General features: G+C 45.5%; 1 protein-coding gene across 1 annotated transcript; it reads left to right on the plus strand.

Annotated features, from left to right (window-relative positions):
• The first annotated feature begins 18,820 nt into the window (after nucleotides 1–18,820).
• On the plus strand, nucleotides 18,821–55,658 carry ALDH2 (aldehyde dehydrogenase 2 family member). Its single transcript, XM_049865526.1, has 13 exons — nucleotides 18,821–19,039; nucleotides 35,995–36,099; nucleotides 38,782–38,922; nucleotides 40,395–40,474; nucleotides 44,163–44,274; nucleotides 44,831–44,959; nucleotides 45,810–45,923; nucleotides 46,437–46,539; nucleotides 46,999–47,183; nucleotides 49,814–49,978; nucleotides 51,828–51,985; nucleotides 53,757–53,871; nucleotides 55,229–55,658. The coding sequence occupies exons 1-13, from the start codon at nucleotides 18,914–18,916 to the stop codon at nucleotides 55,259–55,261; spliced, it is 1,566 nt and encodes a 521-aa protein (XP_049721483.1). The 5' UTR covers nucleotides 18,821–18,913; the 3' UTR covers nucleotides 55,262–55,658.
• Nucleotides 55,659–72,089: the final 16,431 nt, after the last annotated feature.

A 72,089-nucleotide genomic window follows, 5' to 3' on the forward strand; every position in this document is an offset into this window, starting at 1 on the left:
ACAGATACCACCTTGCCGCTGCTTAGCTCAGGACGCTCGTGCTCACGGCAAACATCCCTAAGGGCTTTCTGGTGTATCTGCGCCCGTGTACCTTCCCAAGGCCTCTGTCTGCTCTGGATTCAGAGAGTATTCCGAGGGGAGGGGAGATGGCAGACGATATGCCATTGACGGTTAGAGAGTGGTATTCTCCCCTCTGAGGAAAGCAGAAGTGCTCTCTTAGAAGGTCTGAGTTCTCTCCAGTCACTGGTTTCTGAGAAGTGGGTGCCCCGCAGGCCCAGCGGCGTGCAGAGATAAGTCATGGGCCTTTGGGACTCAGCCTGCTAAACTCATCATCTGTGGTGGTGTGGCCAACCCTCCCTATTTTAGTCAGGCCAATGGGCAGGGACGTCCCCCTTGTCTGCTCCACCATGGACTAGGCCCCTTCACGGGAACCGCTTCACCTGGGAGAAGGCCCATCTGCTACAGCCAGGGCCATGCACCTTCAGTCACTGGGAGACTGGTGAGAGGCACCCCAGATATTCTTGCCCCAAGCGGTCGTGGATGGCTGACCTTCCTCAGACAGTACTTGAGAAAATGTTTAAGAAAGATTAAATTAAGAAAGTTAAATTCAAGCCAAAAACTAATTGCAATCACAACATCAGCCACGATGGCTGCCTGAGTTCTTGCTTTGGGCCTCAGGAGGAAGGAGGGGTTTCATAAAAAGGAAGGGCCTTGGTAAGCAGCCTGGCATGTCACAAGGCCCTAAGAGTTTCTCTCCTGGCCTCTGAGGTTAACCTCACTTGTTAAGTAGCGCAGCTGCAAAGATAAAAATAGAAGCTGAGCGGGGGTGAACCCCCATCTCGCTCCAATACTCTGCTTTAAAGGACGAAGGCATCCGGGGAGGCCGAGAGTGCTGGCCTGAAGAACTGAAGCCACAGATGAGGCCTAAGCAACTCCTGGTTCAGGGACTCCAGTTCTGTTAAATAAACCTGCCACTGTTGGTTGAGCCCCGACTCTGGTCTAGGGAATGTGCTGGTCAACACAACAGGTAGTGGGGCTGATGGCACGGAGGGAGTGTATGTCTCACGTGGGGGACACTGGTAAATGTCACAAAGACCAGAATGGGTGATGTGGGAGATGCTCTGGTGGAGACTAGGTTTGGGGGCTTAGGGCAGGACTCTTTCCAGGCAAGGCTTTGGAGCCAAGGCCCTGGGGCACAGCGCAGTGCATCTGGGGTAAGGGAGCCAAGAAAGGCAGGACTGAGGTTGGGAAGGTGAGTCCAGCCATATCACCTGGGGCCTTGGAAAGGGGTTTGATGTTGATTCTAAATGTGACAAAGTGGTGAGTTTAGGTAGTGATGTGACATGACCTGGTATGTTGATGTTAGGTGCTATCAAGTCAGTTCCGACATGTATAACAGAATGAAACACTGCCTGGTCCTGTGCCATCCTCACAATTGTTGTTATGCTTGAGCCCATTGTTGCATCCATTGTGTCAATCCATCTCACTGAGGGTCTCCCTCTTTTTCACTGACCTGTTATTTTACCAAGCATGATGTCTTTTTCCAGAAATTGTTCTCTCCTGACGACATGTCCAAAATAAGTGAGACAAAGTCTTGCCATACTCGCTTCTAATGAGCATTCTGGCTGCACACCTTCCAAAACAGATTTTGTTTGTTCTTCTGGCAGTCCACGGTATGTTCAATATTCTTCGCCAACACCATAATTCGAATATGTCAATTCTTCAGTCTTCCTTATTCATTATCCAGCTTTTGCATACATAGGAGCCGATTGAAAATACCACGGCTTGGGTCAGGTGCACCTTAGTCCTCAAAGTTAGACCTTTACTTTTTAACACTTTAAAGAAGTCTTTTGCAGATTTATGCAAAATTTTTTTTTCCTGAACTTTACTAATTTTGTTGTTGTTTTTGAGAATATACACAGTCAAACATACACCAATTCAACAGGTACAATTTAGTGACATTGATTATATTCTTTGAGTTGTGCATCCATTCTCACCCCCCTTTTCTGAGTTCTTCTTCCCTCATTAACATAAATTCACTGCCCCTCAAGGTTCCTATCTTTCAAGTTGCTATTGTCAATTTGATCCCATATAGATAATTCTTAAAAGAGTATAATGCTCAGTGTAGCACTTCACTAGTTAAGCTAAACTATTGTTCAGTTTTAAGATGACTTCAGGGGATATTCTTGGTTTAAGGTTTAAAGATTATCTCAGGGGAATAGTTCCAGGGGTTCGCCCAACCTTCGTGGGTCCAGAAAGTCTGGAGTCCATGAGAATTTGAAATTCCGTTCTGCATTTTTTCCCTTTTGATCAGGATTGGCTTATTGCACTCAGCATAATGTCTTCAAGCTCCATCCATACTGTGGCATGTATCAAGACTTCATGTCTCCTGGCTGAGTAGTAGTCCATTGTATGTAGGTACCACATTTTGCTTATTCATTCATCTCTTGATGGGCATTTAGGTTGTTTCCACCTTTTGGTGTACAAGTCTCTTTTTGAGTCTCTCCTTTCAAGTCTTTTGGGTATATACCTAGGAGTGGAAGTGCTGAGTAAACAATTTCTTTTATAAAGATCAGCACAGAGCTGGTTCCTATAAGGTGGAGGTTCAAGATGTCCCAAATGTCCAGCTTTTCCAAACTGCTGTACCACTCCATCATCTCTAACGTCAACTACTCTCTCTCTACTTAGTACTCTCCCTCCTGTCTTTGGGTTCTGTAATTTGCTGCAACGTCTCACAGAATTCACATGGTTGCAGAGGCTGGCAACTCCTAAATCTGTGGGTCAAGTGTAGGCTTGTCCCTGCAGGGACTGACAAACCCAAACTGACAGTTCAGGCCACAAACTGCTCGCTCACAAAGCTGCAGAAGCTGGCGAATCAGGTCAGATGATAGGCTGCTGGTCTGTGGAGCTGTGGAGGCCGGTGAATCCCAGAATCGGCCAGTCAGACAGCAGGCCTCTGGCTCAAGTCCCAAGAACTGGAGGTCAATTGATCATGAACTGGATGCGGGATCCAGATGCAGAGAGAGAGAACCCCACCAGGTCATCCACACATACATCTTAGACACAGGCTGCACCCCAAGGAAGGGTGTAACTTGAGTAAGAGTGGGACTTGAGTCATGCCCTCCTGCACCAATCCTGCCTCATCAACATGTAGAGATCAGGATTCACAACACATAAAATGGAGGACAACCATACAATATTAGGAATCAGGGCCTAGCCAAGTCAACACATAACCCCAACCATCACAGGTTCCATATACCTTGTTTGCATAGTCTCACTCAATCAGCATGTGAGTCACAAAGATCATGGCTAGAAGGGCCATATTAAGTAATTCCTTATACCGCACTGGGTCGTATGGTAGTTCTATTTTCAGTTTTTTGAAGTACCGCTACATTGTATTCTACAATGGCTATAATATTTTGCATGCCCACCAGCAATGGATAAGGATTCCAATTTCCCCACACCCTCACCAACACTTGTTATTTCCTTTGTTTTTTTTTTAACCTTAGCCATCCTAATTACTGGTGATTGGAATGCAAAAGTCAGTTCAAGAAGGATTGTTGTTGTTAGGTCCCATTGAGTCAGGCTCCAACTCATAGCCACCCTATGCACAACAGAATGAAACACTGCACAGTCCTGCGCCATCCTTACAATCGTTGTTATGCTTGAGCCCATTTTTGCAGCCACTGTGTCAATCCACCTCGTTGAAGGTCTTCCTCTTTTCCACTAACCCTGTATTTTGCAAGCATAGTGTCCTCCAGAGACTGATCCCTCCTGACAACATGTCCAAAGTATGTAAGATGCAGTCTCGCCATCCTTGCTTCTAAGGAGCATTCTGGTTGTACTTCTTCCAGGACAGATTTATTCGTTCTTCTGGCAGTCCATAGTATATTCGGTATTCTTCGCCAACACCACAATTCAAAGGCATCAATTCTTCTTCAGTCTTCCTTATTCATTGTCTAGCTTTCACATGCATATAATGCAATTGAAAATACCATGGCTTGGGTCAGGTGCACCTTAGTCTTCAAGGTGACATCTTTGCTCTTCAACACTTTAAAGAGGTCCTTTGCAGCAGATTTACCCAATGCAAGAAGAAGGATTAGTAGTTTGAAAATATGGCCTTGGTGATTGTCATGGATTAAATTGTGGCCCCCCAAAATATGTCAACTTGGCTGGGCCATGATTCCCAGTATTGTGTGATTGTCCACCATTTTGTCATCTGGTGTGATTTTCTTATGTGTTGTAAATCCTATCTCTATGATGTTGATGAGACAGGGTTAGTGGTAGTTATGTTAATGAGGCAGGACTCAATCTACAAGATTGGATTGTGTCTTGAGCCAATCTCTTTTGAGATTTAAAAGAGAGAAGCAAACAGAGAGATGTGTGGACCTCACACCATCAAGAAAGAAGAGCAGGAGTAGATGTCCTTTGGACCTGGGGTCCCTGCACCTAAAATCTCCTAGACCAGGGGAAGATTGATGACAATGACCTTCCTCCAGAGCCGACAGAAAGCTTTTCCCTGGAGCTGACAAGCTGAATTTGGACTTCTAGCCTACTAGACTGTGATAGAATAAATCTCTGTTTGTTAAAGCCATCCAGTTGTGGTATTTCTGTTATAGCAGCACTAGATAACCAAGACAGTGACAGAAATGAGAAGCTGGACTGTATGAAGAAGAGCATTAAGATTGGAAGAAGACTCATTAACAACCTGCAATATGCAGATGACAAAACCTTGCTTGCTGAAAGTGAAGAGGACTTGAAGCACTTACTAATGAAGATCAAAGACCACAGCCTTCAGTATGAATTGCACCTCAACACAAAGAAAACAAAAATTCTCACAACTGGACCAGTAAGCAACATAATCATAAATGGAGAAAAGATTGAAATTGTCAAAGATTTTATTTTACCTGGATCTATAATCTATGCCCATGAAAAGCAGCAGTCAAGAAATTAAATGACATATTGCATTGGGCAAATCTGCTGCAAAAGACCTCTTTAAAGTGTTAAAAAGCAAAGATGTCACTTTGAGGACTAGGGTGCACCTGACTCAAACCATGGTATTTTCAATCGCCTCACATGCATGCAAAAGCTGGACAATGAATAAGGAAGACCAAAGAAGAACTGACACCTTTGAATTATGGTGTTAGCAAAGAATATTGAATATACCATGGACTGCCAGAAGAATGAGCAAATCTGTCTTGGAAGAAGTACGGCCAGAATGCTCCTTAGAAGCACGGATGGTGAGACTTCATCTGACGTACTTTCAACATTTTAACCATCCCTGGAGAAGGAGATAGTGCTTAGTAAAGAGTCAACAAAAAATAGGAAGACTCTCAACAAGGTGGGCTGACACAGTGGCTGCAAAATGGGGCTCAAGCATAACAACAATTGTGAGGATGGTGCAGGACCAGACAGTGTTACGTTTTGTATATAGGGTCACTATGAGTTAGAAATAACTTGACTGCACCTAACGACAACAATTGATGTGTATTACGTTGATTGATTTTCTAATGTCGAACCATCCCTGCATTCCTGGAGAAATCCCACGTGGTCTTGGAGTATGACTTTTTAAAAAAAATTTCATTGTGCTTTAAGTGAAAGTTTACAAATCAAGTCAGTCTCTCATACAAAAATCCATACACACCTTGCTGTATACTCCTAATTGCTCTCCCCCCAATGAGACAGCCCGCTCCTTCCCTCCACGCTCTCTTTTCATGTCCATTCCACCAGCTTCTACCCCCCTCCCCTCTCATCTCCCCTCCAGACAGGAGATGCCAACATAGTCTCAAGTGTCTACTTGATCCAAGAAGCTCATTCTTCACCAGCATCTTTTTCTATCCCATTGTCCAGTCCAATCCCTGTCTGAAGAGTTGGCTTTGGGAATGGTTCCTGTCCTGGGATAACAGAATGGAGTATGACTCTTAATATGCTGTAAGTATTTCATTCACTAGTATTTTGTTGAGGATTTTTGCATTATATTCATAAGACATATTGACCTGTAGTTTTCTTGTGGTGTCTTTGTCTGGTTTGGGTGTCAGGATTATGTTTGCTTCATAAAAGGTATTAGGGAGTATTCCTTCCTTCTCTGTCTTTTGGAAGAGTTTAAACAGTGTTGGTGTCGGTTCTCTAAATGTTTGGTAGAATTCCCCAGGGAAGCCATCTGCTGCAGGACTTTTTTTTTCTTGGGAGGTTTTTGATTGCTGATTTGATCTCTTCACTTGTTATGGGTCTATTGAGACTTTGTCTTTCCTCTTCAGTCAGATTGGGTAGGTTGTGTGCTTCTAAGAATTTGTCCATTTCATCTAGGTTGTTCAGTTTGTTGCCATACAGTTGTTCATAATACTCTGTTATAATTCTCTTTATTTCTATTGGGTCAGTTGTAACATCCCCTCTCTGTTTTTGGTTATTTGCATCTTTCCTGTTCTTTTGTTTTTCAGTCTAGCTAAAGGTTTGTCAATTTTATTGATTTTTCCAAAGAACTTCTGATTTATTGACTTTAATGTTTTTCTGTTTTCACTTTCATTTATTTCTGCTCTGATCTTTGTTTTTCCTTTCTTTTGGTAGATTTAGGCTTAGTTTTTTCTTCTAGTTCCTGGAGTTGTTGAGTTAGGCTGTTAATTTGACATCTCCCTTCTTTACTTATGTAGGCATTTATTAGTTTAAGTTTCCCTCTGATTACTGCCTTCCTGCATCCCATAAGTTTTGGTATGTTATGCTTTCATTGTCATTTGACTCTAAGAAATTCGTTATTTCTCTCTTGATTTCTTCCTTGACCCATTGGTAGTTTAATAGTGTGTTGTTTAATTTCCATGTGTTTGTGTATTTTCCAGTTTTTTTTCTTTTTTCTTTTCTGTTATTGATTTCTAGCTTCACTCTGCTGTGGTCAGAGAAAATACTTTGTGTGATTTCAGTATTTTTAAATTTACCAAGGCTTGCTTTGTGACCTAAATCTGGTTTATCCTGCAGAATGATCCATATGCTCTGGAGTAGAATGTACATTGTTCTGTTTTGGGATGGAGTGTACTCTATATATGTTAATTCTAGTTGGTTTATAGTGTCATTCAGGTCCTCTGTTTCCTTGTTGATCATCTTTCAATATGTTCTGTCCAATATTGAAAGTAGTGTATTGAAGTCTCCAACTATTACTGTAGTATTATTTCTCCCTTCAGTTCTATCAGTGTTTATACCTTTAGGTGCTTCGATGTTGGGTGCATATATATTTATGATTGTTAAATCTTCTTAATTGACCCTTTTATCACTATGTAATGTCCATTTTTCTCTCTTCTGACAGATTTTGTCTTATTAAAGTCTACTGTGTCTGATATTAAGATTGCCACCCCAGCTCTTTTTTGGTTATTATTTTCATGGAATATTTTTTTCCATTCTTTCACATTCAACCTATTTGTGTCTTTGGGTTTAAGGCGTGTCTCTTATAAACAGTATATAGTTGGGTCATGGTTTTTTTAATCCATTCTGCCACTCTCTGCCTTTTGATTGGAGCATTTAGCCCATTTACATTCACTGTAATTACTGGTAAGAAGTGACTTACTTCTGCCATTTTGTTATATGGTGTTTGTGTGTGTGTGTGTGTATCTTAAGCCTTGTCTTTGTCCTTTAGTACTGCTTGCTTTTGTGTTTTTTTTTTTTGTTTATTGTAGTGAGCCTTTTTGATTCCCTTCTTTCCTTTTGTGTATATTTTTTATATTTTTTCTCAGCAGTTGCTATGACCATTACATTTAAGAGCTTGTATTTATAACATTCTGAGGAGTCCTGGTGGCGCAGTGGTTTAAATGCTTGGCTCCTAACCAAAAGGTCGGCGGTTTGAACATACCAGTCGTTCCATGGTAGAAAGACGTAGCAATCTGCTCCTGTAAAGACTGCAGCCTTGTAAACCCTATGGGAGAGTTCTACTCTGTCCTATAGGTCACTATGACTTGGAATTGACTCAACAGCAGTGGATTTGGTTTTTGGTTTTACTTATGACACTCTACGGTAAGTTGGTACCAACTTAACTTCAGTAACATACAAGAAATTCTGTATCTATACCATTCCTCTCCCCCTCCTTTTGTTGTTTTTATTGCTAATTACATCTTCATATTTCATGTGGCCTGTAATATAATTTTATCCTTGCCTTTTATACATTTATTATTAAAAAACATGAAGGACAAAACATTTAGAATTATTAAGCAGGAATACCTTCTTACTAGCCTTTATACTTGTCCATGCATTTCCCTTTATTAGGGATCTTTCTTTTTATGTGTAGCATTGAATTAGTTTCTAGTGTCTTTTCCCTTCCATCTACAAACTCCCGTTAGTATTTTTTCTAAGGCCAGTCTGGTGGATATAAACTCTCCCAGCATCAATTTGTCTGGGAATATTTTAATTTCACCCTCATTCTTGAAGGATAGTTTTGCTAGGTATAGTATTCTTCGATGACAGTTTTTTTTTTTCTTTCAGCACTTTAAATATACCATTTCATTGCCTTGTAGCCTCCAATGTTTCTGAGAAAAAGTTGGCATTTAATCTTATTTTGGATCCTTTGTATGTGAGTGTTTGTTTCTCTCTCACTGGTTCCAGGATTCTTTATCTTTAATTTTTGAGAGCCTAAAAATGATGTGTCTTGGTGTAGATCTCTTTGGGTTTATCCTGCATGAGGGTCCCTGAGCTTCTTGGATTTGTAGACTCATGTCCTTCATTAGATTAGGGAAATTTTCTGTCATTGTTTCTTCAGATATTCTCTCTGTCCCTATCTCTCTCTCATCTCCTTCTGGAATTCTCGTGGTGTGTATATTAGGTTTCTTGACATTATCCCATAATTTCATTAAACTGTTCTTTGCCTTCTTGAGCCTGTATTCTTGTTGCCCTTCAGTGTCTGTAATTTTAACAATCTTATCCTCTAACCTGCTGATTCTTTCTTCCCCCTGATTGAATCTGTTGGTAAGTCCATCTATTGTGTTTCTCATACCAATGATTTCTTGCTTGCTGCTTCTATGGGTGTCGATTGTTGATCCAAGTAAAATGAAATCCTTGACAACCTGAACATTACCAGGGTGTTGCTTATTGGTCCAGTTGATAGTCTGTCCTGCAGTCGGCTCCTGGCCTTGTTCTGACTGATGATATTGTGTTTCTCCATCATCTCTTTTCACAGACATAGTTGATTTGATTCCTGTGTATTCTATCTGGCAATGTCCATGTGTATAGTTGTCCAGGGTGAGGGAGCAAGGAAAGAGAGGCAGGAGGTGAGTTTGGAAAGATCACCTGGGACCTCACTGGCCTTGTTAAGGGGTTTGATGTTGATTCTAAATGTGACAAAATGGTTAGTTAGGTAGAGATGTGACATAATCTGATTTGGGTTTTAAAAATTCCACGAGGATCCAAAGTCTGTGAGGATGAAGAAGGAAAAAAGGAGGATTAAAGCCAATTCAGAGTTCCCTCACATTGCAGAAGGTGGCAAAAAAAACACTTACAGGAGAGGTGGCCCAAGATAGCAGAGTAGTCAGATGCTTCATAATGTCCCTCTTACAACAATAATCCAAGAAAACAAGTGAGTTGGATATAAATGGCAACTTTGGAACCCTGGGCATTAAAGACAAGGCTGAAGAATCAGACTGAGTGCCAAGTGGCAGGAGAGACAGTATGAAAACAGTGGGCACAGAGAATTACAGATTGCTGGCACTCTGTTAGCTGAACCTGCACAGAGTGGCCATATTGAGACAAAGGAAGCAGCATTCCCAGCCCAACCCCCATCACCTGGTCCAGCCAAGCAGGAGCAACTCTGTCCTCACATCTAGAGCCAGGCAGGAGTGTTTCCTGCCCTGCAAAAGTTAAGAGCTCGCACCCCACTCACCACGCCCATCCTAGCCCCCTGTGCCAGAGGCCCACGGACCTGTGGGGCCCTCCTCATCCATCCCTCTTGCCCGCATGCAATCATAGTCCAGTGGCATCCACCACCACTCTGCTCCCTAAGCTGGGAGTCCATGGACTGGAGTCATCTGCCCCTTCACTCAGCCACTCACACCATGTGCCCATGGCTGTGCAGCACCTCCTACTCCCTCCAGCTACCTGCACTGGGGGCCTGAGGACCAATGGTGCCTCCTACCCACTCTGGCCACCCATGCTGGGGGTCTGAGGGCTGGCAGTGCCTCCAACTCCCTCCAGCCACCTATGCCAGGGCTCTGAGAGCTGGCAGTGCTTCCCACTCCCTCCAGGCACCTGCACCAGGGCCCTGAAGACCAGTGGTGCCCCCTACTCCCTCCAGCCAACCAAACCAGGGATCTGAGGGCCAGTGGTGCCCCCACTTCCTCCAGCCACCCATACCAGGGGCCTGAGGGCCAGTCGTGCCTCCCAACCCCTATAGCCACCTGTGCTAGGGCCTGAGGACTGGCAGTGCCTCCTACTCCCTCCAGTCACTCACGCCAGGGACCTGAGGACCAGCACTGCCTCCTAATTCCTACAGCAACTTATGCTAGGGACTCGAGGACCAGTTGCACAACCTCCCCCACGACATGCTCTAGCAGACAAGGGCATGCCCTCCAACCAGGCACCCATGGATGGGCAACATTCCATTTGCCTTTTCCTCCACATTGCCCACCCCTCTCATGCAACCAGAGGCTTGTCCCCATTCTGAACACCTCTGTGCAGCCCTGTCTGCCCAACACTGTCAGTGAGAGTTTCCATACCACCCACCTGGTGACCAACAACCCAGGCACCCTTGCCCTGACTACCCAGCAACTGGCAGAGCACACACATGACACCCAATCCAGCAACCAGGGAGAACACCCCCTGCACTCATGGCCAGGTAACCAGCTGGACAGATAGATCACCTCTCTAGGAATGCCAGCTACGTCCTCAGCAGCCCTGAAAGACCAGCGAACAGAGACCCGTGCTCACACACCCAGTTGATGCTCCACCTACCCAGAGACAGCAGATGAGAGCTTCAGTGTGGCCAGGTTAGTGACCAGAGTAGGACACATGCCCAGACTACTTAGATATATCAAAACAAAACAAAAATTCAGGACACAGCAAACAAACATAGAATAAATAAATAAGTATAATAACTTCTTTATGCCTCAGAGTCAACAGACAATATCAATCACATAAAGAAGCAGGACAAGATGGCTCCAGCAAGTGGCCAAAATAAAGAATGAGAAAACCTTCTGGAGGTAGAAATGGCAGTGGAACTACCTGATGAAGAATTCAAAAGACTAATATACAGGGCTCTTCAAGAGATCAAGGAAAACACAGACAAAACCAAGGAAAACATAGACAAAATCAAGGAAAACACAGACAAAGCAATAGAAGACCACAATCAACCAACTCAATCTCACAGACATATACAAGAGCAAAACAACAAAATAAATAGACAGAAATAATACAAAAAAAAAGCAACTAGAAATCCAAAAGATTAACAATAAAATTATAGAAATAGGCAACTCAGTAGAAGGGTATAGGAGTAGAATTGAAACAGTGGAAGACAGAATAAGCAAATTTGAAGACAAACCCCTTGACACCAATTTTTTTGAGGAAAAATCAGAAAAAAGAATGAAGAAAAATGAAGAAAGCCTAAGAATTATATGGAACACTATCAAGGGGAAAAATTTGCACGTGATCAGAGTTCCAGAACAGGGAGAACTGTGGAAGATTTCCTGTCAGAAAACATCACTAATATCATGAAAGATGAACCAAAAAAAAAAAACCAAACCCAGTGCTGTCAAGTCAATTCCGACTCATAGCGACCCTATAGGACAGGATAGAACTGCCCCATAGAGTTTCCAAGGAGCACATGGCGGATTCGAACTGCTGACACTTTGGTAAGCAGCCGTAGCACTTAACCACTAAGCCACCAGAGTTTCCTATGAAAGATGAGAAGATATAAATCCAAGAGCCTCAGTGGACTCTATAGAAGATAGACCCCCAAAAGAAAGTCACCAAGACATATCATAATCAAACTTGCCAAAACCAAAGACAACGAAAAATGAAAAGTCACCTATAAAGAGCAACCAACAAGATGAAGCTCTAATTACTTGGCAGAAACCATACAAGTAAGAAGGCAATGGGATGTCATATATAAAACTTACCAACCAAGAATTATGTATCCAGCAAAATTGTCTCTCTAATACAACAGCAATGAAAAGAGAAAATAGACAGTTCCACAATAATAGTAAGAGAATTCAACACACTGCTTTCAGTGAAGGACAGAACATCTAGAAAGAAACTCAATAAAGATAAAGAAGATCTAAAGACCACAATCCACCAACTCAATCTCATAGACATACACGGAACTCTCTACCCAACAGCAGCAAAGTATAAATTCTTTTCCTTATGTACATGGAACATTCTCCAGAATAGGCCACATTTTGTGCCATAAAACAATCCTTAACAAAATCCTAAACATCAAAATAATACAAAGCATTGTCTCTGATCACAATGCCATAAAAGTAGAAATCAATAACAGGAATAGCAAGGGAAAAAATAAAATAAAATACATGGAAATTGAATAATACCTTGCTTAAAAACCACTGATTAATAGAAGAAATCAGAGATGGAATAAAAAAATTCTAGAATCAAATGAGAATGAAAAGACATCTTACCAAAACCTTTGGGACACAGCAAAAGCAGTGCTCAGAGGTCAATTTATAGCAATAAACTATACACCAAAAAACCAAGAAACGGTCAAAATTAAAACATTAACCCTACAACTCAAACAAACAGAGAACATCAACAGAACCCCATAGTCACCACAAGAAAGGAAATAATAAAGATTAGAGCAGAAATAAATGAAATAGAGAAGAGAAAAACAATAGAATCAACAAGACCAGAAGTTGGTTCTTTGAAAAGATCAACAGAATTGACAAACCACTGGCCACAGTGACAAAAGAAAAGCTGGAGAGGAAGCAGATAACTCTAATAAAAAAATGAGATGAGTGAACCAACTGAAATAAAAAGTATGATAACAGAATACAATGAAAAATTGTACTCCAACAAATTTGAAAATCTAGAAGAAATAGACAATGTTCTAGAAACACACTGGCTGCCTAAACTATCACAAACTGAGGTAGAAAAACTGAACAGATCCATAACAAAAGAAGAGATTGAAGAAGTAATTAAAAAAACTCCTGGCTTAGTCATCCAGTGCTGCTGTAACAGAAATACCACAAGTGGATGGCTTCAACAAAGAAGTTTATTTCTCACAGTAAAGTAGGCTAAAAGTCCAAATTCAGGGTGTCAGCTCCAGGGGAAGGCTTTCTCTGTCGGCCTTCTCATCAGTCTTCCCCCAAAGTAAGAGCTTCTCCAAGCAAGGATCCTGGGTCCAAAGGAAGCACTCTGCTCCCAGCATTGCTTTCTTGGTGGTATGAGGGCCCCCTGTCTCTCTTTTATAACTCAGAAGAGATTGCCTCAAGACACAATCCATTCTTGTAGATTGAGTCCTGCCTCACTAACACAATTGCCACCCACCCCCCCTCATTAACATCACAGTAGGCAGGATTTACAACATATAGGAAACTCACATCAGATGACAAAATGGTGGACAATCACACAATACCAGGAATCATGACCCAGCCAAATTTATACATTTTGGGGGGGACATAATTCAGCCCATGAGAACTCCCAACAAAAAAAAAAGCCCTGGCCTGGATGGCTTCACTGGAGAATTCTATCAAATATTCAGAGAAGAGCTCACACAAATACTACTCAAGCTATTTCAGAGTATAGAAAAGAAAGGTATACTCCTGAAGTCATTCTATGAAGCCAACATAACCCTGATACCAAAGCCAGGCAATGACACAACAAAAAAAGAAAATTACAGACCAATCCCCCCCCCATATCCCTCATGAATACAGACACAAAAATTCTCAGCAAAATTGTAGCCAATAGAATTCAACGGCATATATATAAAAAAAAAAAAAATCATGATCAAGTGGGATATGTACCAGGTATGAAAGGATGATTCAACATTAGAAAATCAATCAACATAATCCACCCCATAAATAAATGTAGGTAGCATAATCGGAAAAAAAAAAAAAAAATCTACCTGCACAAGTAAAAAGGAGCTTAAAAAGTACGGGCACAAAATTCAGAGAATTGAAATAAAAGGTGATGTAGCTTGGTCCTGATCTCATTGCCTGCACCTTCAGCAAACAACTGGCATTTCTGGTTGACCAGGTGTGGTCACTAATTATGCCCTCTGTTGAATGGAAATAAATGTGTGGGTATGGGTGCCCGGTTGGGCGTGAACGTGTTTGGTTTGGTAATGATTGCGCCTGACCAGTTTTATTTGTGGAAGGCTTAACCTTTTGCCACCATTCCTACAAGGCTGGGCCTGTCTTCTCATTAGCGTGTCCTGGGAAAGGGAACAAAAGGGGATCCTAACACACGAAGGTTTTTTTTCCCCACAGCAGTATCACAAAATGATAGCACACGTGTGCTGATGCACCACTCTTGGTAAGATTCAGGGCTGGATTTCCATGGGATCAAGACCACTCCTGAGAGCCCATAGCTGCCAAAGCCCTACCATTAGGGTTCCCCATCTCTGCAGGGGGCTTTCACCCTTTCCGGTCCTCCCCCTCCTCCCCACCCCCGTTCTCCCTAGCAGTGACTTGTGGTCTTGTTATCCATAAGCTGCCTGCATGCCCCCAAGCCCTGATTGCAGATGCTGGTAGATCATTTCAGGATAATCCTTCAGGGGCTGAAAGAAGGCGATGGAATTCCAGGCAACTTGCCCTGCGGGGCCCCTTTAAGAGGCCCCTTCCAGACTGCAGCTGGGTGTGACCTGGAAGAGCGGACTCCAGAGTTCTCCACCAAACAGCCCTACCTGCAGTCCCCAGTGGGTGCCTCGGGATGGTTTCATCTGTCAACACTGGGCTTCTGAGTTCCCCAGGGGTGCCTCGGGAATGCCAGGGCCATGTCAGTGCTTGCCTGTCTGCAGTCACTGAGCAAGATTTGGGGTGAGCCCCTGCCACAGCATTGGCTGGGCATCGCCAAGGCACATCTCGGGGGGTTGTTGACATAGTGCCCTCCGTACTACCAGATATGAGAGTTCTCCCCTCGGTCAAACCCTCCAACATCTGTGAGCAGACAAATGTGGGAGTCCCAGGCGCCAACATCCTGGGCGAAGACCTAAGGGCTAATTCCTTCAGCAAGAATCCTGGGAGCAGAGTTTCATCAGGTTGACTGAGCAGAGGAGCGGCTTGAGGGAATTTTTTCTATCACATCAGAGATGGATACACGGAGGTTAAGAGCTTCAGACTGGATTCAAGCAGCCTGGGTTTGAATTCCGGCTCCATTACAGACTAGCTGGGTGAGGTTGGGCAAGCGATTTCACAACTCAGAGACTAGGTTTTCTTATTTGGGCAACGGAGACAATAGCACTCACCTTTCAGGATTGTTTGAGGATTGAACAAGATGACGCGTGTAGTAAGCCCTCAGTACAGGCAACTTATTCGTATGTGGCTGGAGTCGGAAGGGGGTCGGCTAAAGAGGAGGAGGCTGTGCTGAAGTCGGCATACAGGTCCATAGGGGCTTATGAGGGTCAAGCACCAGCTTGAGCCAGCTCAGACTACAACAGTTCTCAAACTTTACTGTGCCAAGGAAGCACCTGGAAATCTGGTTTAAAGTGCAGGGTCGACTGCAGCAGGTCTGCCTTTCCAGCACGCTCCCAGGTGAGGCCCATGCTACTTGTTTGGGGGCCACACTTTGAGGGGGAGGAGAATGGCTAGCCTCTGCTGGCCTGATCACCTGGGAGTGAGGAAACACCACCTGGATATAATGATAATAGCTACTAGATAGGTAGGTAGATGATAGATGGAGAGATAGGTAGCTGTTATCGAGCCAGCTCAAACTCACGGTGACCTTACGTACAACAGAACAAAATGCTGTGTCATTCTTACGATTGCTGGCACATTCGAGCCTATCATTGCATCTATTGTGCCATTCTAGCTCACTGAGCCTCTCCCTTGCCCTTGCTGGCTCTCTACTTCACCAAACATAATTTCCTTCTCCAGTGATTGATCCCTCCTGATTATGTGTCCTAAGGAAGTAAGTCGGACAACATTCTGTTGTGATCCATAGGTTTTCAATGGCTAATTTTCAGAAGAGGCTTGCTAGGCCTTTCTTTCTAGTCTTACTCTAGAAGCTCTGGGGAAACCTGTTCACCATGGGTGACCCTGCAGGTATTTGAAATACCAGTGGCATAGCTTCCAGTATCATAGCAACACACAAGCCACCACAGTAGGACAAACTGAGAGACATTTGGTGGAATAGCTACTAGGCATTTAGTAGCCAAGAACTACACATATATTATTTTGAATCCTTACAATTGGCAGATACTTTTTTTCTTCCCATTTTAGAGATGAGGAGACTGAGGTGCAAAGAGATTACATAACTTGCATAAGATCCCACATTAGCCAGTCACTTCAAACCTAAATTCTAAAGACTCTGGGGCTCTTTCCACTCTGAGGCATGGCACTTTTAGGCTCTCTAAGGGCCGGGGAGCCCTGGAGGCACAGTGGTTAAGCTCTTGGTTGCGAACTGAAAGGTCAATAGTTCAGAAGTTCGAACCCACCGTCTGTTCTGCAGGAGCGAGATGTGGCAGTCCACTTCTGTGAAGATTACAGCCTGGGAAACCCTATGGGGCAGTTCTACTGTCATAAAGGTCGCTGTGAGTCAGAATCAACCTGAAGGCAATGCTTTTTTTTTGTTTTGTTTAAAGGGGCTTCCAGAGAGGTAGGCTGCCTGCCTCAGCTGGAAAAGGTGGAGGAGGAAAAAGAAGCCCCACCTAGCCAAGGACAGCATGCCCTGCCCTGAAGAAAATTATGTGAATTTCTCCTGGTAATTCTATTTCAAAAGCTAGCTTATCTTGGCAGTGCCTCCTAACTGCCTCTGAAGGGTCAGGCCCGCGTGGGTGTTTGCTTGTGGGCTGGGCTGCATGTGTGGGGCCTGGTGAGCCAGCTGTGTGTTGAAGTTTCTGTGTGTGTGCAAACAAGGAGGGAAGCTGGGCACAGGGCTGTACCACATCATTCCTTCTGTTAGGGAGCACGTCTTCCTGTTGAAATGTTGCTTTGAGTTTCCCCACCTACCATCCACTGTTCGCAAAGGAAAAGGAAAAAAAAAAAAAAAAGCTGAAGTTAGATAGAGCTGGTGTTCCAGAACCTGACTAAACAACGAGACCTCATCTGGCTTCTCAGCACTCAGTGACCCTGAAGGAGACTTCAGTTACCATCTTTTTAGCAAGCAGGTGGAGCTGGATTTTTTCCAACCTGAAAACACACAACTGGACCCTAACGACGTGATGTTCTAGAGTATTTGAAAGAGAAGAACTTGTCTGCTAAAAGGAAGTGAAGTGACTATTTCTTGCTTAACACAGGGTGCTTCTCCCAAAGATCTCAGCACTTATTTATGTGAAAAGGCTCACATCCCTCCCTGATGCAGCACACTCAGAAGTGATTTTTTGGGTTATTTTCTCTGCTTGCCTCGCCCCCCTGGCCTCTAAGAATATGTTGCTTTTGCCAGCTCTGTAGCTGGCAAGGAGTCCAGAGATGGGACAACGGCCTTGGCTTCCAGGACACTCACTGCCTGGATGCACCCCTTTCCTCCCTTCTCTGCTGACAAAACAGGCGCATCTTGGCCACAGTGCGGCTCCTCCCCCGGGCTCCTTCACCTTCTCCTTGGGCTTTTGCTGAGATTCCTCTGGTTGACACATTTGACCCTATGGCCATCTCTCTCCCTAGCCAGTGCCCTCTACTCTTCCCTGCATCCCCAGCGCCCAGATCTGGGGTGTTTGTGGAACAAAACCATTTGCAAAATCCTTATTCTACTCCTGTCCTCCTGTAGTCTGCTTCTCCATTGACCGTGGAACAAATCAGAGTTTAAGAACACAAATCAAGCAAGTTATCCATCCCAAACTCCTCACCACTGCCTCTAACCCCCTGCCCAGCACTCTCCCTGGCCTCCTATGAGATTCCAATCTTGCCATCTCTGTAACACAGGCCAGGCTGGTCCCATCTCATGCCCTGTGCACTAGCTGGTCCCTCCCCCGGAATGCTCTTCCTTCCATTAAAAAAAATTTCTTTTAAATTATATTTTTGGGGGAAGTGTACACAGCAAAACAACTTTTACACATATTGTTCAGTGATATTGGTTATTCTTCACACTGTGTCAACATTGTCCTTACATCCTGACCAGCTCCTTCTCATCATCCAAGTCTCACACTTCACTTCCTGACTTAGTGTTGGCGAAGAATATTAAAAATACTATGGACTACCAAAAGAATGAACAAATCTGTCTTGGAAGGAGTACAGCCAGAATGCTTCTTACAGCGAGGATGACCAGAGTTCGTCTTACGTTCTTTGGACATGTTATCAGGAGGGACCAGTAGCTGAAGAAGGACATCCTGCTTGATAAAGTAGAGCGTCAGCGAAAAAGAGGAAGACCCTCAACGAGATGGATTGACACTGTGGCTCCAACAATGGGCTGAAGCATAGCAATGACTGTGAGGATGTCTCTTCCACTAGAGTGTAAGTCCCGGAAGTCAGGGCCAGGGTTGCTCTTGTTGAAGCCTGCACTCCTGGCACGCATTAGGTTTTCAACCTATGCCTGCTGAGTTCTTGAGGTCCGGTTAGTCCACTTACCCGGTTCTACACGTGGGGGTCAGCAGCGAGGCGCGATAGGGAAGGGAGGGACCCGGCGAGAACTGCGCCCCTCCAGCCCCCACCTCCGTGGGTACCCCAACCCCCTCCCTTACCCCACTCCCATTGGCCGGCCGGCCTCGGGGCGGGTGGGGGATGGCAGACCCGCCCCGCGTCCCGCCCCGCGCCTGCCCATTGGCGGCAGGCAGGGGGCGTGGAGAGGTCGCGGGCCGAATGGCCCCCAAGTAGTGGCCGCTGCAGACCCGCCGGCACTCAGCTACCGCCGCAGCATGTTGCGCTCAGCCGCGCTGGCCGCCGCCAGCCTCGGGCCCCGCCTGGGCCGCCGCCTCCTGTCCTCCGCCGCCACCCAGGCCGTGCCGGCGCCCAACCCGCAGCCCGAGGTCTTCTACAACAAGGTGAGCCGACCGCCGCCGGATCCAGCCCGACCACGCTTTGTTCTTCCCACCGAGGATCCGCAGGCTGCTGGGTGGACGGAAGCCCCGGTCCGTCGGGAGCCGGACCCCGGGACGTACCCGGCGATTTTGCCAGGCCCGTTACCCGCTTTGGGTCCGAGTTTATCCACTTGGGGCTCAAGGGGTTTACTGTGCTTGATCTTTACGCACACCTCCCCTTCCCGCGAGCATCTTGGCCCCTTTACAGTCCACGTTCCATTATCTAGCTGTGACTTGGGCCGCTTACTGGTTTTGTCCAGCCGTGGTCGTCGTCCAGCGCCAGGTCTCGTCGGGGTCCGTCCTCAGCCTTCGGGCCCCTTAGTCGCGCCGTGTCTGCAGCATCACCCACACAGACATGCATGTCTTTGTCCCTCTTTACAGAAACTTTAAGGTCTTCTTCTTAGTCATCTCTTTTAGCCTTTGGCTCATGACCTCGTTCAGCCAAGTTCAAAGGGAAAGGCAAGCTCGGGAGGGTAGGCGGGGTAATTTTCAGCTAAGGTCTGCAGTTTGCTAGGCGAGGCCAAGGCCACTCTGCGCTGGTGGCGGCTTTCCCCTCTGGGATCGGCAAGGGTGGGGTCTTAGCCTCGGGAGCGCCATCCCTAAACGGTGTCCAGTGTCTGTGTGGCTTCCAGGGAGCTAGCCTTTCTTTGAACAAACCAAGGAGGGCCTTTCCAGATAAAAATCCATCCACAGGGGCAGATTTCTTGCCAGTCCTGGACTCTGGAACATTTTCTCTTTCAAGCTTTGGATTTGAGTGAAGTGCTGGAAGTCGCAGAGAGGAAACTGGCTATGAAAAAGTTTTGTTTGTGGAAAAAGTGTGTTGCACTTTTGAGCTTCAGTTTTTTCATCTGTAAAACGGGAAGGGGGGGTGGGTAATATACACATCTACCTCAGAGGGAGAAAGACCTGGCCACCTGCTCCCAGCCTAGGAAACTTTATGGGGCAGTTCTGCATTGTCACATGGGGTGGCTATGAGTCGGAATCACCTCAACACACGACCACCACCACAACAGAGCTGGCCCCTAGCTGGCGGCCTTCTACAGTGGAGTTGCTTCTCTGGCCCAGAGCTTGACTGCAAGTCTGCATATAGATGATGGGGTTAAGGCACAGCCGTGTGATTTTCAAGACGGTCATTTATGGAGGGATAAAATCGAAAGATAAAATATCCTTTGCATAACACAGGCCAAAAATGCCATGGCTGTTTCTCTCTTGCTATATGCTGCTTAACCAAGGAGTTCATGCGTGGAAGCCTTGAACATCAAAAAGAACAAGCAGAAATATCCTCCAGGAAAAGGCAGCTGTACCTTGTCATTAAGATCTGGTTCTTAGTGCTCACATGGAGGTGAGGACGTGGAGTGCACACAAGCCCTGTAGATAACTGTTCTCCGGATTTAATTCAGGAATGTAAGTTGGGGGAGCAGGTGAATTCTCCCTGCAGCTGCTTTTTTTTTTTTTACCAGAGTTTTTAAAATCATGTAACACAAGCTTATCATGTAAAGCTGCAGAGAGTTCTTTTGTAAAGCTGCCCAGTACCCCACTGCACTCCCTCCAAGAGCCCTGTTCACTGTGGCTGTGGGTCTTGCAGGCATTTCTTTGCATTTACAAGTTTGTGCAAGTGTGTGTGCACGCATGCCTGAGTATGTATATGAGGGAGAACACGCTCCAGATTTTTCTCATTTTGTATATCTCCTAAAAGGAAGTGACATGACTATTTCTTACTATTCTTACTATTTCTTACTCAAGCAGGGTGCTTGTCTTTTACATAAATGAGATCCCACCAGTTACTACTCTAAAGCTCTGTCTCATAACCAATATATCTGGGTTATTTTTCTAAATCAGTACGTTCAGAGTTTATATATCGTTTTCAAGGGGTGCAAAGCATTCCACCCGATGGCAGCACCATGCTGGAACTGGCCCCACTTAAAGGCTCTTGGGTTGTTTCCAGTGTTCAGGTGTTGCAAACCAGCTTGAAAGTCGTATCAGAGGTGCTGGGTACAAACTAGATCATGTGCCTGGGCATCTCCCTGGGTCAGGAGCACCCTGCTCTTTTCAAGGATGGTGGTTATTGGTTCCTTGAAGTTTAATGGACTGTTCTGAGGGCAGCTTCCCAATAACAGCCTAAGCTTTGAAGCTGCTTCTGCTGGCACTGGGTTTTCTCACCCAAGGGCATTTGAGGAGGGAGGTTTATAGGCTCTTGAGGGGATTTCGTACCAGCTTGTTGACTTTTGCCTGGATAGGGGTGGGAGGCAATAGATCTGGTAAGTTGTCTTCTTCCCACCTTTATCTCCCAGCCTGAAAAGGTTGAATCGGACCTTTCTGGGGTCCAACTGCCTCTACTTGTCCTGGGTGGGGTCACGGGGTGGGGGAAACTTTTCGGCTTGGTTAGGAGGATCTTAGGACAAGTTCTCTTTCCCCTACTCACAAACAGGGACCTGAAGGGGGAGCTGAAGGCGGTCAGGCTTCTTGAAGAACAATGTTTCTCATCCTTGACAATTTCAGTGACACACCTCTGTGGCTGAAACTCATTTTCTTTTTTTCATTCCTTATTTCCTTTTGTTTTCTTCCCTAATTTGCAGAGTAATTAAAATCTGGAAAGACAACTCAAAGGAAAACCCAAGGGACGGTGGTCTCACCAAAGTAATTCCTCTGTATGGGGTGTGGCTAGTAATTCAGTCTTCAATATCACCAATCCATATTTGTCGATAATAATAATGAAGACGAGAATATTGCTAGACACCATTTCATGCTTTGGACTGAGACCGCCACTCACTAGCTGATGAAACTTGGGCAGGTTCATTCATTCAAAAGGCATGTACTGAGTACTCCCAGTAACAACGAACATAACAAAACAAGAATCCCTGCCCATGGGAAGCTGGCCTTCTAGAAGGTGGAGACAAAGAAATAGAAATGAAATGTACAGTGTGGCAATCTGCTTCATAAAGATTACAGCCTAGAAAACCCTACGGGGGCAGTTCTGTTCTGTCACATGGAGTCGTTGTAAGTTGAAAATCAATCCAGTGGCACCTTACAACAACATGATAAAGCAGGGAAGGGGGTTGTGTACAGGGGTGGAGGGTGGTGTGATTACACGCAGTACCTCAGCTGCCGCATCTGTAACATGGGCTTAAAATCCCATCTACTTCATAGGGTTGCTGTGAGGATGAAACAGGGTCCTCCTTGTACAGCATTTAGCAGGTGCTTGATTTATGGTTTCTGGTGCTTGCATATTTATTTCATGCGTAAATAAGAGCTAGGATGATAATAATGGTGTTGAGCTTACAGTATAGCAATGATATTAAAAACAGTTACCATCAAGTCAATTCTGACTCATGGTGACCCCATGTATGTCAGAGTAAAACTGTGCTCAGTAGGGTTTTGAATGACTAATATTTTGGAAATAGATCACCAGGCCTGTCTTCCAAGGCACCTCTAAAACCCATTACCGTGCTGTTGATTCCGACTAATAGAGACCCTATAGGGGAGACTAACGGTAAAGTGTTTTTTTTTTTTTTTTAATAGGAGAGAATAAACCTGTCCCCCAGGGTTTCCAAGAGGGTGGACTCAAACCTGAAACCTTTTGGTTAGCAGCTGAGCGTGTTAACCATTTGTAGTACCCAGGGACTCTAAACTGGTTCTTTTGAGTCAATTTCTACTCATAGCGACCCTATAGGAGTAGAACTACCCCATAGGGTTTCCAAGGCTGCAAATCTTTACGGAAGCAGATTGCCACATCTTTCTCCTGTGGAGTGGCTGGTGGGTTTGAACCACTGACCTTTCAGTTAACAGCCAAGTGCTTAACCACTGCGCCACCAGGGCTCCTATACCCAGGGACTCCAGTGGTAATGTAACTGTCTGATGTAGATGGTGTTGTATTTGTAATTTGTTTCCTGAAATGGTGAACTAGGTTGTGGTTAAGTTCAATGGGCGTTTGGGGTAAATTTAACTTGTATCTTTATTCCTAGCCTCTTGAGCACAACACTCAGGAACTAAAGAGTGAATTGAATAAAAGGGAATTTAAAAAGGATCTCCCTAAATAGAATTTTCTGATGATAATAGTAACATATCCTCAGTACAAAAGGGCAAGCATTGCAGAAGTCTGCAGGGTAGGAACTCCCTGGAAATTTGCAGAAACTCGAACAAATATTGCAATACAGTTTGCATCCACAGACACTAGGAAACAAGCCAGCTTGCCCTCAATAGGGAATAAAATGAACAAAATATTTCAGTTATCCAAACAAAAAACCCATTGCCATCAAGTCCATTCCGACTCATAGCAACCCTGTGAGACAGAGAAGGATTGCCCCATGTTTCCAAGGCTGTAATCTTTATGAGGAGCTCTGGTGGCCCAGTGCTTAAGAGCTACAGCTGCTAACCAAAAAGGTCGAAATTGAAATCCACCAGCTGCTTCTTGGACACCCTATGGGGCAGTTTTACTCTGTCCTATAGGGTTGCTATGAGATGGCAATGGGTTTTGTATCTTTATAAGTACTGATCGCCACATCTTTCTTCCGGTGAACAGGTGGTGGGTTCATACCGTGACCTTTCAGTTAACAGCGGAGCACATAACCACAGGGCCACCCAGGCTCCTTCATTTCAGTTACAGGAAGGAATAATTCTATGTATGTAGCAGTTACCAGAAATTACCTGGGTTGTTTGAATAATGGATCTCAAAAACAAAGTTTCCAGAGGGGAAAATGTCCAGCACTCTGCACAATGTGAAACTAATTATGTAACACTTAAAACTAACCAAAAAAAAAAAAACCAAACCCATTGCCATCGAGTCAATTCTGACCCATAGCGACCGTATAGGACAGAGTAGAACTGCCCCATAGAGTTTCCAAGGAGTGCCCGGTGGATTCGAACTGCTGACCCTTTGGTTCGCAGCTGTAGCACTTAACCACTACGCCACCAGGGTTTCCCACTTAAAACTACACAAGACAAAACAGCATTGCATGTGGATAGACATAATCTTCACATAAAATGTATAAAACTGTGCTGGAAGGAAAACCTCCCTGTGGACTGCCTGGGCTGGGCGGCGGAGGGATTGTGCTCCTGGGTAGTGACTAATGGGGACTTTGGCTTTATTTAAAAGTCTTATCTTTTTTTAAAAAATAATTAACTGGTAAGCAAATTTAAAAACAGTCTTCTGATATCCCATCCCTACTAACAGTTGGTATACACAGACAACAAGGATTTGATTTTTCTCATTTTCCTTGGGAGAGTCAGCTGCAGGGCTGAGCAGTGGTTTGGAGTGGCTTCTGAACTGCCCTCAATGGGATCACTCCAGTTTTATTGTTTGTTGAGAAGGAATTTAAAGATCCGCTGCAGAAATCGGTTCAGGCAGCTCAGAGAATAGGACCTGATTCTTGGAATCCCGAAGACAAGGATTTTCACTGGGTTCCTTCCTGCTTCCTTCTGCTTCTAGCAATGGCTTGTTACGAGAACGTTAGTGGCAGGCATGCCGTACCTCCTGCCTGCCCAGGCTCTGTGGGTTGTTTATAATAACGTTTGAAGTCAAGTTGATCCCAGGATGTTTGTGTTACAGACATGCATAGTCCCTGATTGGATGAACATGGTTATTGATCACTATTATCTATCAGGGCCCTATGCTAAGGAGTTTGCCTACATTGTTACCTTATATCCATATCCTACCAACAACCCTGAGCCAAGTGTCCCATCTTAAAAAACAAAACCAAACCCATTGCTGTCCAGCCAATTTCAGCTCTCACAGGACAGAGTAGAACTGCCCCACCGGGTTTCCAAGGAGTAGCTGGTGGATTCGAATTGCCAAGCTTTTGGTTAGCAGCCGAACACTTAACCACTGTACCACCTGGGCTCCGGTCCCAGCTTATAGATGAGGGAAACTAAGGCCCAGGGAGGTCAAGGTCACATAAGGAGTGAGTATGAAACCAAGGTTTCAAACTCAGCACTGTCCAACTGTACCCTTAGTCACGTGGCTTAGTGCTTTGTGGACAGATCCTATGGTCGGACAAGGAAGCGAATCATTAAAGCGCAATTGAATCGAATATTTGAAATCGGAGGGGAAGAGCTATGTTTGTTCACATTTGTATCTCAGCACCTAGCACCAAGCTTGGCAAATAATCACCGCTCAGTAAAATTTTTATTGAATATATGAATGGTTGCCATTTATGAAACTGTGTTTACAATTTTGCGCTCAGGTGTGAGAGAAAAGGTTGCTTACTGGAAACCCAATATTGCCACTCAAAAGGGCCCTCATTGCAAAGCGTTTGAGAGTTAACATGAGCAGGGATATAGGGACACCCAGGGAGTTGCCGAAATTGGCCAGGGGAAGGCGTGCATACGAGATGGAGGTTGCCAAACCCCAGGCACATTGGCAAGTTGAAATCATGCCTGCTTGGCAAACAGTCCGAGGCAGAATCAACCCTTGAGTCTTAAAAGTGGTGAAAATCCAGGAATGCATAATGATAGGCCCTGTGGGGGCTGGGGTCAGGTGCCAGAATGTCTCCAGCAAGGCTGGAAAAGATAACTGACTGCCCTTGGCCTTAAACCTGAACTAACTGCAAGGCTTTGAGAGAATTCTGTGAAGTGTGAGCATGTGCTACATTCTATATTGAAATTGTCTCCCTGGGAATCTTATGATGCAACAGACTGCATCTACTTTCTGTTGGGCAGAGTTACCAACAGTCAGCTAAAAAGCAAATGCCCAGACACACACAAATGCCAGCAGGAGTCACCCATGCGTTAGAAAGCCACAGCTTTGCTCATGTTTTTGGGAAAGTAAGGTGTTCTAGGGATGTGGATTTGAGGTAACAGATCCCTCATCCCTCCGTGCATCTAAGCTTGGTCTAAGATCTTTCCCGAACGTGCTCTGCCTTCTTAAATTGGGGCTACTAAACTGGGTTAAACATAATTTAACCTTTTAACAGGGTCCTTGAGCAGATTATGAATGTCCTTTGTCACCAGGGACTGAGTGTCATTCTGGCTGCCTCCCTGGGGTCCAGCCATCCTGCTCACAGCTCTGCTGTCCCTGCCCCAGCTTCTACACCACCCTACCCTGCCCCCAAGTTTCCGTTTGCAGTTACTAATCTGCTGGAGCCTGGAAAACAAGATAGCCAAGGCTTCATAGAACTGTATGTTTTTCTTTAATTCATCTAATCTAGTTTTTATACAGAAATCTGTCTGCAGTTTGCGAAGATGCTTGTATGTTTGCTGCAGCAGGACTGTTGGGAATGGTGAAAACTTGTGTGTTTGTAGAAAATGGTTAAATGAATCCTGGGCTGTCCATATTGAGAAGTGCTGTCTCTTTTACAATAACAAGGCTGTTTATAGCTGGAATGATGTCCAAGGCAAACTGTTAACTGAGAAAAGGAAGTTCTGAAATGGAAAGTCTGTCATCCCATCAAGGAACCCTGGTGGTGCAATTGGTTAAGCAACTGGCTGCTAACCAAAAGGTCAGTGATTCGAACCCATCAGCTGCTCCACGAGAGAAAAGACCTGGCGATCTGCTCCCTTAAAGATTAAAAAAAGAAAAAAACCCGTTGCCATCATTTCTGACTCACAGCAACCCTACAGGACGGAGTAGAGCAGCTCCATATGGTTTCCAAGGCTGCAAATCTTTACAGAAGCAGATTGCCCCATCTTTCTCCTGTGGAGCCACCGATGCGTTCTAACCACTGAACTTCCAGTTAACAGCTGAGCACTTAACCACTGCTCCACCAGGGTTCCTACACCCAGGGACTCCAGCGGTGATAGAACTCTGTCTTACGTAGGTGCTGTTGTGTTTGTAATTTGTTTCCTGAAATGGCGAACTAGGTTGTGGTCAAGTTCAGTGGTAGTTTGGGGTCAATTAAACTTGTACCTTTATTCTTAGCCTCTTGACCACAACACTCAGGAACTAAAGAGAGAATTGAATAAAAGAGGATTTAAAAAAGGATCTCCCTAAATAAAATATTCTGATGATAATAGTAACACATCCTCTGTACAAAAAGGCAAGCATTGCAGAAGTCTGCAGGGTGGAAACTCCCTGGAAATTTGCAGAGACTTTAACAAATATCCATTGCAACATTGCTTGCATCAACAAAGATTAGGAAACAAGCCAGTTTGCCCTCAGTTGGGAGCAAAATCAACAAAATATTCCAGTTGTCCAAACCAAACACACACACACACACACACACACACTGAAACTGTTGCTATCAAGTCGATTCTGATACATAGCCACCCCACAGGACAGAGTACAACTGCCCCACCGGGTTTCCAAGGACCGGCTGGTGGATTCGAACGACTGACCTTTTGGTTAGCGGCCACCGAGCTCTTAACCACTGTCCCACCAGGGCTCCTCCTGGCACACAGCAAGTGCCAAATGGAGACCCTGCCTCCTCCCTCTTGCCAGCCCCAGCCCCTCCCCTCTCCCCTCACCTGCACCACTGCAGCCTCCCTGGTTCTTACACCTCCTTCTGTCCCCAAGCTCTTCCTTGCTGTGACCTCTCAGGTCTCCCTTAAGTGGCGCCCCCCCCCCCCCCCCCCCAGGACCCCTCTGTCTGCTGGAGCCCATGAGTTTTGGCTTTTCACTTGGTAGGCTTGTTTGTTTCTCAGGTCTCCGCTCACTAGGTTGTTAGCTCCAGGGAACTGGGACTTTGCTGTTTTATCCACGATGCCCACAATGGCGAAGGCCCTCAGTTAAGCTTACTGAATGCATAGATGAATGCATCCAATTTTTACAAGACAGAGAATTATTTCTTAAAATGCACAGAAATAAGAGTAGTTTGATAGAAAAGCTCTAAACATTTGATAATTGTCCCGATTCAAAGCGTCACCTACCCGTCGCCAGCATCGGGAAACTGAAAAGGAAGTGAGCACGGAGGTGCCCACCCCCACCCAGGGTGACCTAGTTAGGCCTGTTACATAAGTCAAGCTTTGCATTTCAAGGCTGAGAGGTAAGAATTTGGCCTGGAGTCCCCCCTGGTGTTTATTCAAGAGAAGTTGCCATGAAACTCTCATCACTTCAAACAGAACTTGGCAGGGATCTAGGGCTCAGTTTAAGAATAGTTCCTAGTACCCCAGCTGCCCCTTGGCTAGGGCGGGGAGAGACCATGAAGGTCTGGCTCTAGGGGACGGGAAATGGGAAATCGAAATGGGAGGAAGGCTCCTAGTTCCTGGTGAGCAAACCCAGGCTTATTTTATCACGTGAGAGGATGGATTGTTCACCATTCAGCCTGCCTCTCCGTTTGAAAGCAAATCAGTTACCTGGAAGGGCACCAGAAAGCCAAACTCCTTGCTGTTGAGTCTATTCTGACTCATAGAGACCCTGCAGGACAGAGCAGAACTGCCCCATAGGGTTTCTAAGGCTGCCTCATCTTTCTCCGGAGGAGCAGCTAGTGAGTTCAAACCGCCAACCTTTCAGTTAGCAGCACTGTGCCACCAGGGCTCCTCCCCAGAAGAGCAGACCCCTGCAAATTCTGAGCTTTGAAAGGCAAATAGAGGCCTTTGAGTGATCTTTTCAGAGTCCTAGTCTAAGATCTTTGTGTCCAGGGAGAAAGGGGCAAGGCCAGGAGGGAGCTTAACCTGACAGGCCTGTGCCTCTGCTTCTTTTCCTGCTTTCTGATCTTTGTAAAATAATGAATGAAAACTGTGTCTCAGGACAAACTAATTTAGAATGCTGCTGTGCTGGGAACAAGACCGAAAGGTCATACAGATGCTGGCCCTTTCTATAGAGAGTCTGTAACCTGGGAAAGATGGGGGGTCTGGAGTGGATAGTACTGAGTGCGGTGCGAGACCCGCTGGGTGTGAGGGCCTGGCTTAGGAGCTTTACATGCCGTGGTGCGTTCCATCCTCACACCAGCTCCCAGAGGCCTCATCCGCAGGGATGGATGAAGCACCTGCGAGGTGAAGAGATTGGCCCAGGTCACAGCTTGTGTGGGGTGCAGCTGGAATTTGGACTCTGGACACCACCCAGAATAAAGATGGGAAATCAGCATAGAAATGGAGTTTCGAAACTAAGAGCTCTAGCCTCTGTAAGGGCTGACCCAGATGGTGACTGGAAGCTGGAATTGGAGGAACAACTGGGCAAAGAGCACAGGCCTGGGAGGCCCAAAGGCCTGGGTTCAAGTCCTGCCTCTGCCACTTACTGCTGTGTGACCTTGAGTAGGTGGCTTGACCTCTCAATCATCCTCGGTGGATTGAAGAGTAAGAAGCTCCCCTTCTAGGTTTGCTGTTAGGGTTCAGTGGGAGTAATCTGCGAAACTAAAGCTCCTGGTACAGGGGCTGCCACAGAGTGAGCAGCTAGTAAATAATGGTTAGCTGTTTCCATGACACACAGGAGGCTGCGTGGACATCCTCTTGGTCAGTAGAGTAGTGCCGGGGCCTGCCCAGAGTAAACTTTCATACCCCAGAGCAGCCAAGCTGTCCCACCTGCTCAGCCTGTCTCCTGTCCCTGCTTTTGCTGGCACTCTCCCTCCTCAGATGCCTCACCTGTGAAGCCAGACTGATGGGGTGGGCAATGAAGGATGAAGGGGGTGGGTGGGAATGAGGCTGTCAGACAGGAGCCTGCACAGCAGGTGACAATGGGGACAGATGCTCAGCACATGGCTGTAGCCTGCGTGTGCCAGGCCCGCCACAGATGTTAACCAGTAATCCTCCTGGGAGTCCCAGGAGCTTCTCCTCCACATTCGTCAGGGAGCCAGGGTGGCTGGGAAATGGCAGCCAAAATTTGAACTTCTGCAACTCCACAACGGAAAGACAAACAATTAAAATATGAGCAAAGGGCATGCATAGACATTTCTCCAGAGAATATACAATCGCCAATAAGCACATGAAAAGATGCCCAACATCATTAGTCAGGAAAATGTGAATCAAAGGCACAATGAGATACCACTAAGTGGCTATAATAAAACAACACAAGTAGCGTTGGTGAGGGTGTGGAGAAACTGGAACCCTTTTGCATTGCTGGTGGGAATGTAAAATGCTACCTCACCATGCAGTCTGGCGGTTCCTCAACAAGTTAAACATAAAATTACCATATGACCCAACAATGTCACTCCTAGGTACATTCCCAAAACAATTGAAAGCAGAGACTCAAACAAACAAAGACTTGTATGCGAATGGCCATAGCAGCACTATTCATAACGGCCAAAAGGTGGAAACAACCCAACTATCCATCCATCGGCAGCTGAAGGGATAAACAAAACGTGGTACATAAATACAATGGAATATTATTCAGCCATAAAAAGGAATGACGTTCTGATACATTTTACAAGTGGATGAGCCTCAAAAATATTATGCCAAGTGAAAGAAGCCGGTCAAAAAAGACTACGTATTGTAAGATTCCATTTATATGAAATGCCCAGAATAGGCGAATCCATAGAAAGCAGGTTAGTGGCTGCCAGGGGCTGGAGGGGAGGGGAGTGGGGACTGACTGCAGATGGGTCTGGGGTTTTTTGGGGGGTGATAAAAGTGTCTTGAAACTTGATAGAGGCGGTAGATGCACAGCATGGAGAACGCGCTGCATGCCGTCGCACTGTTCACTTTAGAATGGCTCATTTTATGGTATGTGAGTTGCACCTCATTAAAAAAAATTTAAACTCAGGTTCTTCCAGCTTCTGAGCCTGAACCCCTTTTGCCATGCCCATTACCCACCCCCCCTGACCCCCACTGTGAACACTATTGCTCCACCTCCCAGCCCTCCTGCAGGAAGAAATAAGGTGTCATTTCCCTAAAGATTAATGATCAACGAACTAATGTGAAATCACTCAAACATGGATTTCAAAACAATCTAGGTTAATGTTTACCCTCATTATTGTCTTATCAAATGCCCGGGGCCTCTTACTGGGGGAAATACTGAATTTGAGCCTGGTAATGGCAGCAGCCCTGTCACTGTCACATTGCATGCTTACCACGTGCTCAGTGTGATGCAAACATGGGTGCGTCTTCTCCCTGAACCCTTTCACCCTGCTCTCCGAGGAAGGTACTGTTGTTATCCCTGCCTTGGAGAGGTGAAGTGACACAAATGCATTGCTGCTGAGTCAATTCCAGCTCATAGCAACCCTACAGGACAGAACAGAACTGCCCTATAGGGTTTCCAAGGCTGTAATCTTTATGGGAGCAGGCCGCCACATCTTTCTCCTGCAGAGCGACTGTTGAGTTTGAACTGCTGACCTTTTGGTTAGCAGCCAAACGCCTTGGAGTGGCACAACCAGGTGCAAAAAGAGCCTGGAGTCACCCAGATTCATGGCCACTGAGCTGTACCCCACCTCCATGGGCTCTGCTGGCCCTGAACTCTTGGGTGTTGGCATGAACCGGGCTCCAGGCTTGGCTTGATGGCTTGGTCTTGTTTATGGTCACAGGCTCTGGCCAGAGTGACTGCAGATGACTCCCCAGGGTCTTAACCTAGGGCCAGGCCATATTGGGATGCTGAGGCTATGGAGCCTCCTTGAGAAAGGAAAGCAGAGTAAGCCTTGGACTGATGTCCTTGCCTGCACCTTGCCTGTTGGACTTTGCCAGGTGACATGGCAGGGAGCCCCTTCCTGAGATACCAGCTTTCCTAGCCTGAGGGAAACAGGTTCCTGGGAAATTTCTTCTCTGCGCTCCCCTGAGGCCATCACCAAGGTTCCTGAGGCAGAGAGAAAACTCAGCTCTTGGTAAGCAGCCTTTGGCAAGGACCATTTCTCAGAGAGTGAAGCCGCGCGCTCCCACCTCCCTGACATTGGCCTCTTTAAGTGAGCATAAAGGTTCACACACAGGGTGGCCTTGAGTCAGAACAGACTCGATGGCAACTAACAACAACAAAAAGTCTCTCCCAGATATGGCTGTTATTACTCAAAAGTAGCAATCACAGTGATTGCTAAGGAGACGGAGTCATGAGCCAGGAGCCGAACTGAGGGTTTCACAAGACCTGCCGTGTCTCTGATCCCATCTCCTATCACTTCCTTCCTGCTTCACCAGTAACTCTGGCTACCTTAGTTTTTCCTCAAATGCAACACACTTTTCCTGCCCCAGGGCCTTTGCACTTGCTATCCCTGCTGCCTAGACCACTTATCCTCTGTCACTTCTTTTTTTTTTTAATAATTTTTATTGTGCTTTAAGTGAAAGTTTACAAATCAAGTCAGTCTCGCACACAAAAACCCATATACACCTTGCTACACACTCACAGTTACTCTACCCCTAATGAGACAGCCCGCTCTCTCCCTCCACTCTCTCTTTTCGTGTCCTTTTCGCCAGCTTCTAACCCCCTCCACCCTCTCATCTCCCCTCCAGGCAGGAGGTGCCAACATAGTCTCAAGTGTCCACCTGATCTAAGAAGCTCACTCCTCACCAGTATCCCTCTCCAACCCATTGTCCAGTCCAATCCATGTCTGAAGAGTTGGCTTCGGGAATGGTTCCTGTCCTGGGGCAACATAAGGTCTGGGGGCCATGACCACCGGCGTCCTTCCAGTCTCAGTCAGACCATTAAGTCTGGTCTTATGAGAATTTGGGGTCTGCATCCCACTGCTCTCCTGCTCCCTCAGGGGTTGTCTGTTGTATTCCCTGTATTCCCTGTTGGTTGTAGCCAGGCACCATCTAGTTCTTCTGGTCTCAGGATGATGTAGTCGCTGGTTCACGTGGCCCTTTCTGTCTGTTGGGCTCGTAATCACCTTGTGTCCTTGGTGTTCTTCATTCTCCTTTGATCCAGGTGGGTTGAGACCAATTGATGCATCTTCGATGGCTGCTTGCTAGCATTTAAGACCCCAGGCGCCACTCTTCAAAGTAGGATGCAGAATGTTTTCTTAATAGATTTTATTGTGCCAATTGACTTAGATGTCCCCTGAAACCATGGTCCCCAGACCCCTGCCCCTGCTACGCTGGCCTTCGAAGCATTCAGTTTATTCAGGAAACTTCTTTGCTTTTGGTTTGGTCCAATTTTGCTGACCTCCCTGTATTGTGTACTGTCTTTCCCTTCACCTAAAGTAGTTCTTATCTACTGTCTAATTAGTGAATACCCCCTCCCACTTTCCCTCCCTCCCCCCTCTCGTAACCACAAAAGAATTTTTTCTTCTCAGTTTAAACTATTTCTCAAGTTCTTGTAATAGTGGTCTTATACAATATTTGTCCTTTTGCAACTGACTAATTTCACTCAGCATAATGCCTTCCAGGTTCCTCCATGTTATGAAATGTTTCAAAGATTCCTCACTGTTCTTTATGGATGCGTAGTATTCCATTGTGTGAATATACCATAATTTATTTATCCATTCATCTGTTGATGGGCATCTTGGTTGCTTCCATCTTTTTGCTATTGTAAACAGTGCTGCAATAAACATGGGTGTGCATATATCTGTTTGTGTAAAGGCTCTTATTTCTCTAGGATATATTCCAAGGAGTGGGATTGCTGGATCATATGACAGTTCTATTTCTAGCTTTTTAAGGAAGCACCAAATCGATTTCCAAAGTGGTTGTACCATTTTACATTCCCACCAGCAGTGTAGAAGTGTTCCAATCTCTCCATAGCTTCTCCAACATTTATTATTTTGTGTTTTTTGGATTAATGCCAGCCTTGTTGGAGTGAGATGAAATCTCATTGTAGTTTTGATCTGCATTTCTCTAATGGCTAATGATCGTGAACATTTCCTCATATATCTGTTAGCTACCTGAATGTCTTCTTTAGTGAAGTGTCTATTCATATCTTCTGCCCATTTTTTAATTGGGTTATTTGTCTTCTTGCAGTTGAGTTTTTGCAGAATTATGTAGATTTTAGAGATCAGGCACTGATCAGAAATGTCATAGCTAAAAACTTTTTCCCAGTCTGTAGGGAGTCTTTTTACTCTTTTGGTGAAATCTTTGGATGAGCATAAGTGTTTGATTTTTAGGAGCTCCCAGTTATCTAGTTTTTCTTCTACATTCTTTATAATGTTTTCTATACTGTTTATGCCATGTATTAGGGCTCCTAACATTGCGCCTATTTTTTCTTCCATGATCTTTATCGTTTTAGATTTTATATTTAGGTCTTTGATCCATTTTGAGTTAGTTTTTGTGCATGGAGTGAGGTATGGGTCTTGTTTCATTTTTTTGCAGATGGACATCCAGTTATGCTAGCACCATTTGTTAAAAAGACTGTCTTTTTGAAAGGGACTGGACAGTAGGTAGGAGAGAGATGCTGATGAAGAGTGAGCTATTTATATCAGGTGGACACTTGAGACTGTTGGCATCTCCTGTCTGGAGGGGGGATGGGAGGATAGAGAGAGTTGGAAGCTGGCAAAATTGTCACGAAAGGAGAGACTGGAAGGGCTGACTCATTAGGGGGAGAGCAAGTGGGAGTACAGAGTAAGGTGTATATAAACTTATATGTGACAGTCTGACTTGATTTGTAAACGTTCACTTGAAGCTCAATAAAAGTTTAAAAAAAAAAAAAAAAGACTGTCTTTCCCCACTTAACTGTCGTGGGGCCTTTGTCAAATATCCACTGCTCTTATGTGGATGGATTTATGTCTGGATTCTCAATTCTTTTCCATTGGTCCATGTATCTGTTGTACCAGTACCAGGCTGTTTTGACTACTGTGGCGTTAAAATAGGTTCTAAAATCAGGTAAAGTAAGGCCTCCCACTTTGTTCTTCTTTTTCAGTGATGCCTTATCTATCCGGGGCCTCTTTCCCTTCCACATGAAATTGGTGATTTGTTTCTCCATCTCATTAAAGAATGTCATTGGGATTTGGATCAGAATTGCATTAAATGTATAGATCGCTTTTGGTAGAAAAGACATTTTTATAATGTTAAGTCTTCGTATGCACAAGCAAGGTATGTTCTTCCACTTATGTAAGTCTCTTTTGGTTTCTTGCAGAAGTGTACTGTAGTTTTCTTTGTATAAGCCTTTTATTCCTCTGTCACTTCTGGAGGCTGGTTCCTTCTCATCATTCAGGGCTTAAGTCCAGGGCTCAAGTCAAGCTCCTCAGGGAGGCCCTCCCTGACCATCCAGGCTCCCCTCACCCCCCAGCCCCTATCAATATCAGTCACTCTCTCTGTATCCTGTTTTTTCTCTGTTGCACTTACCATTATAATCTGAACTTGTTGTCAGTTACTTGTTTGCTTCTTTATTTTCATGAGAGCAGGGTGCTCACTGGTTTTGCTGTTCACTCTGTCCTCAGCCTCTAGCACAGAGCCGGGCACATAGCAGGTGTTCACTTTTGCTGAATGGATGAAAGAATAATCTACTTCAGTCCCCACAACAACCCCATGTAGTAGTGTGGTAAAGATGGTTACAAATTCTCTGCAACTCCTCCCAAGGAGAAGAGAAGGCACTTTCCCTACTCTAAGACTCTGGTCACTTCTTTCGGCCATGTGACTTCTGAAGCTAGGTCTTAGGAAGCCTTTCAGGCTCCACTGGGGTCTCTTGGAACACCCATCTGTAGAAGCCAGCTGCCACGTAAGAAGATGTCTGATTACCCAGAGACTGCCATGCAGTAAGGAAGCCCAAGTTAGCCACTTGGAGAGAGAGCGAGCTGCCTGCTAGCCCCATCTGAGGTTCCAGATATATAAGTGAAGAAATCATCCTGCCCGCCCAGCCATATGGAGCCTTCAGATGACTCCAGCCCCAGCTTCCCATAGACAGTAACCATCCTAGAGAGCCCAAGCGAGCATAGCCCAGCTGAGCCCAATCAACAGACACACCGAGAAATTATAATAATAAAACTTTGCATTAAGCCATTGAGTTTTGGAGTGGTTTGTTACACAGCTCTAGAAAATTGGATCAAGGCACCAAAAGGTCAAGTGACTTAACCAAGGCCACTTGCCTGGAGTGGCAGAGTGGGCCCTCCAACTTGGCCTGTGCTTTTCAACCCTGGGCTACACTACTCTGAGGCTAATTCATATTTATTTTTTCTGGAGGTTTCTTTTTGGTTATTTTATTATTTTACATCTCTGGTGGTCAGTATTGTGTTGAGAGCTGATCCTGATAACTCTTTTCCTTCTCACTGTAGATCTTCATAGATAATGAATGGCACGATGCCGTCAGCAAGAAAACGTTCCCCACCATCAACCCATCCACTGGAGAGGTCATCTGTCAGGTAGCTGAAGGGGACAAGGTGAGAACCCCTTACTTACCTCGGGGTGGGGATGAGTGGGCTGAGGGATGGGCAAGGATGGCTTCTTTTTTTTTCAGTTGTGGTAAAAATTTTTTATGTGTATAATTCAGTAACATTAATTAGATTATGGTTGCATAGCCATCATCATTATGATAGTATCATTTTTTTTTTTTATTAAGAAGAGAAAGAACTTTCAGTATTGAATAAGTATTAAAACGGAATGTGATGCATCACAGGCAATATTATTTATTTTATGTTGTTTTATGGTTGAAACTTTACCGTGTACGTGTATTACCAATTTAAAAACTTGGATACATGAATAAACAGACACTTTTCCCTGTAGAGAAAGGTACTAGATTATACCTGGGTTTGATAATTCATATAGTTTGTGGGCTTGTAGACTTGGGAGTGAATTTGGGGAACATCTAATCCAATCTCTGTTCTCCAGACCTGGAAGGTGAAAGTCAGAGAAGGTAAGTACACAGCTAGACTTCTAAGTACACAGCTAGACAGAAGTCATGGAAGAAGTCTTGTTGAGTAGAATTTGGGTCTCCTGGTAGTAAATCTTATTTGAATTATGCACAATCATGCTAATTAAAAAATTAGTTGTGTCGCTGGACTAAATCAAAAGCTAAGAAGTTTCCTGAATACAGCCAAACACTTCGCGGGACAGAGTAGCAGGGGTAGGGGTCTGGAGACCGTGGTTTCAGGGGACATCTAGGTCAATTGACATAACAAAGTTTTGAAGAAAACGTTCTGCATTCCACTTTAGTGAGTGGCGTCTGGGGTCTTAAAACCTACCAAGCAGCCATTTAAGATGCATCAATTGGTCCCAACCCACCTGGAACAAAGGAGAATGAAGAACACCAAAGACACAAGGAAAATATGAGCCCAAGAGACAGAAAGGTCCACATAAACCAGAGACTCCATCAGCCTGAGACCAGAAGAACTAGATGGTGCCTGGCTACCACCAATGACTGCCCTGACAGGGAACACAACAGAGAACCCCTGAGGGAGCAGGAGAAAATTGGGATGTAGAACTCAAATTCTAGTAAAAAGACCAGATTTAATGGTCTGACTGAGACTGGAGGGACCCCAGAAGACATGGCCCCCAGACTCTCTGTTAGCCGGAAACTAAAACCATTCCTGAAGCCAACTCTTCAGACAAAGATTAGACTGGATTATAAGATATTAAATGATACTCATGAAGTGTGTGCTTCTTAGCTCAAGTAGCTATATGGAACTAAATGGACAGCCCCTGTCCGATGCGAGATGAGAAGGCAGAAAAGGACAGGAGTTGGTTGAATGGACATGGGAAATACAGGGTGGGAAGGAGAAGTGTGCTGTCACATTATAGGGAGAAACAATTAGGGTCACATAACAATGTGTGTATAAACTTTTGTATTAGAAACTAACATGAACTGTAAACTTTCACTTAAAGCACAATAAAAATAAAGGAAAAAAATTTAATAAGCTATTTAAAAAAATTAGTTGTATCTCATACTCTTAGTAAAAGTTTTTTTTTTTTTTAATAGAAAAGGCGTTAAAAATAATTCAAGAATGCCTCCTACCCTGTTAAAAGACAGTGCTCAGCATTCATGCAGAAGAATTTTCTTCCCTTGTTAAAAGCAGGAAACCCTGGTGGCACAGTGGTTAAGTGCTATGGCTACTAACCAAGAGGCTGGCAGTTTGAATTCACCAGCCACTCCTTGGAAACTCCATGGGGCAGTTCTACTCTGTCCTATAGGGTTGCTATGAGTTGGAATCGACTCAATGGCAACGTTTTTTTTGTTGTTGTTGTTAAAAGTAAATTTGACCATTTTTAGGTTTATGGGGTAGTCTGATGGTGTGTCTAACATTAATGAAAGCTGTGCTTCTTGCCTGCTAACGTGCATCTCCTGGTGGTGCAATGGTTAAGAACTCAGCAGTTCAAATCCACCAGCTGGCTCCTCGGGAACCCTATGCGGCAGTTCTACTCTGTCCTGTAGGGTTGCTATGAGTCAGAATCGACTCAACGGCAACAGGTTTGGTTTGGTTTTTATATGAAAAATGGAGCTCTGATGGTGGAGTGATTAAGAGCTTGGCTGTTAACCAAAAGGTCGGCAGTTTGAATCCACCAGCTGCTCCTTGGAAACCCTATAGGACAGTTCTAACCTGTGCTATGAGTTGGAATCTATTTGACAGCAATGCGTTTTGGTGTATGAAAAATGCTAGTTGTGTGTATTTTACTGATTCCACAAGGAGAGAAAGATTGTTAAACCTGCATTTGTTGGAAAATGCCAGCTGTCATAGAAAGAATGGCTAATCCTGCTGGACTTCTTTCTTGGGAAGAGGAAAAATGGTCAGATTCCAAGAAGTGACCCTGAGGGTCTCTGTCTCCAAGGCTCTTTGGGGGATTTGGAAATGAAAACACAGAAATAGAAATGATTAGGATTCTCGTTCCCACCATGACACTGGAAAGGAGAGGAAGGTTGTATTATTCAGTCTTGTTGCTGAAGCCTGAGCTTGCCAAGCAGGACCCTTCAGGACTCGGAGGGACGGGTTGGGGCGGGTCTTCTGAGAGAGCACAAGTGGTTACTGTGTGTCCTGAGGCCTCAGGGGGTGTGTTTGGTGTGGGCTGGTTGGCACTTGGAAGCAGTCATGGAAGAGAAGGCCTGAAATGCCTCCATGGGTATTTTCCAGGACGACGTGGACAGGGCAGTGAAGGCTGCCCAGGCCGCATTCCAGCTGGGCTCACCCTGGCGCCGTATGGATGCATCCGATAGGGGCCGCCTGCTGTACCGCCTGGCCGATCTGATTGAGCGAGACCGGACCTACCTGGCGGTGAGTCCTTGGTCTTCTCTCAAGTAACAATTAGCTCCAGGCATCCTGTGAGCCACCAGGAACTACACTGCTGACCAGTAACTGATCAGCAGGGCAGAGAGTGGATACCTTTGGATTATGCCCTGCATTCAATCAGAAAAGCCTCCCACTGTCTCCTTTGCTGCTGTGGGGTTTGGCTAAGAAAGGAGACTAGAGGGAGGGAGGGGAGCCATGTTGGAGGGCCTTCCCGAGAGAGACCCCAGGGATGGACACCTCTCCTTGTACCCCTCTGTGTGCTGCCCCCTTCTCCCTGGCTGCTAGAATGCAGAGGAATCCAAGAGGTAAACAATACCCTGCCCTTTTCCTGATCCATTCTGCACACAGCAGCCAGAGTGAACCTTCTAGAAGGCAACTTATACCATGGCAGTCCACTCCTAAGCCTTCCATGGCATCATGTATCTTCCGGATAAAGTCCTGCTCTCTCACTGTGGTGTGCAGGGCCTACCAGTGTGGCTCCATCACCTGGCTCCTGTTGGATCATGCCCTCACCAGCCTTCCCTCAGGTTCTTGAGGCCAGGCTTCCTCAGGTCTTTGTACATGCTGTTCCCTCTGCCTGGGGTCCTCTTCCCTTTGTCGCCATTTGTACCTTCCCCTCTGCCTAGCGACCTCCTACATATCTCTCACGTGTTTGCTGAAAGGGCGCTCCTCAGGAGGTGCTTCTCAGACTGGGTTAGGAGGATGGTGTGAAGCATCTGTGAGCTGCCTTCTCCTTCCTAGCACCCGTAACACTTGTGGGTGATTCGTGATATTATTTACTGTCTCTTTGCTCTGTAAGCTACACGTCTGTCTCAGTTACAAGTAGGTGGCTTTAAAGAACAGAAATGTATTTTCTCATTGCTCTGAAGGCCAAAAGTCCAAATCAGGGTCTCAGCTGTGTCGATTTCTCCTCTGGGCTTCTTTCCTGGTTTCTGGTGACTACTGGTAATCCTTGGCAATCCTTGGCAGTCCTCACCTGGCATCTGTCTTCCCCTTGTGTTTGAGTCTAAGTGTATATTCTGCTTTTTTTTATAACTCAGAAGCGATTAAGTTTAGGACCCACCCTACTCTGGCATAACCTCATTAACATAACAAAAGAAAATCCTTTTTCCAAACAGGGTTACATCCCTAAGTACAGACAACCAGGCCTTCAAAAATAATTTTGGGGGACACAATTCAGTCCATAACAAGGTTCCTCACTGTATTCCCAGCACCTAGGTCTGGCTTAGAGCAGAAGCTAAAAATGTGAAATGACTGAAGGAGGAGTTGATAGCTCATCCCTCCCCCACCTTTGTTTTGGAGAGTGAGGGGCAATGGCACAGATAATGCCCCCCTACCTACTACCCCCTGGCTCCCACCAGCTTCTCAGTCCATGCCTCAGTGCTGTTCGTCATCCCTTTTGCTTTGTTTCATGCTGGCTCTGCTGTGTCTGTGCTGACCTCATTTTCTTTTCTCAGGCTTTGGAGACTTTGGACAATGGCAAGCCCTACGTCATCGCCTACCAGGTGGATTTAGACATGGTCCTCAAATGTCTCAGGTTTCCTGTTCTTCCTTCTTTTATTGGTGTCAAGGGGGTGGGAGTGGTGCTAGGGTAGGTAGAAACAGAATTGCAAAAGTGTGAAAGGCTCACAGGCCTTGGAGAAGCTTATCCACTTAGACTCTATCTCTTGGGAAAATCCCTCAGTATTAAAAGTTGTAACTTAATCATAAATATTTTCTGCTTCTTCTTGTGTCAGTTTGGTAATTTGTGTGTTACTAGGAATTTGTCCATTTCATCTACCAAAAGAACCTAGACCCATTGCCATCATGGCAATTCAGACTCATAGCAATCCTACAGGACAGAGTAGAACCGCCCCACAGGGTTTCCATAACTGTGATCTTTACAGAAGCAGACTGCCACATCTTCCTCCCATGGAGCGGCTGTGGGTTCAAACCACTGATCTTTCAGTTAGCAGTCCAGCGTTTTAACCACGGTACCACCACGGGTCCTACAGGTTATCTAATTTGTTGAGGTTCAATTGTTCATAGTATTGTCTTACAGTCCTTTTTATTTCTGTAAGGTTAGTAGTAGTAATATCCCCACTCTCATTTCTGATTTTAGTAATTTGTGTCTTCTCTCCTTTTTTCTTAGTCTAGCTAAAAGTTTGCTAATTTTGTTGATCTTTTCACAAAACCAACTTTTGGTTTTATTGATTTCCTCTATTTTTTTTCTATTCTCTGTTTTGTTATCAGCTCCCTTATCTTTAGTTCCTTTAAAAAAAAATTCTTATTTTTTTTATAAGCAATAAGAGCTTTGTCAGAGCACTTTGGATTACAAATCACAGCAACTCACTCAGCTTAATTTAAGCAATATGGAGAGATAGGGGTTCTCAAGGAGTCCAGAGGCCTGTCACGTTGCACTGACCACTGCCCTTCCCTGCCCACCTGGTTCATTCCTCGCTCAAGCCCCACAGTGCCTCCTTCAGTGCCAGTCCACGTGTTGGAACCTGGCTGCCCACACCTCCTGGGCTTGCTTCTGTATTTGTGATGCCAGCAGACTAGCTGTACTCTCTTAGTCCCAATGCCAAATTCCTGGGACCCTGACTGGCTGGCCTTGAGTCTGAGCAGCTGTGGTCAGAGTGGACAGATCACTGTACACATAATGGCTGCTCCCCCATGGACTGTGTGGGTGGATGCAGTGGGAAAGTAGAGTCCAGAAAAGCAGGGGTTGGACCACAAAACAGTAGCTATCCTCTATAGCTGGGGTTCTCAGTCAGAGTGATTGTACCCTCAGGGAACACTTGGAAATGTCTGGAGACATTTTTGGTGTCATAACTGGCAGGGGTGCCGCCAGCACCTGGCGGCCAGAGGCCAATGGTGCTGCTAAACATCCTATGATACACAGAACGGCCTCCTACAACAAAGAATTATCTGGCCCTAAGTGCCAGCCACTCCGAGGGAGAAAGATGTGGCAGTCTCCTTCTGTAAAGATTACAGCCTTGACTGGAAAGAACCCATGAGACCATGGCCCCCAGGCACCCTTTTAACGCAGAACTGAAGCTACTCCCAAAGTTCACCCTTCAGCCAAAGATTAGACAGGTCTATAAAACAAACAATAACACATGTGAGTAACGTGCTTCTTAGTTCAATCATGTATACGAGTCCAAAAGGCAACACCTGCCCAAAAGCAATGATGAGAAGGCAGGAAGGGACAGGAAAAATGGACAGATGGAAACGGGGAATTGAGCCGTGGAAAGGGAGAGTGTTGACACATTGTGGGGATTGCAACCAATGTCACAAAATAATTTGTGTATAAATTCTTGAATGAGAAATTAATTTGTTCTATAAAGTTTCACCTAAAGCACAATTAGAAAAAAAAAAGATTACAGCCTTGGAAACTCTATGGGGCAGTTCTACTCTGTCTTATAGGGTCACTGTGAGTCAGAATAGGCTTGATGGCAACAGCTGTGCCCCAAATGTCAATAGAGCCACTGTTAAGTCACCCCGCTGTGTAAGGACAGCCCAGATACGGTGAGCCACCCCCTTCCTGAATTTTAGTAGCATGCCTTTGTCTGATTAAATGACTGAGGGGGCAAAACACATGTACTATAAACCATGCTTATCACAACGGCTCTGGGAGGAAGGGAGCATGATGCTTTAACTCGTGTAGGTTGGCAACTCCTTGCTATTTTTCTCTCCAGAGTCACAAACCCGTCGTTCCAACTCAGGTCAACTGGGGTCTCAGGCCCCGTCCCAGATGCCACTCATTTCAGAAATCTTCCTTTGGCTGCATATCCTTTATCCTTCCCCCATCTTTCATTTCTCCTGCCTCCCTGAAAACTTAAACCATTGCATGCTATAAACACCGCTGTTTTTTTCCCCAGCTCTAATTTGCGGTGCTTTTCTGTCACTTGTGTCCCTCTGTGTCTAGTTTCTGTCTGTGTCCTGTCTGTCAGTTTGTCGTACTGTGGTGGCTTGAGTGTTGCTATGATGCTGGAAGGTATGCCACTGGCATTTCAAGTTTCAGAAACCAGCAGGGTCACCCATGGTGGACAGGTTTCAGCAGAGCTTTCATACTACAACAGAATAAGAAGAAAGTCCTGGCAATCTAGTTCTGTAAACTAGCCAGTGAAAACCCTGTGGATCACATCGGAACATTTCCTGATCCAGTGCTGGAAGACGAGCCCCCTAGTTTGGAAGGCACTCAAAATACACAGTGGCCGCAGCCATGGATTTGGGCATGCCAGAGATGGTAAAGATGGTGCAGGACTGGGCAACATGTCATTCTGTTGTGCATGGGGTCACCATGAGTTGGAGCTGACCCTACAACAACAACGTATCTAGATAATGAGCTTTTCAGGGGTTGGGGCCCAGTTGATGGTTTCTTTCTTTTCTGTGACTGTTCAATACGTAGTACAGTGCTCTGAGCACAAGAAGTGCTGGCCGTTAGGTAGGGCCACACTTCTTTACCAGATTCAATCCATGGCTCTCAGATGCTGGTCTGTGGACTGGTGCTAGACTGATACCATGTTCACGTTTTAATCATCTGGGTGTTTATTAAAATACAGAGTCCTGGGCATTAGTCCCATAAAGCCGGACTGAGTAGGTCAGAAGGAGGCGCCAGGATTTTGGTGTTTTTAACAAGCAATGTAGTGGATTCTCATGCTTAGAGGTTACTTAAACCAAAAACCAAACCAAACCCACTGCCGTTGAGTCAATTCTGACTCATAGCAACCCTATAGGACAGAGTAGAACTGCCCCATAGAGTTTCCAAGGAGCGCCTGGCGGATTTGAACTGCCGACCTCTTGGTTAGCAGCTGTAGCACTTAACCACTACGCCACCAGGGTTTCCTAGAGGTTACTTAAAAAAAAAAAAATTTTTTTTTTTTTTAAATTACTGTGACCTTAAAAAAAAAGAAAAAACCATTGCCATTGAGTCAATTCCAACTCATAGTGATCCTATAGGACAGAGCAGAACTGCCCCATAGGATTCCCAAGGAGCAGCTGGGGTATTTGAACTGCCAACCTCATGGTTACCAGCCGAGCTCTTAACCACTATGGCATCAGGGCGCCACTGTTACCTTTGCGGTTATTTAAGTCTTTGTAGGAAATAAGCCAAAAGCAAGGGCAACCATGAGAAAATCTCAGTTAGGCCAGTTTGAATCCTTTTTTTTTTCCCTGCCAGAGTTTGCAGGGTTCCCTCATATTTGTTGATTAAAGCTATTTGCCTTTTTCTTTTTTTTAAGGTATTATGCAGGCTGGGCTGATAAGTACCATGGGAAAACCATTCCCATTGATGGGGATTTCTTCAGCTACACCCGCCATGAGCCCGTGGGGGTGTGTGGACAGATCATCCCGGTGAGTGCTATCCTCTCTGAAGGTTTACCAGGAGTGAGGTGGGCTCAGTCTGGAAAACAGAAGTGAGATTCTGCAATCTCAGACAGACTCATTACAAAGGTGTGAGGTTGTATGCGGTTGAAGTCAGAAGGCAGCATGGCTGCAGGTTGAGAATGTGGGTTTTGACAAAGCCAAATCCAGATTTGAGTCCCAGCCATGCCATTCGTTAACTCAGTGCCCTCAGGCAAGTCAGTGATCCCTCCAATCCTCAGTTTCCTCATCTGAAAACGGAAAGTAACATTGCGCAGATCTTAGGAAGGTAGAGAGGATTGAATGGATATGCCTAATAAGGGCTTAGCATGGTGCCTGGTACATAAAAAGCACTAGTAAGTGTCAGTTGCTATTATTATCATCAACCACCTGCCTCATGCATCTGTCTTAAATTGTGGGGGAGAACACAAGGGGTTCAGAGAACTCAGCGCCCACCTTTACCCTGTGGGGTGCTGATTTCTGCTGGCTGGGGTAGCTCTCTGAGGAGGGGTCGGTTCTGGGGTTGGGGGGCTGTCGTATACTGCAGTGGAACTTCCCGCTCCTGATGCAAGCATGGAAATTGGGCCCAGCCTTGGCAACCGGCAATGTGGTCGTGATGAAGGTAGCTGAGCAGACTCCACTCACCGCCCTCTATGTGGCTAACCTGATTAAGGAGGTATGTTGCTTGTTTCCCTCTTCACCTCCAAATGTCCTTGTGTAGGCATCTGAGGAGGGGCCTCAGGGTCAAAGGGAGGTGGGAGTAGAGCAGGGACTGACCCCCACTCTGACCATATTCTTCTCTTACCTATTTCCTACATTGGGTTCCCCTGAAAGGACCCCTCTGAAGAACGAAAACCATTGTTCTAAATGAATGTCATGGGGGGAAGGGCAACAGTCACTAGTGTTTAGAATTCCTGTGCACTACCCCACAACACCTGCTTCTGCTCACAGACTGTCTTAGCCGCCCGTCTTAGTCTCCTAGGGTTGCTGTAACGAAGTGTCACCAACTGGGTGGCTTAAAACAACAGCAATTTATTCTCTCACTGTTTTGGAGGCTAGAAGTTAGAAATCAAGTTGTCTGTAGGGCCGTGCTCTCTCTGAAGACTCTCGGAGAAGATCCTTTCTTGCCTCTTCCTAGCTTCTAGTGGCTCCCGGCAGTCCTTGGCATTCCTTAGTTTGTAGACACATCGCTCCAATCTCTGCCTCCATCTTCACGTGGCCATCTTCCCTCTTCATCTGACTGTTTCCCTTCATTTCTTATAACACCACCAGTCATATTGAGTTAGGGCCTACCCTACGTCAGTATGACCTCATGTTAACTAACTATATCTGCAAAGGTGTTATTTCCAAACATGGTCACATTCACAGGTACCAGGGGCTAGGTAGGACTTCATCATATCTTTTGGGGAGACACAACCAAACCTGTAACGTCTTGGAAGGGATGAATTTCCCCTGCCCTCATCCCAACATCTGGCCCTTTTGAGCAGGAGAAGGACTCACAGTATCCCCCGGCTGTTTGCCCACAGGCTGGCTTTCCCCCTGGTGTGGTCAACATTGTTCCTGGATATGGCCCAACGGCTGGTGCTGCCATCGCTTCCCACAAGGATGTGGACAAGGTGGCATTCACTGGCTCCACTGAGGTAAGGTGTCCCAAGGACCTCGAATTCCCAGGAGTGACACAGGGCTGAGCCATTCATGGTTGGGTTGACACTCCAGCAGCTCCTGGGGAGGGCCAGCATCCCCTGTGGAATAAAGAGTCTGTGACCCTTTGGACTTTGCAAAGCTCAGAGTTGGTCATGGTTCTTGAGTGTCAGGCTCCTCGACTGGCACTACCATTGTGCTCGGAGCTTGGGCTTCAGAAAGATTGAATTTAGTGCACACAAAGCATTGAGCACAGTGTCTGGTATGAGGCAGAAGCCACACAACAGTGACTACTGCTCAGACTGTTATCATCCTATCATAGAGGCTCAGCCGGGTGGGGCACCCATGGTGAGTGAATGGCTAGATTTGGGGAAATTCTGCAGGTCTTTTGACGCGGCAGCTTTCCCAAGTTGTGGGCTCCTCTGTTCTGTGTGTCTGTTGAAAGCATTTGCTCTCTTACTTGTACACAGACATGCACACACTGATAGCATGTCTGTTTCTGCTTCCTGAAGGTTGGCCACCTAATCCAGGTGGCTGCGGGGAACAGCAACCTCAAGAGGGTGACCCTGGAGCTGGGGGGAAAGAGCCCCAACATCATCATGTCAGATGCTGACAGTAAGCTCCCAGGGGGAGGCAGTTGCGAGCTATCGATACCCAGGTTCTGCACTCCCTTCTGCCGTGCTCAGCGTCCCATCCGAATTGACCCCACCCCTGGAACCTCCAGATAAAGGCCAGACCCCATAGCCTGAGCCTCCATCCACATGACCCGATCTCTCCCCCAGCCCCTCTCCTCTTTTCTCCCTGGAATCCAGCCAGGCTGGGCCACACCTCACACTTTCTCTCTGACTAGACTGTTCTCCCCATCACATCCTTCTTCTTGCTCTTGCCTCCTCAGCTCCCAGATCTGCTCTCTGCAGGCTGGGTGGTCCCCACAGGGAGTCATCACCCCCACACTCTGTGGAGGCCCCAAACCATGTGGCAGGAGTGGGTTAAGTGAGCAGGGGCCACTGGGTGGAGCCAGGGCAGTGTCCTCCCTTCCTCACCTCATGCAGCCTTTCTGCCCTGTCCCTGCAGTGGACTGGGCTGTGGAGCAGGCCCACTTCGCCCTATTCTTCAACCAGGGCCAGTGCTGCTGCGCCGGCTCCCGAACCTTTGTGCAGGAGGATGTGTACGCTGAGTTCCTGGAGCGCAGCGTCACCCGGGCCAAGGCACGCGTGGTTGGCAACCCCTTTGACAGCCAGACTGAGCAGGGGCCCCAGGTAAGCCGGCACCTGCAGCGGCAGGTAGATCTGGGCTCCCGTCTCGGCCTCTATTTCCTCATCCGTAAAGCCTACCTTTCCTAACTCACAAGTGGCTGTGAAGTGGAAATTAAATACTTGCAAGCACTTTGTAAATTGTACATATATAACGAGTACTAGGAGTGTCTGTCCAAAAAACAATCGTGCTTTTTCATGTTGGCCATTATAAAAATGCACGTCTTGGTTGCCTGGAAGGATACGCATGGATCTGTCAACCGTGGTTATATCTGTGGAGCAGGCTAGGGTAGGGATTTCTTGTCATTTTAAACTCGATAAAACTATAGTCAATAATAATTGTAATAAAGATAAATACACAGTTTGGTGGTTCCTCAATAAATTAAACATAGAATTACCGTATGACACAGAAATCCCACTCGTAGGTTTATACCCAAGAGAGTTGAAAGCTGGGATCCAAACAGATGTGTGTACATCAGTGTTCACGGCAGCATTATTCACAGTAGCCAAAAAGTGGAGCCAAACCAAATGTCATCAGCAGATGAATGGAGAGACAAAATGTAGTATATCCACCAGTGGAGTGTTACTCAGCCATAAAGAGAAATGAAGTCCTGATAACACTGAGTGAAGCACTCAAACGTTATGCTGAATGAAAGAAACCAGACATAAAAGGTCACATATCGTAGGATTTCATTCATATGAAATGCCCCATACGGTTTCCAAGGAACAGCTGCTGGATTCAAACTACTGACCTTTTGGTTAGCAGCCGTAGCCCTTAACAACTGCACCATCAGGACTTTATGAAATGTGCGGAATAGGTAAATCCATGGAGACAGAAAGTAGATTAGCGGGTGCCAGGGGCTGGGAATGAGGACTAGGCGTGAGTACTGACGGGTACAGGGTTTCTTTTTGGGGAATGAAAATGTTCAGGAATTACAGGGGATGGTTACCCAACATTGTAAATATATTAAAATCCACTGAATTGTACATTTTAAAATGGTGAATTTTATGTTATGTGAATTTCATTTTAATAAAAAATGTATGATGAACAAAATATCAACATTTTACATACAGTCAACAAATAATAGTAAATACAGTGCTTCTCCCCACCATTTGCTCACATCTGGCCCTTATTCCAGCACTGTCCTTAGGCCCAGTAGGCCCACCCTGGCTCCCGAGGGCCCTGCGCTGGCCGCCTCCAGCTTCCCCCTCTCGTGGGGTGAGGAGTCAAAGCATTGGGGCTGTTCTCAGCCTTACCCACACTGCCCCTTCTAGACCTCATTCTGGTTACTGCCTCCCAGAACTTCCTCTCCACATGTCCCCAAGCCCACTCTGGGCCCACCAGAGCCTCTCCCCTGGCTCCAGCCCCACGTGGTCTGTGCTGCTGTTATCTGCGCCCCAGGCCCCAGGGTTGGCCAAGGGCAGCCATTTTTTGTGGGCGGCAGAGATGAGACTTGGACGTGGGCTGGGATGTCTGCACACTGACGAGCTGTGTGGCCCTGGGAAGAAGACCCCTCAAGGTGTGGGATGGAGCCTAGGTGGGGGGCAAAGGGGGCCAGCTGAATCCCTACAGCGCCACTTTCTAGGGACATGTTTTGAGGAACTCAAGAATTCTTAATTCAAACTTGGCCTTCTGGGTGTTATGAAGGCGAGAGAATAGAATGTATTTTTCTTCACAGTTTGTTAGTTTGATTTAGGACTTTCAAATATCTGGTCTGGTGGCCAACAGCCCCCATTTCTACTCTTGCCCTTGGCCCTGTGCATGTTGCAGAGGCCGCCTTTTTCTGCGAGATGGCGAACATGGAGATCATTTTCCTGTTTTTCCCCATTATGGCAAGCACCAGGCCCCATGAGCGCTTGGAAGCCTGTCACAGAATGGGGTGTAACTATGGACGTTGTGGGGGACCCACAGTTGCTTCTGAGGATGGACTGGAACTCCATGATGGGGACAAGTTATGTGCCCAACATCTGTCTCTGTCTGTCTCAATAGCTTTATTAAGGTGTAACGCACATACCATAAAATTTACTGTTACAAAGTGTACAATTCAGTGGCATTTAGTACATTCACAATGTCACCCAGCCATCATCATTATCTAATTCCAGAATATTTTGATCACACAGAAGAAACCCTGTACCCATTAGCTGTCGCTTCCCCCCCCGCCCCGCCCCCCCGCAAGCCCTTGGCAACCACCGGTTTTCTTTCTGTCTCCGGGATTTGCCTTTTCTGGACATTTCATGTAAATGGAATCCTACACTATGTTGCTGAATCAGTGGGCATGGGCACTTGATTTTCTGACAGGTATTAATGAACCACTTGCCAAAAACGCTGCCCCAGTCGACAGTCGTTCCAACGGTGTATATGACATACGCTCGCCATCAATGCATTTTCTCAATATTTTAAATGCCTGCTAATAATTGAAAAACAAGACCAATGGGTTTGATTTGCATTTCTTTGATTACTAATGAGCTTGAGCCTTTTTCCTAGGTTTCTTGGCTATTTGAATTTCCTCTTCCTGGCCATATTTATTCGTGACCTTGACCCATTTCCATTTCTCAGTTGTCTCATTGCATGCGTGGCCTAGGAGAGGTCTGACTGTAGCTTTGCATCCCAGATAACTCTGCTCCTTCTGCCGCAGGTGGACGAGACTCAGTTTAAGAAGATTCTTGGCTATATCCAGTCTGGGAAGCAGGAGGGGGCAAAGCTGCTGTGTGGTGGTGGGGCCGCTGCTGACCGTGGCTTCTTCATCCAGCCCACCGTGTTTGGAGATGTGCAAGATGGCATGACCATTGCAAAGGAGGAGGTGAGCATGGGGCCAGAGCTCCAGGGAATGGTCTTCAAGAGAAGAGGGAGTGACTCAGCCCGGCATTGTGACACTGATCCACCAGCTGGCTTTGGGCCTCATCCCATCTCTGTTGTCAAGTCGACTCCGACTCATAGTGAGCCCATGTGCGTTAGAGTAGAAATGTGCTCCGTAGTGTTTTCATTGGCTGACTTTCTGGAAGTAGATGGCCAGGCCTTTCTTCTGAGGCACCTCTGGGTGGACTTGAACCACCAGCCTTTTGGTTAGCAGGCAAGTGTGTTCAACATTTGTATCAGTTAGGAACGTGGCTTCTGTGCTTAGGACAAGTTATTTACAATTCCCATATGCTCTCCTTACTCTCCTCTTCATCCCTTGATGGCTCCCCATTGTCTGGGAGGAATTTTAAATTCCTTAGCGTATCCTACAAGACCCTTGGTGATCTGGTTGCTGTGAGCCCAGACTCTAGGACTGAAGTTCCCTGGCCCTTTTGTGGCCTTTATATAAGCAGGAGATTGGGTTAGACCAAAGGGCTCAGCGCCCTGCAGGAAGTGATCCCCTCAGTGTTCTCCTCCTGGGCACTCATTGTGGGCTCAGGTCAGCAGCTGTACCTCATTCATTCATTCATTCCACAGAGTAATGAATGCCTACTATGCGCCAGACCCTCTACAGACCCTGGAGATACAGGGGTATCTAAGACATGTTCTCTGCTCTGGTGGAGTTCAGATTCTCTCCAATTCCCTAAACTGGATTAAGACCTTTAGCTGCTCTATGCAAGGAAAATATGGTGCCACCCCTTTTTGTGTAGAATTCAAAATAAAATTAAAGTGCATAATCAGGGTAAGAAAGTCCAACAGAGTTCTGCCTTTTCCCCCAACCATCCTGACGGCTTTGATGCCACTTTCTGGGTGGGGCAGGGGCTACCTCTGTTGTGCTGGTGTCCTGAGCCTATGCCGCCTGCTGTACCATCAGTGCCCTAGCCTCGGTGAACCCCTGGCAGTCTCCTCCCACCTCTGTCTTTACCTTCTTGAGTCCTGGGATCAGCCAGGTCTTCAAGAGGTGCTGGCTCCTTTGAGTGGAGAATGGGTGCTCGGTGTGCGACGTCCCTCCTCTCCGCTCCTCACCCTCTCTCAGCTGTGGCCACTTTCTGTTCTTGGGATATCACAGCTTAATTGCTGCTTCTGGACAGCCTTTCCTGATATTCCTCCTCCCACTGCCGAAGCAGGTGGTGCCTCTGGGCTCCCAGCACTCAAGGCACTGCATGTGAGCACGCACAGCCAGGGCCCCCACCCAGCACTCTGAACTGAGAGGACCCAAGAGCAGCGACACCCCTATAGCAACAAGCACGCTCAGCACCACCTCTTGGCTTCTCAATCTCATTCGCCACTAAAAGGACCCAGGGTTCCTTGGAGCAATAACTCATTCCAGGACTAAGCAGAGAAAATACAAGAATGCCTTGGAACATCTTGGGGGCAGACACTGTATTTTGTTTGGAGTTGTTTCTTCAGCATCTTGCTGTGTGCCTCGCACCTAGATTGTATTTGCTGAAGGACTGATTTAAATTCTTTTGAAACGAAATTTATGTGTAACACGCAAATCACCTATATCTTGCAGGGTTGTGTAGAAAAGAGATTATATATTGTAAACCCTTGGCACATAGAAGGATGTTGTCCATGTTGGCTTCCTTCCCTTTGTGTTTCACTGAACTTGGGAGCACTTGTCTCCCTTTGGGACCGTTAGGTGTGTCTGGGGGCTTGTCACCACATCTGGACTCATCTGTTCAGCACTGTGAAAGTTGGGTAGCAGGAGTTGCGTGTCTGGCACATCCTCCTATTCTGCGCTCTGCCCCCAGATCTTTGGACCAGTGATGCAGGTCCTGAAGTTCAAGACCATAGAGGAGGTCGTTGGGAGGGCCAACAACTCCAAGTACGGGCTGGCTGCAGCTGTCTTCACAAAGGACTTGGACAAGGCCAATTATCTGTCCCAAGCCCTCCAGGCTGGCACCGTGTGGTAAGAGCCTCCCAACATCCTCTCCTAACCCCAGCAAGGATCCCCCAAAGCCAGGGTCTTCTGGAATCCAGTATTCACCATTCCAGAGTGTGGGGTGCTGGCCTCAGTTTCTCCCGAGTCAGGGTATGGTACAGCTGATGAAGTAAAGATTCCCGCTCCCCTCTCCTCCAGATTAAACTTCTCTGCACTGCACATGCCCCATCTAGCCCTTCTTCGGGGAGCAGGTGGATGACACGGCTCCTTACTAAGCTGTAAGGCGGGAGACCAAGGCTGAGGGCATATATCTTTGGAATACTGATTTTAAGGCTTAATACCTACTTCACATCCACTAGGATAACTCTAATGAACAAACAAAAAAGAAAAATTAAAAAATAATAAGTGTTGGTGAAGACACAGAGAAATTCGAACCTTTACCCATTGCTGGTGGGAATGTAATGGAAATGTTTGGTGTTTCCTCAAAAAGTTTAATACAATTACCATAGACCCAGAAATTCCACTCCTAGGAATAGACCCAAGAGAACTGAAAGCAAGAACTCGAACTTGTATACCAATGTTCATTGTAGCACTATTTACCATAGTCAAAGGTGCAAACAACACGAATGGCCATCCATATTTGAATGGATAAACAAAGTGTGGTATATACATATGATGGACTACTACTCTGCTCTGAGGAGGAATGAAGTCCTAATACATGCTATGGAAACCCTGGTGGCATAGTGGTTAAGAGCTACAGCTGCTAACCAAAAGGTCGGCAGTTCAGATCAACCAGGCGCTCCTTGGAAACTCTATGGGGCAGTTCTACCCTGTCTTCAGAGGGTCGCTGTGAGTCGGAATCGACTCGATGGCAACAGGCTTGGTTTGGTTTGGTTAGGTTAATACATACTACAACATGGATGAACCTTGAAAGCATTTTGCTGAGTGAAAATGGCAACAGGCTTGGTTTGGTTTGGTTAGGTTAATACATACTACAACATGGATGAACCTTGAAAGCATTTTGCTGAGTGAAAGAAGCCAGACACAAAGACCACACGTATTTTATGACTGGCTTTCTATGAGATGTCCAGAATAGGCAAATCCATACACACAAAAAGTAGATAATTGGTTGCCAGGGGCTGCTAGTGGTGGTGGTGGCGTGGGGGGGGCAGGGATTGGAAGTGCATGCTAACAGATATAGTATTTCTTTTTTGTGGTGATGGAAATGTTCTGAAATTAAGTAGTGATTATGGTCCCACAACACTGCGCATATGCTACACACCACTGAATTGTATACTTTAAAATGGTGAATTTTAAATTTAATTAAAGTTTTTAGTTGCAAAAAAAGTTTAAAATGCTACACAAAGCTATCACATTGTGTCCTTGTTGTTGACAGCCCTCTGTCCTGAAGGACAAAGATGATTTGAGGTCTTATTTCATGTGGTTTGCTTTGGGCCCTCTTGGCTAGCTACCGCTATCTACCACTCACTTTTCCTCAATGAGATTTTAGAGCAATGCAGGGGGTCCCGGGGTATAACAAATATACCCACAAGAGGTATTTCTGGAATCTCATTTCAAATTTTAAGAAGCCCTGCTGGTGCAATGGTTCAGTACACGGGTGCTCACTGAAAGGTCGGGCGTTCGAACCCACCACTGGCTCCATAGGCAAAACAACCTGTCGATCTGCTCCTATAAAGATCACAGCCAAGAAAACCCTATCGGGCAGATCTGCTCTTTCAGTGCTGCTACGAGTTGGAATCCACTTGCCAGCACTTAACAACAACACTTGTAATTCTAGGATCAACTGCTATGATGTGTTTGGGGCCCAGTCCCCGTTCGGTGGCTACAAGATGTCTGGGAATGGCCGGGAGCTCGGGGAGTATGGTCTGCAGGCATATACTGAAGTGAAAACTGTGAGTAGGGCGCCCACCGCATACCCAGCTCCCAGACCTCTCCTCGGTCACACTTGAGTCTGTCAGTATTTATTAATTTCTCATTCTAAGCTGGTGAAGCTATGAAAGAAGGTGAAGACCCATCTCTCCTCTGTCTCATGGGAAATAACTTGGGGACTGGCCTTGCCGGCACAGGCATTTGCTGGCCTTTGGGTATATGCCGAAGGCTATGAAACCTGAGAAAAAGGAAAGAGCCAAGTAGGCTGGGCCAGCTAGGAAAAGCTTCTGAAGAGAACCAGGCATTAGCTATCAAGGCCCTAAGCATACCCATAGCCTTTGATTTTGCAACTTTATCAATAGGAATAGTGCCTAAAAGAACTAATCAGAAATACCAAGAAAGTGTTATTTTCATAAATGTTCATCAGAGCATTGCCTCTAGTACAGAGCGGTTGGGTGTAACTTAAATGTCCAGTAAATAATGGAACACCCAAACCTTGGAGTAATTAGGCAGCCATTAAGTTTTTTTTTTTTTGTAGAATATTTGATAGGGAAAATGCTAATCCTTGAAAGTGAAAAAGCAGGGCACAAAGAAATCTATGTAGTATGAGCCCAGTTTTAAACTATATATGCGTATATAGAGAAAATCAGATACATTTGTTTATCAGTATAAACAAGGCGGGAGAAAAAAATATGCTCAAGCGATAATGATTTTCTCTCTACAACGATATAAACAAGGCGGGAGAAAAAAATATGCTCAAGTGATAATGATTTTCTCTCTACAACGAACACTTAGTTAACTTTGACCAGACAACATACACGCAAGTGGAAATTAAGAGAAATGGGCCTACCTGGGCTCTCCTAGCATTGGAAAAGACAAGGCACAGGGCAAGCCGACCAGCCAGGAGGAACAGGGGGAGGGAAGACGAATGGGGGAGGGCGGGCTTTGGTTCAGTACTATAGTGCTAATAAGCCCAGAGAGTGAAGAGACAAGCTGTGAGAAACAGATCATTTTTTGTTGTGGGGCTGTCCTGTGCATTGCAGGATTGTTAGCAACATCCATGGCCTTAACCCACTGGATGCCAGTAGCCCACTCCCCACCCTCCTCCAGTCATGACAACCAAGAATATCTCCAGACATTGCCCAGTGTCCCTGGGGTCACATGATCACCCCTGTTGGGAACCACTGGGTTAAGGTGATGCAGGTGTGACCTCACACTGGATACAGCCCCAGTGATTCCTGGGATTGGCCAGTTGGCCAACAGGATGTTACAAGTAAGGGAACTTCCCTCTGCTCATGCCCAGGCTGCACCATGCTGCGGGTGCCTACAAATTATAGGGAAGAATGAAGATTTAACGGCTTCTCTGGACTCCTCTTACAGGTCACTGTCAAAATTCCTCAGAAGAACTCATAAAGACCCGTGCCTGGCTTCCTTCGTCAACAGCGATAGACAGTTTGATGAGATCAGCAACAAAACCAAGAAAAATGACTTGCACGCCAAAAGCTTCAAAAGAGAAGTTCCTCTCACAAAATCTCTTGGGTCAAGAACTTCCTGGAATGTGAATCGATAAACAGGTTGGGGAGGTGGGGTGAAGAGTATACGGGGAGTCTGGTAAACAGCAACAATACTACTAGCTTTCAGGGGGATTTTAAAAAACAGAGTCCAATCTCTCATCCTGTCCATCCTCTACACTTCTGTAACTTGCCTTTATGGGGAGAAAAGCCACTGTTTTCAATTATATTAATATCAGGCAATAGCTAGCACCTTTGTATTCCAGACTAAAAATCATTAAAAACAGCTGTGCTCTTAACTTCCTGGGTGACTCCTCCTTTATCCCATCCCAGTAACCTAAGGAAATGCTGTCAGGCAGGTATCTTGTTCCTGCTGCACCTGTGTCACATTGTATACAACTATGACCCTCCCCTACTGTAGGTGAAGAGCTTTCTGTCTCATGCATTTCATTAACAAATATCTGTGGCCTGTTGCCAGATGGCAGGCATTGTGCTCGGCAGTAGGGTAGGACCAAAACGAGCCCCTAGCCTCAGAGAGTGGGGAGGTATGCCAGGACAGAGACACATGATCTCTGAGATTGGTTCTCAGTTTTTTCAGTTCAAACACTTGATCACGCCAAATGAGACAGATTCATAATCAATTACCTAAGAGACTGATTTGGAAGTCGAACGTCTGTTATTTTAAGTGAGATCCATATTTTTGGTGACCAGACCTTTAGGATCTCCTGGGTATCCTAGACATGGACTTCCTTGAGTCAAGGTACCTGGCAAATCAGTAAGAAGTATTTGTAGTTGTCTTAGGCTGAGTTCTCTAGAGAAGTAAAACCAGTGAAGTATATATATATATAGAGAGAGAGAGATTTATCTCAAAGAAATAGCTCACACGGTTGTTGAGGCTGGCAAGTCCCAAATCTGTGGGTCAGGCATCAGGGTGGAGGCTTCTCCTGACTCATGTGGTTGCAGGGGCTAACAAACCCACAATTGTCGGGTCAGATGGCAGGCTCACATCCCAAGAACCAGAGGTCAGATGCAGGATCCAGGACAAGAGAGGGCCTTGCCGCAGCATCTATATACATATGTATCTGTTTTGTTTTTTTTTTTTACTTTTCATATATAGGATGCAGGTCACACCCCTAAGGAAACGTCTTCATCAGAGTGAGGGTGTGACTGGAGCAAAGGTGTGACCAGAGTAAGAGTGTGACTCAACATACACCTCACACTAATCCTAACTCATTAACTTATAGAAGTTAGGATTTATAACACATAAAATGAAGGATAATTACATATATCACAAAATGGAGGAAAACTGCATCAGGTCACAAAATGGAGGGCAATCACACAATACTGGGAATCATGACCTAGTCAAACTGACACATAACCATCACAGTTTACCCCTTGTCAACTTATCACCTGTACACAGCTCTTTAACCTATACATAAATAAAGACAATTATAAAGTCCTACTTGCACCTACTATGATACAACTAGCGTGCATACAACTAAAAATGCACTAGCCTCATTTACATCTTATATTGTATAAGTGATGAGATAAAGGAGAGAAGAAAACAAAAGTATTTGCCCTCTCTCTATATGTATATACACACAGAGGAAACCCTGGTGGGATAGTGGTTAAGTGCTACAGCTGCTAACCAAAGGGTCAGCAGTTCAAATCTGCCAGGCACTCCTTGGAAACTCAATGGGGCAGTTCTACTCCATCCTATAGGGTCACTATGAGTCAGAATCGACTTGAGGGTACTGGGTTCTGGGTACACACACACACACACACATATATGTATAACTGCAGGGGCTGATGAACCCGAAAGCATCAGGTTAGATGGCAGGCTGCTGGCTCACAGGCTGGAGAGGCCAATGAATCCCAATATTAGCAGGTAATACAGCAGGCTGCTGGCTCAAGTCCCAGGAACCAGAGGTCAGATGATGATGAGCTGGACGCAGGATTCAGAGCAGGCAAAAGCCAGTGAGCTTTCCTAGAACATCCATATATATTGGATACAGGCCACACCCCTGAGCAAACTCCCCTTACAACTTAATGACTAATCACATCAGATCACATCATAGAGATGATTATATCACAAAATGGAGGATAGCTACATTATTACATAACTGCCAAATTACTGAGAATCATGGCCCAACCAAGTTGCTACAAATACTTAACCATCACAAAGGGATAATAGTTTTCCTGGGGGTTGGGGTGGCTTAGCATACAAAGATGGTGTAATCTCTTCAGATGGGAGAGATGGTACTGTTGGCAGGAGTGATTCAAAGGAATTTAGGGACCCAATGTCTCCACCTTCCTGACTGGCTGCCTATATGTCCCCATCCCAAGTTTCAGGATCCCATTTCTTCCCAACCAATGCCCTCCCTCACTTTAACTTCAGACACCATTTGAGGCTGGGAATTCAAATGATGTAATTCAGCCACTCTTAGGATAAGACTCTGGGTTTGGTTTTTGGCAATATCAGCTCTGTTACTACAGTAAATAAGGCTTTCTTACAAGGCACGAGTGAAAACTTTGAGGTCGTTTATGCAGCACTTGAACTTTAACTCTGAAGCCCTGAGCTCATCTTTTTCTTTCACCACTTTGTCTAGTGAAAGTAGGACCAACCAACCAGCTTCCTTATACTTCTCAATCTGACAAAATTATAGAAAAGTATCCAATATGCAATCATCTGGGACCTTGTTTCTCACCAATACCTGATCTATTGGTGGTGATGTTTGCTTATTTCTATTGCCTCCTCACACCATGGATTAGTGGTGCCCTCTTTACTACTGGAGGCAGTGTCCTCAGCACTTTTAAGACTAGCCAGACCTGAGAACCAATTTAGAAAACTCATCCATACAATTTTGTTTCTCTAGGACTACTCTCAGTACCAAATATCTTAGGCTCAGTTCTCTAGAGAAGCAAAACCATTGATGTGTATATATATAAATAGACTTATCTCAAGGAAATGGCTCACAAGGTTGTGGATGCTGGCAGGTCTCAAAATCAAGTCAGATGGCAGGCAACTGGCTCACAGGACTACCCAAACCAAACCAAACCCAGTGCCATCAAGTCGTTTCTGACTCACAGCGACCCTATAGGACAGAGTAGAACTGCCCCACAGAGTTTCCAAGGAGCGCCTGGTGGATCTGAACTGCCAACCCTTTGGTTAGCAGCCATAGTGGTTAACCACTATGCCACCAGGGTTTCCCACAGGACTACAGAAGCTGGTAAATTGCAGAATTGGCAGGTCAGACAATAGGTTCAAATCCCACAAACCAGAGGTCAGATGATGATGAGGTGGATGCAGGATCCAGATCAAGGGAGAGCCTTGCCAGAGCATCCATGTATGTACTGGATGTGTGTGTGTGTGTATGTATATACATATATACCCTAAATAAATAATTTGTTCTATAAGGGTCAGCAGAAACGTAGTTCCTGTGAGACAGAGGTTAAAGATGTCCCAAATGTCCAACTTTTCCAAACTACTGTACCACCCTATCACCTCTAACATCAATTACTCCTTCTCCCCTCGGCACTCTCCCTCCTGCCTTTAGATTCCCTGATTTGCTGCAACATATCACAGAACTCATGAGCCACATCAAGGAAATGGTTAGTGCAGTTGTGGAGGGTGGCAAGTCTCAAATCTGTGGGTCAGATGTAGGCTTCTGACTCACATGGCCACTGGGCCAACGAACTCAAATTGGCAGGCCAGGCAACAGGCTGCTGGCTCACAAGGCTATGGAAGCTCGCGAATCAGGTCAGATGACAGGCTGCCAGCCCACAAGGCTGTGGAAGCTGGCAAATCCCAGAATTGGCAGGTCAGACAGCAGGCTGCTGGCTCAAGTCCCAATAGCTGGACGCCAGGCAGTGACGAGCTAGACACAGGATCCAGATGTAGAGAGAGAGCTCTGCCAGGGCACCTATATATATACATTAGATGTAGGCCACACCCCAGGGAAGGGCATGACTTAAGTAAGGGTGGGACACCCCACAATAATCCTGCCTCATTAACATATAGAGGTTAGGATTTACAGCACATAAAATGAAGGATAATTACATCAAATCATAAAACAGGACAGCCACACAATACTGGAAATCAAGGCCTAGCCAAGTCAACACATGACCCCAACCATCACAGGTTCCATATACCTTATTTGCATAGTCCCACTCAATCATTGTGTGTAAGTCACAAAGACTATGGTTAGAAGGGCTGTATTAAGTAATTCATTGCACTGCGCAATCCCAAGGAAACTCTCCCTACGTTAGATTAAGGCTGTGACTCAAGGTACACCCACACTAATCCTGCCTCATTAACACATAGACGAGGTTGGGATTTGAAACACATAAAATGAAGGATAATCACATAATATCACAAAATGGAGAATAATTAGATCACAAAACAGAAGACACCACCACAATACTGGGAATCATGGCCTAGTCAAGCTGACACATAACATTAACCATCACAGTGGTGATCAACAATCAGAAGATTCCATGATGAGCGTGGACTCAGAGCAAAAAGAGTTGAACTGCAGTAGTAGCTGAGATCATTTGGGTCACAGATTCCTTAGGGTTTGAGGAAAACTTTGACCTTCTCCTAAGAAAAATACATCTCCTAGCCAATGTTTGCATCCTGTGTCATTGGCTGACCACTGCCCTTCTGGGATATTTCACCCAGGCTAAGCTAAATCTTGATAAATGATCCTTATTCCACTAAAGACTGCTTTTAGTTATTCAAATGGTGCTTCACAATTTTTGTCATTCTTTTTTATAGTGGTAAAATATATCTAACAAAACTACCATACTTCTGTTTGCCACATACCGGCACTGTGATTTACTTAATTTTTTTCTCTATATCAACTCATTTTTTATTGAAATAAAAATGTAAAAAAAAAAAAACAAAACACCTTATTACCATATATAGAAAAAGTAGCACTTAACTGCCATAAATAGAAAGCAATGTAAAAAATGACAGCAAAACAATGATATTAAATTTAAAATAATGAAATACAAGTAAGTCATCATTCTATAACTATCTATACCTGGAAAGAAGTTCCTCAGTGAGGAGAATAGGCTTTATGATCAGTCAGCAAGAAAGGAATATTCCAGCAGGTGTTGCCTGACAATGAAAATAGGGTTCATCATTGTCAATAAAATGGTTCTGTATTTTAGCTTGGATGATAACCAGCAACAACAATGCCAAGTGACTTGTGAACCTAATGGCAAAGGGCAAACTTGAACCCACCCCTCAGAGCCAATCCTTATTCTCCCATCCTTCTTCTACCCTGCTCTGTTGACCTTTCAGTTAGCAACTACATGCTTAAGCACTGTGCCACCAGGGCTCTTGGTTAGTGAAAACTCAGACTTCCAGGAATTGTGGGATTATACTGTTTGGGGCTTGCATCATCCCCCTTGCATTAAACACACTTTTGCTTTAATGTTGGGTTTTACTGGTTAAAAGGAAGAGGGAATTAGGAACTATGGAAGGAAAGCTTGTGCTAACTAATATTTGCTAGTTTGGTGTCTCTTTCCCTGAGTGACAAGGTTCTAACTCCTTGTTTTTGCTCCCAGTCCACGTGTGTATCAGGTATAAATAGTAGTTACAACATGATAAAAGTTTATTTCTCTCTCAAGTAAAAGAGGTCCAGAAAAGAACATTTCAAGACTGTTACAATGATTCCACAAAGCCTTTGAGGGACTCCGAGTCTACCATTTAAATCTTCCATTATCTCTAAAGTGTGGCCCTCATCCTCAAGATTCAACATGGCTGCCAGCACTTCAGCTAACAGCATCAACATTCCAGACAGTAGGATAGAGAGAAGGATGAAGGAAGGAGCCTCCCCTTTAAAGAGCCTTCCCAAAAGTTGCATACAACACTTTCATTTGTATCTCAGCAGACAAAATTTAGGTACCTAGCCACACCTAGCTGCAAAGAAGGATAAAGAATTATCATCTTACCTGAGCATCAATGTGCCTAGCTAAAAATTGAAGTCCTTAATTCTAAAGAAGAAGGGGAAATGGATTTTGAGAGGCAATCAGCAATCTCTACTACAATGTGAAAAACCACCCTGTGATCTGACAGTCATCATGACAATGCCTTCTTCTCAACATACTCTCCAAACTAAAGAAACAACTCTACTGGAGATTTAGGGTGATGCTTTCCATACAGTTAATCTTACCATTGCCCCAAAACCAAACCCAGCGCCGTCGAGTCAATCCCAACTCATAGCGACCCTATAGGAGAGAGTAGAACTGCCCCACAGAGTTTCCAAGGAGCGCCTGGCGGATTCAAACTGCCAACCTTTTGGTTAGCAGCCATAGCACTTAACCACTACGCCACCAGGGTTTCCATCTTATCATTAGCTTAATCCAAATCTCATTATACAGGATGAGATTACTTCTGGGAGGGTTTCCTGTATTGACAGTGTATCAGATAGAAATATTTTGGTTGCAAGTGCCAGACAATCAAATTCACACCAGCATAGGCAAAGAGGGAACAACTCACATACTCCATAAGTCAGGGGATGGTTGGCTTCAGGCATGGCTTGATTCAGAGGCTCAAAAAGTTTCCATCTCTTGGCTCTACCTCTGCCATCTTGACTTATTTTCTTTGGTTTCTCACTGGTTTAGATCCAAGTGGCTTCAGCCTTATGTTCTTCCTGCCAGGCTCAAGTCCAGTGAGAAGGAGAAAACCCTTTTCACTAGCCCCTGCAAAGACCCTGAGAGTCCCTGGGTGGTACAAATGGTTAACATGCTTGGCTGCTAACTGAAAGGTTGGCAGTTCAGTCCACCCCGAGGCATCTCAGAAGGACTGGCTATCTACTTTTGAAATATCAACCACTAAAAACCCTAGGGAGCACAGTTCTCCTCTGACACACAAGGGGGCGCCATGAGTCAGAGTCCACTCCAAGGCAAAGGGTTTGGGTTTCTGTTTGTTTACCAAGACCCTGAGGTTCACTCTGATTGGTCCAATTGATGTGACAGCCCACCCCCTGGACCAATCACTGTGGCCAGGGGCTGAGATGTGATTGGCCTAGACCTCAGTCGTGTAGTTTACTCCTGGAGTCAGGAGTGGAGTCCCAATTTACTGGCTGAAAATAAGAGAGGGATAGATCTCCAAAACTAAACTGAAACTGTTGTCTGAAGGAGGGAACACAGAGACTGGGAAGTCCCCTATAATGGACAATGATGTCACCAACTATCTTTTAATATGACAAGCAAGGCTGCAAAGAACCCCTTGAGGGGCGCATTTGGAAAAAAATGGAGAAATGTAATGTTTAATGGCCCTGGGTCTGTGAATTAGGCTGACTGCACCTGTGAGAGAAACAGTTCCTTAAACCTATGAATGACAAAGGAAATGCTAGCTATGAAGAAATATCTACAACATTGATTTGACATCCAAAACCAAAAACGAACAAAAAAACCCGTTGCTGTTGAGTTGATTTTGACTATGGTTATACGTCAACATCCTAGACACTTATTAATCTCCTTAACATCCTAGACGTTTCTTAATCTTCTTGTGCTTTTAGGGACAGGAACCAATTATTTGCCTTAAGTAAGAACAAAGCTCTCAGGTTATAAACAACTTAATCTCTCTGGGTATGTAGATGTGGGTCAGTCACAGGAGTATTGGGTGAAAAGCTGCTGTTTCTGCATTTAGCCTCGCTGGCTCCCCAAGAGGAAGTGCTCTGCTCGGGGGTGAACTATGGACACCGGGAACGTTTCATGCAGACAGAGGACCCAGAGCTCCTATGCCACTACAGGCACTTTCTATGTGCAAGCGCCACCTCGTGGGACTAAGGAGAACTGCAAGGGTATCCTCTCCAAGAACTATTGTAATGGACCTACTCGCCAGATGTCCTTCAAAGCCTGGTGTTACATACAGCATGACTCTACAGGGGCAATATCTGGCAAACAATGCAATGAAGGAATCAAGAGTCCAAGGTCACATACCCCAAAGAATTGAAAACAAGTACTCAGAGCAAAGATGCCACTTTGATGACTAAAGCATACCTGACCCAAGCCATGGTATTTTCATGTGAAAGCCAGACAGTGAAAAAAAGAAGACAGAAGAAGAACTGATGCATTCGAATTGTAGTGTTGGCAAAGAATATTGATTATACCATGGATTGCCAGAAGAACAAACAAATCTGTCTTGGAAGGCATACAGCCAGAATGCTCCTTAGAAGTGAGGATGGCGAGACTTCATCTCTCTTACTTAGCGCATGTCATCAAGAGGGATCAATTTCTAGGGAAAGATATCATGCTTGGGAGAGAGTCAGTGAAAAAGAGGGAGACCCTCAATGAGATGGATTAACATAGTGGCTGCAACTATGGGCTCAAACACAGCAACCGTTGTGAGGATGGAGCAGAGCAGGCAGGATTTCGTTGTTATACATGGGGCTGCTATGAATTAGACTTGATAGTGCTTAACAATGACAACTGTCAATACTTGTACTCTCACACTCATAGCAGCACCATTCACATAGCCAAAAGGTGGAAACAAGCCAAATGTTCACCGTTGGACGACTGGATAAACAAATTGTGGTATATCCATACAAATGGGGTATTATTCAGCCATAAAAAGGAATAAGGAGCCCTGGCGGCACAGTGGTTGACACCTCGGCTGCTAATCAAGAGGTCAACAGTTTAAATCCACCAGCTGTTCCTTGGAAATCCTATAGGACATCTTGGAAATCTCTTCTATAGGGTCGCTATGAGTCAGAATCAACTGGACAGCAACAGGTTTGGTTTGTTTTTTGAAAAAGGAATTAAATACTGATACATGCTATAATGTAGATACGTAGATGAACCTTGAAAACATGATGTTAAGTTAAAGAAGCTAGATACAAAAGGCTACATATGAATGATTCAACGGATACAAAATGGCCAGAGCAAATTCGTAAAGACAGAAAGCAGACTGGTGGTTACCAGGGGCTGGGGAAGGAGAGGAGAAGTGAGGGCTTAATTGGTATTGGGTTTTCTTTGGGGGTGATAAAAATGTTTTGGAACTAGATAGAGATGATGGTTGTACAACACCGTAGATGTACTAAATTGACCACTTTAAAATGGTTAATTTTATGTTATCTGAGTTTCACTTCAGTTAAAAAAAAAAAAAAAAAAAGAGTCCTGGGTCACAGCAAGAGAACCTGGACAAGCCCCATAGCCTATAGGTCTCCATTTCCTTACAGTCCCTCAATCACTTCCTCACTTCCAGCTCATTCGCTGATTTTGTGAAAGGTAAAAGGAAATATTTATTGATTCCATTAGTTTTTTTGAAAAGGACATAAATGCGCATGGTTAAAAAAAAGAATTTGAACACTGAAATATGTCTGGCTCTCAACCCTGTGGCCTCAGAAAGAAATACTTATTGCACACCTACTAAGCGCCAGTAACTGTACTCGGAACTTTACTTATCTTCGAGAGCTTTATTTTAAGGATGAGGGCTTGAGGCTCAAAAAGGTTTCATGACAATCCACAGGTCACACAGCTCTAGGTGGCCAAGTCAGGACTGGGACTCAGGCTGTCCGATGCTGAAGTTGGTGCCCCTTCTCCATTCACCCACAGAGTGTATCCAGAGTTCTCAAATGCACACCTGAGGGAGCCCCAGACAGCGTGTCCACCTTGGTATTCCCTTTCTGCTCTGCAGACAGTGCTTCTCACACTCCAGGTGCTGAGTATGCCCCGGATGGCTTTTGGGAACACAGGCTGCTGGGCTCACCCCAAACCAAAGAAACCAGACCCGTTGCCATCTAGTCAATTCCGACTCATAGCTACCCTACAGGACAGAGTAGGACTCCCCCATAGAGTTTCCAGGCTGTAATCTTTACAGAAGCAGACTGTCACGTCTTTCTCCTACAGAGCAGCTGGTGGGTTCAAACTGCCCACCTTTCAGTTAGCAACTGAGTGTTTGACCACTGGGCAACCAGGGCTCCTCTAGTGTACATTTGAACAGATTTGATCCAGCAGGTCTGGGGTGGGAACCGAGAATTTGCATTTATAATAAATTCAAGTGACACCAAGGCTGCTGGTCTGGGAACCATACTTTGAGAACCGTTGCCCAGAAACATATATGTGTTTATTTCTTGGTTCTTCCACAGAGAAACCTTTATCTCCTCAAGATGGAGGTGTTATGGATTGAATTGTGTCCCCCCAAGATGTGCGTCAACTTGGCTAGGCCATGATTCCCAGTATTGTGTGATTATCCACCGTTTTGTCAACTGATGTGATTGTCCTATGTGTTGTAAATCCTACCTCTATGATGTTAATCAGGCAGGATTAGAGGCAGTCACGTTAATGAGGCAGGACTCAATCTACAAGATTAGGTCGTATTTTGAGTGGATCTCTTTTGAGATATAAAAGAAAGAAGAGAGACAGGGGGACCTCATGCCATCAAGAATGAAGAACCAGGAGAGGAGCGCATCCTTTGGACCCGAGGTCCCTGTGCTGAGAAGCTCCTAGACCAGGGAAAGATTGACAACAAGGACCTTCACCCAAGCCCAAAGAGACAGAAAGCCTTCCCTTGGAGCTGGCACCCTGAATTTGGACTTCCGGTCTCAACTGTAAGAGAAAATTCTCTTTGTTAAAGCCATCCACTTGTGGTATTCATGTTATAGCAGTACTAGATAACTAAGACAGAAGGCATCGAACTTTCTTCAGAAAGGTTTCTGTTGGCTTGTTTTTTACTTTCTATTTTGAAATTATTTCAAATTCACAGAGAAGTTGTAAGAATAGTACTATAAGCTCTAATATACTCGTCACCCAGATCCACCCATTTAAAAAATTTCGCCCCATTTGCTCTGTCATTCTCTTTCCTTTCTCCCTCCCCCCACCGCCTCCCCTTACTTAGTTGTGTTGTTACCTGCCCTGAGGTCGGCTCCTGACTCATGGTACCCCCATGTGTTACAGAGTAGAACTGCTCCATAGGGTTTTCTTGGCTGTGATCTTTAGGGAAGCCTTTTGTCAAGCCTTTCTTCCACTGGGTGGGTTTGAACCACCAACCCTTTGATTAGCAGCCAATCACAAACCACTTGTACCACATTTTCTCTCTGTCTCCTATGAGTCAGAATCGACTCTATGGCAATGGGTTTGCTTTTTTTGGTTTTCTCCCTATATATATATTTTCCTTTTTTCTGGTCCATCTGTGGGTAGGTTCCAGGCACCATGCCTTTTATTTCTTAATACTCTATGGTGTTTGAATTTTTAGCTAGAATATTCTCTTATATAACTACAGTTCAATTATCCACTTCAAGAAATGTAGCATTGATACAACGCTCGTAACTAATCTCTTTGTGGGAGTTTTTGCCAACTTCTGAAACATCTGAGGGACAGGATTACCCTGGGGGAAGCAGGGGACACTTCCTTGCCCCACTCTGCGTTCTCAAAGACTGTCAGTGAGTTTGAGGGAGGGGTCCACAAAGGCTCTCTTTGGCACTGTCCTCCTCTATTCGCCCCTCCTGCAGGGCTGGGCCTAGGCCGCCCCCTACACAGTATGGTCCTGCTCTTTGCCCTCGCCCAGCAAACTGCCCCAGGGTGAACGCCTGAGATGGCTGGGCCAATGGCTGGTCTGAGACCGTAGAATTGGACATTGAGCTGGGTGAGGCGGAGGGTGGACTCTGGAACTGACAGGTCATGTGGAGTTCAAGCCATGACAAATCAAAACTATGGAGATGGAGAAGTACACAAAGGAAGCTGGCAAGCAGATAGAAGCCGAGACAGAGGACCACATGTTCCAGAGAGCGAAAGAAATGGGAGGAAGCTGCCTGACAACTCTGCAGGCACGGAGCCTTGCCTGTGTTTCCTGACATTGAGAAAGCCACTGACCTTACTCAGGTGTCCCGTTTTACTTGTACTCACATGCATGTGTGTCTGTGGGTACCACTATTATAAAAACTCAAGAAAAAGTTTACATACAGAAAAAAAAATCTTTGATGCTTATGACGGAGGGGAGAGATGGGGAAGGGAAATCACGTAACAAGATAGTAGACAGGTGTTAACTTTGGTGAAGGAGAAAGCACACAATATAGACGCTTCCTACACATCCAAACACCTTGGGGGACCGAGTTACTGGTGCTGAGGGCTGGGGACCATGGCCTCAGGGGACATCTAGATCAGTTGGCATAATGTAGCTCATAAAGAAAATGTTCTACATCGTACTTTGATCAGTACCATCTGGGGTTTTAAAAGCTTACAAGTGGCCATCAAAGATACAGCTATTGGTCCCATCCTGACCAGAGCAAAAGGGAATGAAGAGAACCAAAGACATGGGGAAAATATCAGTCCAAAGGACTAACGGGCCACATGAACCACAGCCTCCACCAGCCTGAGCCCAGAAGAACTAGATGGTGCCTGGCTACCATCACTGACCAGTCTGACAGGGATCACAATAGAGGGTCCTGGACAGAGTGGGAGAAAGATGTAGAACAAAATTCAAATTCACAAAAAAAGACAAGACTTACTGCTCTGACAGAGACTGGAGGAGCCCCTGGGACTATGGCCCCCAGATACCCCACTAATTCAGAACTGAAGCCACTCCCAAAATCCACCTTTCAGCCGAAGATTAGACAGGCCTATAAAACAAACAATAACACACGTGAGGAATGTGCTTCTTAGCTCAAGCTAGTATATGAGACCAAATGGGCAACACCTGCCCAAGAACAAAGATGAAAAGACGGGAAGGGACAGGAAAATTGAACGAATGGACATGGGGAACCTGAGGTGGAAAGGGGGAGAGTGTTGACACATTGCAGGGACTACGATCAACATCACAAAAACATCTGTGTATAAATTTTTTAATGAGAAACTGATTTGCACTGTAAACTTTCACCTAAAGCACAATAAAAAAAAAAGAACCAAGCTGCAATCAGAGACCTGGGTGGAAACCGAACTTACCTACTTATAAAACATACGACCTTGGGCAAATCACTGCACCTTTCTGAGTTTCTTCATCCAGAAAATGGGCATACGCCCCATCCTGTCGGGCGCCTGAGAACCTGGAAATGTCACTTCCTTAGGGAGGTCTTGGGTGACTTCACAGACTAAGTTAGGTCCCATTTAAGGCCCATTTAAGCATAAGGCAAAGCTTATGATCTATTGCTTTATTGGGAGATGAAATCCCAGGGTAGCCAGAGTGTGGGGAAAGGAAGAAAGCTAAGACAAGGCAGGGGACTGCTGAGTTGGTCACGGCTTCCCAAGGAAAACAGCCCATTGCTGAGTGGCACAAGACAGCTCTGGACAGGTGTCTGAGGAAGGGAGAGCCCGCCCCACATGTGCCCTTGCTGCTGGCTGGTCTCTCTGGAATGCTTGTTCCTCGGGCACCTGCAAGGCTTGTCCCCTCACTTCTTCCACCCTTGGCTCAATGCCACCTGCCCACAGAGACCTTCCTGTACCCCTCCCCCCACCCCACTGAACACAGACCCGTCCTTCTCCCTCTACTAAGCCATGCTTTTCCTCAGAGCATGTTACCACTCCTGGGCATCATTTGTCATCTATCTCTTCTAAGTAGAATGTCAGCTACATGAGAGGGGGGACTTTTTATTAAGAATGTATTCCTATAACCCAGGACGCTGCCCAACACACAGCTGCTATGTGTTGTCAGAGTCAATTTTTTGACTCATGGCGACCCTACAGGACAGGGTAGAACTGCCCACATATGGTTTCCAAGGCTGTAATCTTTACAGAAGCAGACTGCCACATCTTTCTTCCACAGAGCAGCTGTTGGGTTCGAACTGCAGGCTTTTTGGTTAGCAGCCAAGTGCTTTAACCACTGTGCCACTGGGGCTCCTCTAGCACTCAGAGAGGTGTGTAGATACATGTACTGGAATGTGACACCTGGCTCTGTGTGGCTTCCTTGCCAGGTGGTTTCTGACCTTCCACCCAGCTCTAACTCTCCATGCCAGGGGTGGGGGCAAGGATATCAGTTCTGCACATTTGTTGTTGTTGTTGTTAGTTGCCATTGAGTCAATTCTGACTCTTGGTGACCCCATGTGTTAAAGAGGAGAACTGCTCCTTAAGGCTTTCTTGGCTGTGATTTTAATGGAAGCAGATTGCCAGGTCTTTTTCCCACAGTACCACTGGGTGGGTGTGAACTGCAAACCTTTAGGTTAGTGGTTGAATGCAACCATTTGGGCTACCTAGGGATCTTAAACCAGTTGCCACTGAGTCGATTCTGACTCATGGTAGCCTCACGTGTTGCAGAGTAGAACTGTGCTCCACAGGGTTTTCAAGGCTGTGACCTTTCAGAAGCAGATTGCCAGGCCTTTCTTCCAAGGTGCTGCTGGATGGGTTCGAACCATCAGGCTTTCAGTCAGTAGCCAAGTGTTTAATCATTTCTGCCACCCAGGGACTTCTGCAATATTACCTTGCAATAAAAATCTGTGAGTTTATTTTTAAAGCTATATCAAAATGTCATGGACCTGTGCATTTGAGGTAATTTCTAGGTCTCTCTTCTCAGCTGTAAAATGGGAGTAACAGCTGTGAAAGGAGGTATTATAATTCTTTGGGAATTGTGCCTTCTCAGCATTCCATTTTCCATTCTGGCTTTCAAAGGCAACCAATTGAGACATCTGAGAAGCTGTCCCCAGGGAGGGATGATGTTTGCTCTGTGAGTCAGCAGACGAGAGCCAAACCAGGCAGCCAACAGGGAAGCAGGTGGCTGACTGCTCAGGGTTAGACAGAGTTCTCCAGCAATGGGGTGAAGTGGCTGCTGGTTCGTGTGGGGTCAAGGGATGTGTCCCCACATGCCTGAGGAACCCCAGAGGGGATGGTGGCAAAGTGGAAACCAGCACCTTGGGGTTGGGACTGGGGGTGGGTACACCCTGATGATCACTAAGGTTCCTTCTAACTCAGAGTCAGGGATTTGAGTCAAGTTCACAAAAGCTACAGTCTCCTGTTCACAGATGGTCACATTTTACTGTTATATTTGAGGAAGAGAAACCTAAATCAGAACATGCATGCTGCCATGGGGAGCATCCAAGTGGGTACAAGCTTTCTGGGGGCAATACACGACTGAGAATTTACCCAAGAAAACAACTGGACAAGTGTGCAAAGTATGTTGGGACATGGCACTAGTTGCAATAGAGAAAACTTGACACATTAAAAGGACCAGTGACTACTGAACAGCATTCAGGGGACGTCACTTAAGCTGTCAACCAAAAGAGGTCATTTAGGGTGGGATATGGGGCTGGCTCACAGAATAGCAGGGCAGAAAGTGCAATGAGGGACAGGAAGTAGGGCCCAGTCCCTCCAGGGCTGCAAGGCCCCTCCTTTCTGCTTCTCTTAACACCTTCCTCCTCTCTGCAGACTGCCCATCACTGTGTTAATATTCATGCCTCAGCCTAGGACATTGCAACCTCTTGGCTCCAGTATCCAACAGTGACCCACAAGCAGCTCATGTTCCAGTCTTTATTCCCAGGAGCCTCCAAGGACCCAGCTTGGGTCAGATGTGCATTCCTGCGCCAGCCGGCTGTGGCTGGGGGATGGCACTCACAGGAAGCTAGGCCCATACCACAGAAGGGCTCTCTGCTGATGAGCGCCCTAGCCATGTCCTCCCTGCTCCTCAAAGTGGGCACCAGGGCCAGCAGCATTTGCATTACCTGGCAGCTTCTTCGAATCTGTATTATAATAAGGTCCTTCCTCCCTCGCTCCCTTCTTTTCCGTCTTCCCCTCTTGTGTCCATTCATTCATCCATACATCCCCCCATCCTTCTTCCCTTCTCTTTCCTACTTGCTTTCATTTCTTCCTCCCTTCCTTTCACAGCTTTACTGAGGTATAATTCACACATCACACAATTCACTCATTTGAAGTTTGTAATTCAATGGTTTCTAGTATAGTCTCAGAGTTGTGCAACCACCACAATGTTAAAACATTCTCTTTGCCCCAAAAAGAAAACTTGCATCATCACCACCTGATCTCCTCTCCATCTCCCCAGCCCCTGTGGCACCCACCAACCTACTTTCTCTATGGATTTGTCTAATCTGGACATTTCATATAAATGGAGTCACACAGTATGCGGTTTTTGGTGTCTGGCTCCTCTCACTCAGCATAATGTTTTCAAGATTCATCCACTTTGTGGCATGTATTAAGACTTCATTCCTTTTCTTGGCTGAACAATATTCCATTGTATGTATGCATCCCATTTTGTTTATTCATTCATCCATTGAGGCGCATTTGGGTTGTTTCCACCTTTTGACTACTGTGAATAGTGCTATGAACATTTGTGCATAAGTTTTTGTGTGGACATATGTTCTATTTCTCTTGGGTTAGGCTCTCATTTTGTTAAAAAAAAGAAAATCGCATAATGGAAACTAGGCAGCTTCTGATATTGCCCAGGGCTAACGGTGAAACAGGAGCTCTGGTGACACAGTGGTTAAGCTCTCAGCTATTAACAGAAAGGTCAGCAGTTTGAACCTACTAGCCACTCCACAGGAGAAAGACATGACAGTCTGCTTCCATAAATATGGCAGCCTTGGAAACCCTATGAGGTGGTTCTGTTCTGTCCTATAGGGTCACTATGAGTTGGAATCCACTCAGCCACAACGGAGGTTAACCTTGACACAATGTGAATTAATTTTTTAGAGCCTCCTCAAAGCAAGTATGGGCCCCAGAGGAAATTTTACTGAATATTTTAGAAGCCAGATAAAGGGGAATTGACATATCACATGGGGTTCATATTTCCTTCCCTACCCTCAGAAATTCATTCTCTCTTCAAAACCATCCCCTTGTTCGAA

The sequence above is a fragment of the Elephas maximus genome, chromosome 22, assembly GCF_024166365.1.
Source record: "Elephas maximus indicus isolate mEleMax1 chromosome 22, mEleMax1 primary haplotype, whole genome shotgun sequence".
NCBI classification, from domain to species: Eukaryota; Metazoa; Chordata; class Mammalia; order Proboscidea; family Elephantidae; genus Elephas; species Elephas maximus.

Excerpts from the sequence above, each read along its gene's own strand:
- ALDH2 (XM_049865526.1), top strand. The coding sequence starts at position 18,914 with ATGTTGCGCTCAGCCGCGCTGGCCGCCGCCAGCCTCGGGCCCCGCCTG. Across the intron at positions 38,923-40,394 it reads GAGACCGGACCTACCTGGCG|GCTTTGGAGACTTTGGACAA; the intron begins GTGAGTCCTTGG and ends TTCTTTTCTCAG. Across the intron at positions 46,540-46,998 it reads CATCATGTCAGATGCTGACA|TGGACTGGGCTGTGGAGCAG; the intron begins GTAAGCTCCCAG and ends CTGTCCCTGCAG.